Here is a 72089-nt window from a genome sequence, read left to right on the forward strand (position 1 = left end):
GAACAATGCAGTTATATTGTAAAAATATCTCCAAGTTTGATCTCCATATTGTGTATGGAAAAATTCCTAATTCCTAAACCAGCAACCCATTACCTTGTAAAAAGATCTCCAAATTTGATCTCCATTCCACCCAATCGAAGCTTCAGGCCAATGCGCCGCATCTCATGACTAAAACTGCTAGACAATGAGTTAGGAACAGAAGATTCTACTACCAGGTGGCAATGGCATGAATAGGTGAACACATCAATGTCAAAACCATGACCATAAATCTCCAAAATGCAGTCTGTGAGGAAAGCGGGCACCAGCATATATTTGATGTGGCGAATATATTATAATTTTCTAGAAGAAAAGTGCCACAAAACTGTACCTTCAGAAGAAGCTTCATCAAAAAATTCATATGACTGGAGAAGAATTAGAAAGATACAGCTACATATTCCTGGGCCCTCATCAACGCACAAGATGAACCAAAGTTTTCCTCCAAGGGAACCTCTGTGGAAGCCAGAGCCACATAAAAAACCACTCAAGGATTATAACAATAGCTAGACAAAGGCTACTGGAATACATCATGTTAAAAGTGCACAGAAAGAACACTCAAAGATCATAGCAATAGCTAGACAAAGATGTGCTCTAACATCATAAACCAGGGTAAACATCACTAACAAAAATGCAGGACAGAAGTCAATCATACTGGATATACGAGATAGTGGAACGATAAATTTTGGTCGTATACAGTACATTTCTAATTCATAAGCCAGTAATCTATTACCTTGTAAAAAGATGTCCAAATCTGGCCAGCTTTCCGCCAATCGAAGCTTCAGATCAATACACTGCATCTCATGACTAAAACTGCTAGACACTGAATAAGAACAGAAGATTCAACTACCAGGGGGCAATGGCGGCATGAGTGGGCAAACAAATCGAAGTCAAAAGCATGACCACAAATCTCCAAAATGCAGTATGTGGGCAAAGCAGGCACCAGCATATATATTGACATGGCAAATATGTTCTTATTTTCCAGAAGAAAGTGTCACAAATTTGCACCATCAGAAGTTGCTCCAACACAAAATTTGTATGGCTGGAGATGAATCAGAAAGATACAGCTACATTCCTGAGCTCTCATCCATCAACGCACAAGATCAACCAGAGTTTTCCTCCGGGGGAACCGCTGCGGAAGCCGGAGGTTCATCGAATCCTCGATCTCAATCGGCAAATGCGTGGCGACGATGACGATCCCACCCTTCTTGCGGTGCTCGGCTATGATGTACTCGAGCAGCTTGACCCCCTCGGAGTCGAGCGCGACGGAGGGCTCGTCGAGGAGCCAGATGGGGCGGTCGATGGCGAGCAGCCTGGCGAGCTGCAGGCGCTTCCTCTGCCCCATGGAGAGCATCCTGGCCTTGTCGTTCATGAGCCTGCCGAGGCCCATGAGCTCGATGGCGGGGGCGGACCGGCCGTGCTTGCCCTCGAGGAGCTCGAACCACTGGACGTTCTCCAGCACGGTGAGCTTCTCCTTGACGGCGTCCTTGAGGGACATCCAGTTGAGCTGCAGCTTGTACTGCTGGAAGACCCCCGGGGAGGTGACGTCGTGGCCGTTCCAGAGGATCTCGCCGGCCGAGGGGCGCGAGAAGCCGGCGAGCATCCGCAGGAAGGTGGTCTTGCCGGATCCGTTAGCGCCCGTGAGGACGAGCGCCGTGCCGTCGTGCACGCTGACGTTGATGTCCCGCAGCACCGTCTGCGCGTTCCGCATGCAGGAGACGGCGTCGAGCATGAGGCGCGGCGGCGGCGGCCTCAGGGCCGGCATCTCTGCTGGATGGCGGCTCGCGAGCGGCGCAGGGGATCAGGTCGGGTGCGCGGCCGTCGTGCGGTGGGGGCGCGAAAGCGAGAGCGACGGCGTGCGGGAGGTGGCCGCCGCGGCAGCGTGCGTGGGAGTGCGGCGGCGGCGGTGCGCGGAGAGGTGGAAGCGGGGCGAGACGCGAGGGTTGGTTGGGCCGTGCCGTGAGGAGAACGTGACGGGCGATCCGGCATGGGCCATCGGTGGCTGTGGCCTGTGGAAGGGAGACGTGTGGGGAGGGAGGCCTGGGTGGCGTTTGGGCATGGCCCTAATTGCTCCTACGGCCTAACAACATTTCTGAATTTCGCTATAAAGAAAACATTTCCGAATTCTATTGCCGAATAATAAATCTGAATAGGATTTTCTTTTGAGGATCAGAAATACTAAGGGCCTGTCCGGCAACTGCTCAACTATCAGCTTCGTTGAATCCACGAGCAGAGCTGGCCCGAACAGCCTCGCTCTCGGATCTGAGACGGGTCGTGGTACAAAAACAGGGAACTAGTGCTTTGTACTCCATATGGAGTAGATCCCAAAGATGGCCAAACGAGGAGGGAGAGCTGCACTCAATATGGGGTGCTCCTATTCGGCGCCTTCACCTCCTCATAGGCCGGCCCATGTAAAAATGGATTGGCCATTAAAAATATTTAAAAAGTGTACAGATTTTTCAAAAGTTCATATTTGCAAAAAAAAATACAATTATCATGAAAAAAAGTTCATTTATTTTTGAGATATGTTCATGGATTTTCAAAAAAAGTTCACAGAATTCGAAAACAAATCTTCAGTTTTGAAAAAAGTTCATCAATTTTTAAAAACAGTTCACTCATTTTGAAAAAAAAATGCATGAATTTTAAATTATGTTCATCGATTTTCAGAAATGTTCATGAATTTCCAAAAAAAATCTTCAATTTTCAAAAAGTTCACCGATTTCAAAAAACGTTCATGGGCTAAAACAGTTCACGGGCTAAATAAAGTTCATGAAGGATCTCTAAATTGGTCGGTCCATTGGGAAGTGCTGCAGACGCCGGTTAGCAAATTTTACCTGTAACCAACACCTGTGGCGCTAAATAGGGCTTCCGCTCCATATGCTCCCCAGATTGGCCAAATAACGGGCTTAATGGACTAGGCAGCTACAAGCCCAAGACTATCGATTGGGTCCGGGAGTTCTGTTGTCGACCGGTCGCCAATCTTATGTCTTGCATGTATCCATCCTAATAGGAATTGCCTACGGAAGGACGACCAAGGCCTGGCCCATTAGCTGCGACGCGTGATAGCTTTGCTCGCGCCTCGCCCAGTCACTGTGCTCGACCTATCTAATCTGGGTTTTTTTGTCTTCTATTTTTTTTCTTTGTTTTTTTCCTGTTTTCTTTGTTTTTTGGCTTTTGTTTTTTCCTTCTTTTAAATTTTGGGTTTCTTTCTTTCTTCCTTGGGTTTGTATGAATTTTTTTTGTTTCTTCTCTTTCCTTTTTTTTTAATTATTGGGGTTTTGTTTTTATTCAACACATGTCTATTTTTATACATGTTGTATATTTTTTAACACATATAAAATAATTATATACTAGATATTACACGTACACACTCTTAATCTTGACAGATATTACATACAACATATATTAAGCTCATGTGAAGGTTACTATTAGTGATAGGAAACATTTGTCCTATCATATTTATAAATATAAAAATAAAAATAGAAATGTGAAGAAAAAAGAAAAATGAAATCACGCATGCCATCAGCGTGACGCGGCTTATGGTTACCGGGCCGGCCCAGTTCAGGCTCCCTGCAAGCGAACCGTGCCTACACGTCGCAATAAGTGGGCACATAGTTGCGCCCCCGAACGGTGTTTCCAATCCATATTTTTTCTAAACATAGTACAGACGTAAATGTTTATATATATATGCATACATTAATGTCTATGAACACACATACCATATCCCTACGAGCATCTTTGAGAGACTGAGTCGGCATATCATCTTGAAATTTACGAAGTCACCGTAGGGACCTCGTCGTCAACGAAAACGTTTCTTCCCACTGAATGCACATCGCTGTAAATCCTGAAATATATCCAGAAAAAGCAAGCATTAGAACTTAAATCCAGATGAACCGAGGATACCACAATCCTTCTAACTATCAAACTACAGATTGGTTCGCCAATACGCGATTTTCGTTGGTAAACTAAAAGTGATATCCGGGAGCCAGGTTCGATGATAGGCCCTAACTAGCAAACGTTCCTGGGAGGAGGATGTCAAGCAAACCCATTTTCCTGACAAATTTGATTGCGATGCGGGATCAAATGATGGCAGTTTCTACATGTTTTTGCCTTCAAATTTTCTTCTTTTCCGAAACCATCGCGCGTCTCTAAAGAATCTGCCAGCAAAAACGTTGCAAATATCATCCCTCACAGCTAACATTCGTCAGACGTTGGGATCATTTCCGAATTCTCTGTGTAAGAAAACAGCATTTCTAACACACACTGGCTAATTACACGTGCATTGTAAAGGGAGCAAACATATTTTAATGTTACAATGCCAGTTACGAGTGCCTCGACAAAGGTGTCACGGGTACATTCTTTTTCATATGGCCAGTCCCACATTGACGTCGTTGGGTAGGATCGCGTACGGGATAATGGAAATGGAACCAAAGATTTTCGGAGGAGCCGCGTAAATGATACTTTCCCGTAATTATGGTGATGCTTGCTATAGTCAAAACCGAACAAAAATGATACTCTTTATAATTAACGGGATTCTTCTCCAAAGCTAGATGATATGTTACATAAATTAATCAGCATTATTTTTTGTTTTTTAAGAAAATGAGTAGGATAGGGAAAGAAAAATATCAATTTGGTTGAAATTATTTCAAGTTACTCTATGTACATTGATTTTTATTTTGGGTTCTAGTCTAAATGTGACATAATTATTACATATTTAAATGACTAAATCAAGCATATAAAAAGGAAAATAAAAAGGAAAAGATAATAGCCACAAGAATCTTCACGTAAGATCAATAATATAGGATTTAAATATGCAATACTTATCTCATATCTACATATGTTTTAACGAAACCGTTTTATTTTGTGCGGTATCATTTGCCATTATAAAAAAATCTACAAAAAAACAAACGAGGATGAAGAGGTGGAAAGAAAAACAACGAAAAAAGGAGGTCGGCCAACCTATCAATTCCTCTTAAATTGTAGAGATACACATGATCACTTAAAAAAGATACACTTTAAAATCTGGTAACTCCACATTCAAGGCGAGTCTATAAGCCCAATGTTAAGATAGATCCATTAGAGCATCTACAACATGCATCCTAACCCCCCTTCATACATCCGGCCGGACGACCCTGTCAGTGATTGTTAAAAAGAAAAACCAACCCAGACAAGCGCTTTAAACGTCCGGAGTGACCGGCACCCCTTACATTCAATTTAAATGTAGGGTGGATATGGAAAGACCCGGGTGCGTTCACCACGTCGGACTGACGGCCGGGTCCCACACGGAGTTGCCTGGAAATCCAACAGTCCAACGGGTGTCTCCTCCGTTGGACCGATGTCATCGTGTGGTGTCGTTCCGTCGGGTTGCATGATGGCCTAGATCAGCTATTTGAGCAGACCGCCGACACCGTAACCCTACCCGTCTGCATTTTCTCCTTCCCGCATGTCATCCCATCGCTTTCCACTCACCATCCGCCATGACTTAGTAGCCATGCCATCATGTTGTCGGGTAACATATCTAACATCAGAGCGCTTGCTTCAACTCTTTCATCAAGTCGTGGCAAAAGAGCCTAGCCCAGATTGCCATGGGGCTACATCTGGACGCGATGGATTTGGAGGAGCATGTGGCAACGCCGGGGATGCAGATCTACAGGCGAAGTAGCAGGCAATCCTCGATTCCCTGCAGGGCAGAGGCGGATGAGGAAGCCAAGCGCCGACATGTGCGCGAGGCTTATGCGGAGCACACCACGGACATCGACGAGATGTTTGCATATATGGATGAGGAGGAGAAGTCAGAGCTTTGTCGTGGACATATATCTCAGACGATGAAGCGTAGTTTAGACTAGTACGTAACTTTTTTTGCATGACTTGTATATGAATTTAGAAAATGACAGATTTATGCCTCGGGCAGCCCGGAAATCGGCATGGGGCGTGAGGCCCAATTCATTTGTTGACTGTAGCACACATTGTAATTACAATGCTATAGTAACTACGCCTGCCTGGGGCCTGATCCAGTTTGCCTCGAGCACGGCCCATTCTTAGGTCCATCACTGAATTAAGGGATAAAATATGAGATATTTAAATGTAAAACATTATTGAGGCATGACGCCCTTCATTTTTAGGGGACGGATTTGATGTCGGCTGCTGCAGATGGTTAACACGATGTCGTAATGCCACCCATAAAGCTCAAGTTCAAACTCAGATAACTCTATGCAGTCCAATGCATAACGTACGGCTTCACGAATCAGAATGGGACAATGACGAGTATTCAACCAAAACTACCACAATTCACGACAACGTGCCCAGGAACTACCACAATATGATTTTGTGCAAAAAACTACCAAAATCAGCTTAATCTGTGACAAAAAACTACCAAAAAATTTAACTGCCTGTTTTAGCTATTTTAACCAATTTCTTGGCAAGTCGGGCCCACATGTCAGGTGCTAGCATGGCCACCTTTGACGCCCTCGCGCAGACGGCCGTTAACGACGCGTGTTCGCCGTCGGGAGGTAAACGCCCGCGAGCAGACCTGATCGACCCTCTCGCTTCACTCTCTCCCTCCTCTCCCTGTCTTTGACCTAGGTGGCAGCTGCCATGGCGTCGGTAATTCCGGATGTGGGCGGTGGCGATATTGTTGGTGGCGACGACGGCAGTGACGGCGGCGGCTGTGCCCCCAGTTTGGAAGTCGATAACTGGTTGGGGAGCAGCAGTTACGCGACACATGAAGGCTGGCAGCAGCCGGAGGCACCGCTCGTCCAGTCATCGCCGGTGCCTGGATGCTCTATGGGTTGCAGGTATGGCAAATTAGTAAGATGTGTTTGTAGCTATTTTTCTTCAATCTGAACATGTGTAGTTGTAGTTCTAGTTGAGCTATTAGAGTTCCACCTCTCTTAGGTATTGCACTTGTTTATTTATGCAGTTTGGCTGACAAGAAGTAGGACATAATGTTTCATTTCAATGAAAGAAAACCTGTAAAAAGGTGTATATATGAGACATATATTACTTTTCTTACTCTACAATCACTCATTGCTAGTGAAGGGTACGGGGAGAGTGATTACATATACTATGTGATTGAGGAGAATATTGGATCTGGAATAGTAAAGTATTTAGGTAATGAAGCTAGTGTTCATGAAATGTTGGAGGTTTATCATCATGTGAAGGCTGTGAACATAAAGGTTGTGAGAGATGTTCAACCTGCTAGTACACAAGCTAATGAGAATTACCTGAACACTCAAGAGAGCTGTAGTGTGAAAAATATAGTGAAGGAATCTGAGCTTCAGAAACATATAAATGATAGAAAGGCTCAACTTGAGAGGAGCAGGATTCAAGAGAGGCAGATTTGAACCACTTTGAAGGAGCCACTGAAGTGTCTGAATTTTGTTCTGATGATTCAGTTCATTCAGATGGGAGTGCTGCTAAAGCTGTTCAAATGGAAACAGATTGTGCCTATGAAGATGATAGACCATTGGAATCAACTGCTTTAGTGAAATATGTGAAGAATCATGGTCCAACTAGCAGATGTCACAATGAGGAAGAGCATAAAAAGAGACCAGATTGGTTTCCTGAACCAGATGAGTTTTGTTTTGCTCGTGATTTAGGCATAAGTGATGAGGAAGAAGATGATGAAGTTGAACTTCCATACCTTATGTAGAAGTCAAAGATTAATAAGAAAAAGATGAAGGATAGGGTATGGTTTGACCCCTAAACTCCCAATTCGCATTTATTGTGGTGAAAGAGCTTGTGTTTTGAGAGTATTTACCAGTTCAGAGAAGCATTAAGGGATTTTCATATAAGAACTTTGAGGTATTTTCATTACCACATGAACTCTCCAACAAGAATTATAGTTTGGTGTTCACAGAGAGAGCATGGATGTGAATTTTACATGTGTGCCTCCAGGATAGGTCATGAAAGAACTTTTTTGCATTAAGAAGTGTAACATGGAGCACACATGTCCATCATCAGCAGAGAACACAAAGGTTACTACTAAGTGGCTTGCCAAAGCAGTTAAGCCTTCTCTTAGAGCACCTATGGATGCACTTATTAAAAACAGCAAAGTCAATTTTTCAATTGATGTATCAAGGAGTGTGGCATATAGGGCAAGGAGGAAGGTTATTAAGGTTGTGCAAGGTGACCAGAAGGAGCAATACTATAGACTGAGAGACTACCTACAAGCAGTTATTGATACAAACCCTAGTAGCAGGTGTATAGTTACAACATTTGAGGACCCAGAAAACCCTGCACCAGAAAACCCTGCACCAGCTCCTAGATTTAAGTACATGTTCTACTGCTTGCATGTATCAAAGCAAGGATTTCTTAATGGATGCAGTCCCTTTATAGGTAAATTTACAACTGTATTTTCTTCAAAATATCTTGTTAGAGAAAAATTATGGTATCTAATTTGGTTATGGATGCAGGCCTTGATGGTTGCTTCATCAAGCTAACCACTCGACATCAAATTCTTGCAGCCACAAGAAGAGATGGCAACAACAACATCTACCCCATAGCCTTTGGTGTCATTGAGAAGGAAGATGGTAATAGTTGGACATGGTTCCTAACCCAGCTAAGATGCTGCATTAGGAGTGGAAGCAAATTTGGAACCTACACCATTATTTCTGACACGCAAAAGGTATGCACCTATCTCTTGTAGTAGTTCAGAAATATTGCTAGTAGTGGTTGACAAGGAAGATTATCATAATTATTAATTTATAAATAGGGTCTTCTTAAGGCTATAAATGAAGTGTTCCCTGATTCCCCTCAGAGATACTGCCTTAGGCACATATATGCAAATTTTCAGGCTGCTGGCTTCAGAGCAGCAGAACTAAAGAAGCTAGTAGATCAGGATAGCTACTCATTCACCAAACATGGCCATGAATTAGGAATGGCATTGCTGAAAGCAGAGTGTGAGGGTGTGTGGAAGTGGCTTGAGAAAATTCCAAAGGAGACTTGGTGTAGGTATGCAATGGATTATAATTGCAAAAATGATCTTGTTGTGAATAAACTTAGTGAGGTTTTCAACAAAATGATCCTTGATGTTAGGGCCAAACCAATTAGGACAATGTTTGAAGGAATTAGGACTAAGCGGATGATCAAAAGGCAAAAGACTAGGGAAAAGACAGAGTACTTCAGATTTACAAACTGTGGGAAAGCTCTGAAACCAAGTCTGCAGATGAGAAAGAACTTGCACCAGGTCTACAAAAATTTGCATTATATGTTTCATTATTTAGGTGTGGTCTAATCACTAACTATTTTAATTTTGGCATGCAGGAGAATAGAGAAATTTTAAGTGGTTCCTCTAGTGCTACACAAGTACCTCCACAACCACCACATCAACACCAAAGTTCACATATCCTTGCCTCATCTGCTCCACCACCTGGTCCTAAAACAATGAGAAACAGAAAAACAACAACACCTAAGAGAGGTTCAGCATCAACAGTTTCAACAGGACCAACCAAGTCTTCACCAGCACCTCCAAGAGGATCAACATCAACAAGAGCTGCAAATGCAGTAAGAGGATTCAATGCACCTAGAACATCCACTGGAGAAGGTGTGATATTATCAGGCAAGAGGAAGAGGAGACCTACTAGCAAGTTTGCAGCCCATTTCAGTGCAAGTGAAAACCATTGAAACTAAGTGTTCTGTTTTGCTATGTTTTGCTATGAATTGTACTAAGATTGTGTTTTTCTACTAAGATTGTGTTTTGCTACGAATTGTACTAAGATTGTGTTTTGTTAAATTCAATATATTGTACTGAATTTGTTCCAGTGGCAAGTGCATGTTTGTGTTTTGCAGTCATGTTTGTATTGAATGTAGTGTTCTGTAGTGTATATATTGTACTATATTGTATTGAATGTAGTGTTCTGTTTATGGTTTTTATTTACAGTCGTGTTTGTACTTAAAGTCAACTTCGTTTTCTAAAACCTGAAAAAAGAAAAAAATATAAAACAAAAATTGTTTGGCCTGGGGCTCGAACCCAGGACCTGTGGGTTGTAACCCTAAGTTCAATGCAAGTGGGATAGGTCAACTGATTTGTTTCACTACCATCGGCCATTGTAGTTATTTAAACGTGTCCGCCAACCTCTATTTCGACCCACTCGCCACTCGCTGATGCCCACTACAGGAATCGGGCATTTTGCCGTCAGGACGCTAAATACGGCAAAGAGAGAATTACAGACGGCAAAAATTTTGCCGTCAGCCCATGACGGCAAAAAATGTCGTCAGACCATGTGCCCGCAAAGGGTAATTTTGCCGTCAGCATTTTTTCGGGCAGACGGCAAAAAATTTGCCGTGAGTGAAAATGGTTTGCCGTCATCTATTATGAGGCAGACGGCAAAAAACCTAACAGAACCACCCGGACGGCGTTAACTCTTTGCCGTCATCCGACCGGAATGCAAGACGGCAAAGATTACGGGTTTGCCATGAGTTGTTATGAATACCAGACATCAAAGAAACTTTCTTTTAAAAAAAATATAAACAACAATCAGGTGCAGATCTGATCAAAGGCATAGATAGAATCTTTAGGAGCGGATTTTATAAAACATATATAGTCCATCGTCACTCAATGAACCAAAATGGCACAAAAGGGCATGGAAACTACATCAGCCAAAAAGTTGATATAAATTTACACAAAGGACCCTGACATTAGCACAACTCCTAAAGAAGTCCTCGCGTATTACATAAAGCACCATGGAACTAAAGATAAAAAGCAATCAGGTCCCTTGGCTTCTTCTCCACTGCATGGATGCGGCACATCTCGAACAAGGCCAGCAGGCGGCGGGTGCGTGGCCACCAGGCGGCGTGGACACGACGGGCAAGCTGCTCGCACTCACTCTTGTTCTGACGAGCCGTAATCGCGGCCTGCACAATCATGGAGATGAGCCCACCGACGTCTGCGCCGACCAGCTGCGCCACCGTCGCCGCCTGACCTAGCCCAGTCCACAGATCCATGGCAACCGAGTGCAAGGGCGACGAGACTCGGACTAGAAGTCTAGAATAGATGGCTCCTGTTTTCTGCTCCCTGTTGCCCTGAAACTTCTGCAGCGGAGACAGAAAAGAAGAGAACTGATAAGTACAGTACACAGCAAGCACGCCGGCCTCCTCAAATCCTCGCCACCACAGCAAGCATGCGGGGGGTGGGGGCGTCGCCGCCGGCGACCTGATCCAGAGCGTGGGTGGTGGGGCGCGGGAGGTAGGGGTGGGCGGTGAGGCGCCGGAGGGAGGGGTGGTTAGGCATCGAAGGAAGGGGTGGGTGGTGGTGGGTGCGGGGGGTGGGGGCGTCGCCGCCGGCGACCTGATCCATAGCGTGGCCGATGGTGGGGCGCGGGAGGTAGGAGGGGGCAGTGAGGCGCCAGAGGGAGGGGGTGGTTAGGCATCGGAGGAAGGGGTGGGTGGTGGTGGGTGCGGGGGTAGGGTCTCCGCCGCCGGCGACCAGATCGGCAGCGTGGCCGGTGGTGCATTGGAGGAGGGGGAGGTGGTCGGGCACCCGAGGGAGTGGGTGGTGGTGGGCGCGCGGGGGGGGGGGAGGGGGTGGCAGATCGTGGCTACTGGTGGGGGAGATAAGAGATGGAGACGTGGGGTGGTGGGATGTGCGTCGATGGGGTGCGGACTGAGGGTGTGGTGGATGACAGAAGATGTGTGGTGCGGATACTGCCACGTCATCGATCCACGTGATCGATCCGTGTGTGTTGTGCTTCTTATTTTGCCGTCATCTAGGTATTTTTACAGACGGCAAAATTAATTTGCCGTCATCTAGGTATTTTTACAGACGACAAAATTATTTTGCCGTCATCCAGGTATTTTTACAGACGGCAAAATACGTCTTTGCCGTCGTCCAGTTATTTTTACAGACGGCAAAATATTTTTTCACCCACGTCCGTGCGTGGTGGGATGGGGTAGGCTGGTGTGTCTCAGATCTTGCCACGTCATCGATCCGCGTGATCGATCCGTGTGTTGTGCTTCTTCTTTGCCGTCATCACTTTCTATTACAAACGGCAAATTATGTCTTTGCCGTCATCCGCTTATTTTTACAGACGGCAAAATAATTTTGCCGTCTGCAATTTTTATTATAGACGGCAAAATATGTTTACGTCGACAGTCATTCTTTGCCGTCATCAGCTGACGGCAACAGATGGCAAATTATGTCTTTGCCGTCATCCACGAAGAAAAGCTGATGGCAAAGATCTTAATAGACGACAAATAACCTGATTCCCGTAGTGGCCGTTTCGGTTTCTAAGGCATTACAACCATGTCCGGCAACCTTTATCTCGACCCACTCACCAGTCACACCCCCCCAATCCGCTCCCCCTCTCTCCTGTGGAAATCAGCCATCGACGATAGCCTGGGTTGGCAGAAGGCCGTCGAAGACCTTGCCGGCAACAACCAGCAGCTGCGAGCCCAGTACAGGGAGATAGCGCGCTGGTTCCCCAGTGTGCAGATGATGCGGAACCACGCCCGCGGCCTTGCGAAGGTCATGACCGTTGCTGAAAAGCAGCGTGCCTTCCCTGCCGGCTTCAACATCCCGCCGCCGACCGTTCTGTTATGGGCGATGCGCGAGACGCAGCTCTCCCCCGACCCAAGGCAGCGATCCCGTTGGTGGATGTACCGCTCATCCACCACGCCGCCGGCATGCAAGGATCCTGCGCGCGTTGCTAACAGGGCGGAGCACGTCACCGACGCCGTCCTTGCTCTCCCAGCCCCCATCAACACCGCCTATTGGGAGAATCGCAATCCATGGGTGCTCAGGCCAGACGACGACTCCGACGATGACACATCTGAAGACTCTGACGACGAGGTGGAGGAGCTGGTCGTTCTCTCCGATGAGGTGGAGGAGGAGCCGATTGTGCAGCTGCTGGCGCCCGTCATCGACGTCGTGGAGGGGGACAAAAATTGCCCCATTGATGTCGAGAAGCTGTCGGAGGTCACAGATCTCCCATAGGTCGTCGTCGTCAAGCAAGAGGTGGAGGAAGATGTCGGTGCACCCGGGAAGAAGAAGAGGCATGTGGAGAAGAAGACTGCGGTGCGGCGCTCCGAACACCTGAAGATGCTGAAGAAGGAGGAGTAAGACTGTCCTATGTTAGTTCAGTTTCGTCAGATTCGTCAGTTAGTTCAGTTTCGTCAGTCTTAGAGTCAATACGTCAGTCCTATGCTACCAGTAAGAAGGAGGAGTAAGACTGTCTATTGGCTACCAGTCCTATCCTATCTATATGCAGATATTGGCTATCTATATTCACTGTCAGTTATCTATGTTTGGTACTTACTATGTTTGGTCTGTACTTGCTATCTACTTGCTATCTATATGCAGACATTGGCTACACATAGGAAAATATTCATTGTCAGTTATCTATGCAGTTTCCACTGCTGTCAGTGATATAGGAAAATAATAGCTAATGTCAGTTTCCACTACTATCAGTTACATAGGAAAGTAACAGCTACTGTCAGTTTCCTACACATAATTTAGGATAGTAAAAGCTACTGTTAGTTTCCTACACATAATTTAGGAAAGTAAAACAGCCTCATCATAGATAAAACATTCTTACTTACTTAACTTAGCATAGTAGGTCTTAACATAAAAGTCATTACATCATAGATAAAACCAACAAGTTCTTAAACCATAACAGTAGCTAGCTCATACCATCTTGATTTAGGTTCTGAAACCACATGACACTTTCCCAAAATATACACCTAACATGTAGGACATTCCAAGGCCATCTATATATAGGCATATTACTTAACTAACACAACAAGCACTTCACTCATCCACTACTGCCTTGATCCTCTCCAACTTATCTTTGGTGCAATGCCCAACTTTTAGCAGATCAGCAATCAGATACTCCAACTTATTCTTCTCTTCCTTAAGTAGGTCCCTGTCCACCTGCACTTCCTTCATGGCCTTCCTCATGTTCTGAATAATATCTTCTTGGCTTTGAAGAATGTATCTCTGCTCCTTGGCAAGCTTCGACTTTTCCATACTTATCTCAATCCTTGCCTGATCCTCAAGTTCTTTCTTATTTTTATTTATTGCCTGACTGATATATTCCATGTCATGAGACATCTTGCCATCTTGATAGTCAAAAAGCTTGGATACATCTTCCACCGCAACTGGTTGTAGCTGTTTGACAGGAAGTCAATTTCCTTCTTTAGCTTGGCCACCTCTTTCTCATGAGCTTGTTCATCCTTCACCCTACCCAAGTTCTGCTCCTCGTACATGTCCCAGATCCTTCCTAGGCACCTTTGTAAAATCTCTGGCCAAGGACCATCCACCCACTCCAGCACCCCACAGTTGACACCTTCATCCTACAGAAGCATTTCTTTAAAATTATGCACCTTACTAACAACCTAATAAATTCAGTTAACTGTTAAATGCAGTTAACTGAATATATTAGGTATTAACTAACTAATTATGTCTGAACTCAGCTGACAGAATGTATAATTGTTCAAAACTAAGCAATAAGCACCTAATCTAGCAGCAGAGATAAATTCAGTTAACAGTTAAATGCAGTTAACTGAATATATTAGGTTGTTAGCTAACTCATTCTCTCTCAAAACTAAGCAAAGAGCAACTTATTTAGCAGTTAACATCTCCCACTAGCAATATTTAATACCCGCTGCACAGGACAACCTAGGAATCGCCTCCCAGTCAAAGAACCTTCGAAAGCTACCATCTTCTTCGGCCTCTGATGATGCATCATGCACGTCGGCTCAGATTCAGGGAAAGAACCACAGAAAGATGGATCCACAACACTGTCGGGGGTTTCCTGCAAAAGAAGCCAGGAATCAAACCAAAAGAAGCTTCGGATCCAAATTTTGGATGAACTAACCCTAAACCTAACTCTGTTCCGCCGTGATGTACTTACAAAGAGCTGTTGATCCATGAAAACCATGCAGATGTCCTCTCCGAGCTCTCCTCGTCATTCCAGGACGACATCCTCGAGTTCAAGCGACAACAATGACGATGGCGGCGACGGTGACAGGGTGAGAGCACGAGGAAGAGGGAGAGGATGAGTGAGCGAGGAGGGAGACAGTGAGTGAGTGAGCGAGGAGAGCTGCTGGCCTATTTGACCGGCACTCGGACGGAGACAGTGAGTGAGTTAACGGCCGTCTGCGCGGGGCCGTCAAAGGTGACCATGCTGGCACCTGACATGTGGGCCCGGCTTGCCAGGAAATCGGTTAAACACAGCTAAAACGGGCAGTTAAAATTTTTGATATTTTTTTGGCACAGATTAGGCTGATTTTGATAGTTTTTCGCATAAATTCTTATTGTGGTAGTTCCTGGGCACATTGTCGTTAATTATGATAGTTTTTGGTTAAATACTTGGACAATGACGCACGCAGATTAGGCTCACGCGAAAGCCGCCACTATCTCATTCACGAAGGTAAACTAATCACACCTGGCCAGGGCAGCTTTGGACATCTCGCATGCAGCTGTTGTGTGCTGGAGGAGACGTGACCATTGGTTGCATGTGTGTTGCTGGCTGGATTGACTGCTGTGTGTTCCGTTTGCATGCACGCATATATGCATGGGCCAGGCACGCCCCCAACGCAACGAGAATCTCCACCAACGGCCTGATCCGTCGCGTTGGCTTTCAATAATTAATTATATTAATCCGTCCATTGGAAATAAAAAAAGAGGATGGGCGTAAGTGATCAGCTAGAGGGAAATCGATCGGACAGTGGTACACCTCGCGCTCTGCTAGCTGTTCGATCACCTGTAGTACATGTGTGTGTGTGTGCGCGCGCGCAATTTGGCCCTTGTATATGTCATAGTCGTCGGAGACGAACCGCTCACGTGATACACGTACGCCAACATCGACTAGCCACTCGTGCCGCCGACAAGCCGGGCTCGAGGCGCAATATCTCGATCGGGTGCCTGGCTAGCTGGCCAATGCACAACACCGCACAAGACAGGACGAGTGGACTCTTTGATGTTCTCTTTACAAAATTCGAAAGCACACGTACACATACAAGAGGCTCATCACGGTGGTGCTCGCGATGAGATCGATGTGGGGCGATCGACAACGGTGAGGTCGGACACGCGACGGCACCCTACACATGTGCAGACTCTAAGAAGTTAATTTAAGTATTTGAACTTAGCTAAACTAGCAGTGACAGATAAAATAATAAAGTAGCTAACATTTTAAACACTTGTGTAGTTGGTGCACAACCAAATCTAAATAAATATTGAGGAAAATGAACTTTGGAGGTCGAGTTTAGAGAGGAGAAAGCTTAGGTAGCGTGACTCGGGCATTTCATCGAACACGTCATGTGCATGAACTAGAGTGGCAAGGGCATGACATGGACACACTCAACAGCCAAAAAACAGAGGAGAGGATGGGCAGGGGCGACGGTATATATAGGCAGAACTTTAGTACCGGTTTTTGTCTAAAACCTGGACTAATAGTCTACCCTTTAGTTCCGGTTCATGCCACAAACCGAGACTAGTGCTCCGCGGCATGCCGCGTGACAGTCGCTGGATCTTTAGCCCCGGATGTTGCCTCGAACCGGGACAAATGCCCCGGCAAACCGAACCAGGACCAATGTCTGGCATTGATCCCGGTTTTCGGTTGAACCGGGAATAATGGTCTTTCGGCCTCGGCCGAAAGACCCTTTTTCTACTAGTGAAACGTATCGACATCAAAGGAGACATCACCTTTCATTAAAAAAAATCTTCATGAAATACATGGGTTTTAAATCTAAAGTATAATTGTGATGGGCCGAAGATACAACCATCCTTTGTGATCATTCAATCACGGATTTGTCGAGCATTATTCCTCCATTGGCTATTGGTTGGTTGGTAGAGTGCGTGACGTATTTTGGGCAGTTCTCCTTTTTGATCAGCTTGGTTGAGTGAGTAGTGTAGTACGTATTTGCCGTGAACTTACCTGCGCCCATCAATATTTCTGTTTTTTTTATTCCTTAAAAAAACATCAATATTTCTGTTGGGCAGTATCCATCAGAGCTCGATCGTTGCTTGCTTGCTTGCTGGTGGCTGCTGATCGGCCACAGGATACGACCTACTATAACTCTATACGTTGTGTATATATATACAGTAACTCTACGTCTGCGGTTGCCGGGTGAGCCACGAGTTCGTTCGTTCATTTGCAGCTAGCTTTCATAGCTAGGCTGTGCTGCGTGCTTTGACTTGTTTCCTCCTCTATTCTTCTCTGTTTTGGATGAGATCAATCGATGTGACCAACTAAAGACGTACGCATGCGCGTCACCCACGCACGCCAATATTGCCATGACACGGCACAATGCAACAAGTGTAAATATAATCTCTCTGCATGCTAAGGGTGTGTTCAGTTTGAGGATAAGGTGTCATGGGATGGGTTGATTCCGTCCCTGGCAGCCCATCCTCGTGTTCACTTGTGTTTTCATCCGGAACCGGACCGTCCGCATGCAATGGATATTCCTTGAACATGCTTCATCTACCGATGCCTGGGAAACGTTGGAACCGGCTCGTTATTCATCGATTGAACGCAAAAGAAAAAAAAAACAAAGCCTCACCGCTCACCCCCTCACCCCCGAGGACGTCCCACCCCCGAACCCTATCCTCTCCCTCTCCCTCCGAGCCGCCGCTCTCCCCTCCCAGCCGCCCTCCCAGCCGCCGCTCTCCCCTCCCAGCCGCCCTCCCAGCCGCCGCTCTTCCCTCCGAGCCGCCGCTCTCCCCTCGCATCTGCTCTCCAGCGACGGTGAGACGACGGCCACCGGCGGGGAAAGAACCGCGCCGACCCCATCTTCGTCGAGCTGCAGCAACCCCTCCTCCTCCCAGCCCGACCCGCCGCGCCGACCCCATCTTCGTCGAGCTGCAGCAGCCCCTCCTCCTCCTGAAGGTATGCATCTTGTTGGCCAGCACCATCCCTCCACTTTTCTTGTACTAGGAAAAGCTAGGATTCTTGCTGCTGTTATGTTTGATAGAGTCCATGCATTGTAGATGGTCAAGAGGGTGAATAGAAGGAAGAGGATGATTAGGGGTGCTGCTGTTTTTGTGGTTCTTGCTGTAGTGGCGGTAATTGTTCACTACTATGCCCATCTTGTGGACAATCCCAAGATAGCAAGAGCTCTCATGTCGCTCAGCGACTCTAACCGGTTGATTTGGGTGAGTAGGTATGTGACGAAGAACTTCGCATGATGCATTTATCGTATGGACTAGCGTGAGATGATGAACTTTGCATTATGAACTTGTATCGAACTTTAATTAGGAGAGCTTTTGGATGACTAGTATGTGAACCATATGTATGGATTGTAATGAACAATATTTCTTTTCGATGATGACCTTGTGATATTGTTGCATCTTATGATATTTCTATTGAAAATCTGTTATATATGTTGTTATATATTTGTTCGACTTGTGATCATATACTATTAAATTGCTTGTTGAAACTACAAAGAAAATGCTGTCAAAATTTTAAATTATATGTTGTCCAAATCTGAGATATATATGAGCACATTAGAGGTAATCTCACCACTCATATGAAGAGGTGAGTGGAATGAGATTCTTCTCATTTTACCTCCCAAACCAAACACATGGACGGAATCAACCCATGCCATTTTTTATGTCCAACCGAACACAAGAATGGAACCAACCCATGCATCCGGAATGGAACCATGACATTTCATGCACTTTGATCCTCAAACCGAACACACCCTAAGAGCATGTATAGCCGGACTGACCAAATCCGGCCACCTATACATCCGCGGACGCTGTCAAACACATCTGCGAAAGCATTCAGGTGGTCATCATGTTTCGTTCACCGTATCCACATATTTCATATCCGGATTCTCAAATCCGTGCAAAATTATGCACGTCGATCAGATAAACCATTGCAACAATAAATGTTGGTACCGAACATAAATATTGTTTATGTAAAATTTATTTAAAGTATACAATCAATCATCTGTTCTTTGATTTTTATTGTGGCTTCACATATGCTCCACCAGATCATTGATTAGTTGCGCGTGCACATGATGATCTCGAAGATTCTGATGCATCTGTAGAAAGTTCATAAGCTGAGCTGCATCTTGATCTTCTGAGATTTTAACTTGTTCTTCAAGTACTTCAAAATCATTGATTTGAACTACAGTATCACCATCATCCTCGACAATCATATTATGCAAAACAATACAACATCCCTTTAGTCGAGCCCTTAAAATTAAGGATATGCTTCACTTGTCGGTTCATTTTCTCTTGCATGCTCATAATCATGTCGTGTCTACTTCTTCATCCCAATGGGCTTAAAAAGCCATAAGCGACGGCCTGGATCTAAAGCTAAGGAATTTCTAGCAATATTATGGACAAAGAAAGACATTTCTAGCTTTATTCTTCAGCCTCCTAATCTCCATGATCAGCCCTTTGAACTTTCTTCTATGCTTCGTACTACCGATGCACAATCAGGGCTCCTTTGATACGAAGGAATTTCATGGAATTTTAGGTGATTTGAATTCTTAGGATTTTTTCCCTACGATGGTCGTTTAGTTTGTAGGATTGAAATACCTAGTAATTTTTCCATAGGATTCATATGTATTACATTTTGGAGGAAATTTTTCATCCACTCAGACCTCTTTGTCGGAGTTCTTTGTTTTCTCTGTACTACTAAACACATTTCCAAATCCTAGAGGATACAAGAGTACATGACGCTCTATTCATGCGTATTTATTATTCTCGCATTTTGAGAATCCCGCGAATCAAAGAGACCCTCATAAGCTAGCATAGTCGTGTCTACTTGGAGATCCTCCCCTAAACAAAAAGCTTCTCGACATGCCAAAACTTCAACACATTCATGATCCAATACTCATTCCCTTACCAATAACACTATGACCCAAAAAAAGGCAAGTCATGTGCACAGAAAATAGTCGTGCTCTTGGTTCTAATTGTGAAAATTGCACCATCTATACTTTTTACTTAATCTTGAGATGGAGCTACCAACCCTTCCGACGTTCATGAGGCATGATCCCTCTCTTTTCTCCTGATTCGTCGAGTAACTACAACTCATGTAAGGACCTCCCTATAAAGCAGTAAGTCGCAAACGGACTATGGAAAAACATTCTCGTGTATTACATCCATTCTTGTCTTCCAATATCCCATAAAGTAACATTCGTCTTTACATAACTTCTTTCAGATATAACTTCATCTATCTCGAAAAGCCATTGTTTCATCCCCGACTCTCCACAATCCATAATGTATTTCGTACATCCTCATCCACAAGAACCCGAACATACCTTGTCATTCTACAATCAGCTAATAAGTATCACCATCAGTTCTCAAACCATCCACAAATGTCACATGTAATAACTGATGACATATTTCTACGATATACAACATTCAACATTGGGAATTAGTCTCTATCTAATCTCCATGCAAACATCATATCTTTCCCTATTAATTTGTGCTTCGATAACCTTATCCATGATCTATCCTTCCGCCAAGCCATCTTGCCCGGATAGTTATATACAATATTGATCAAACTTTTCCATTGTAAACTCGTAGATACAGATTAGTCTGCATTCTTAAATTAATCTAGTGAAAATATGAAATTCCAGGATTTGTTCTGCATTCTTGAACAAGTATAGTAAAAAACATAGGAAATTCTGAGAGTCAATCTGCGTTCCTACATAAATATATTAAAAGTCATGAATTTTGGAGTTAATCTGTATTCTTAAATAAATCTATTACAAAACTTAACTATGGGATGTGATCTGCATTCTTAAATTAATCTAATGAAAATATGGAATTCCAGGATTGTTCTACATTGTTGAATAAATCTAGTAAAACATAGAGAACTCTGAGAGTTAATGTGCATTCTTAATTAAATACATTCAGGAATTCTGGAGTTAATCTCTATTCTTAACTAAATCTATTATAAACATTAAACTGCATTACGTAGTCTGCATTCTTAAATAAATTTAGCAAAAGTCGCAGAATTCCAGGAGGTAACCTGCATTCTTAAATAAATCTAGTAAAAATCTGAAATGGCGACATAAGGTAATTTGCATTCTTAAATAAATCTAGTAAAAAACTGAGGTATTGGAGTTATTTGCATTCCTAAATAAATATACAGTAAAAATTGTGGAATTCCGGAAAAAGACGGAGAATTCCAAAAGTTAATTTGCATTCTTATATAAATAAATCTAGTAAAAAAAAATCTGAAACTACATGAGGTAGTTTGAATTCTTAAATAAATCTAGTAAAGGTAAGGCAATTTCAGAAGTTAATCTTCATTCTTAATAAATCTAGTCAAAATCTGAAACCATGGAAGGTAGTTTGCATTCTTAAATAAATCTGGTAAATATCAAGGAAGTATGGGAGTTAATTTATATTTTTTAATAAATATAGTAAAATTCAGGGAATTCCAGGAGTTAATTTGCATTGTTAAATAAATCTAGTAAACAACTGAAATTACGGGTGGTAGTCTGCATTCTTAAGTAAATTTAGTAAAAAACTGAAACTGCAAAAGGTAATCTACATTCTTAGCGATAATTAATATAGATTGTAGGGACCATTAAAAGTAGAAGAACTCTAGGAGATAATTTGCATTAGATAAATTGGAACCACGGGAGCTGAATATAAAAAGCTAGAATTTGCCTCCACCCCCTATTTAAAAGCTTAATTTGCTCAAAAGAAGATGTGAAGCTTTTTTATAGAGCATGACATATGCTACTGTACAACAGGTACACTCAAGGAATTTTGAATCCATACGTCTACTTGTGAAAACTATAACAAAAAGGTCCTAGCAATATATGCATATAACTAGGCATGTGCAAATCAGTTGCAGCCAACCGATCAAAGCTTGTGGTGCACGCATGTGAACTAATTGACGCAGGGAGGCTATCATATCATAGGGGTTGGCACCCCCATAGGCGAAGCTAGCTACGTATGTATGGCGATTATTAATTGAAAACAGAAGCATGCTCATTTGAGTTAATCACCACGAGATAACTAAAACTATGGATTCCCGGGATACGGTCGGCATGCACGCGGACGGCCGCTCCGCTCGCGTAAATAATCGGGGCGCAGATCCTCGGAGTAATCGCGATCGCCGCGGGATCATCCGGATCAGATTAGTAGCCACGACGACGGCGACGGCGGCGACATTAAGCCCGTGACGTGCGCGGCGGCCATCGGTCCGTGGCCAGCACACTTTTGCGCCACCATGATCGTGATGAATTGTAGCGTATCTCTTCGCACCCTGCACCTTTTCGCCATTACTGCTCGCAAAGTCCATCCCCAGCGAGTCTTTTTTATTCCTGATCCAGCTGCAACGATCCTGTTATACTTAAACGAAAAAGGTGTTAGTTTTCTTTTTAAATGCCAAAAGATCCATTGGATATATACATCTGCAAATATTGATGGAAAAGAGAAACGACATTATCCATAAGAGCAGACACTAGTGTTCCTGTTTGACACCCCCTCCTTTTCTATTGTTATTCATACCCGCATTTTCAGATCATTATTTTGATCAATGAAATATGAGTTATAATATATGCCAGGAAAAGTGTACCATACCATTAGAAACATTTTTTAACTGGAATCCACCGGTATACCTTTTTATAGCTTGCAACACATATTCATTCATCAGACTGATGATCTACATATACACGCGCCCCTTATAAACTGAAGCCAAGGTAATGTAGGACGCCACATTTTTTATATTTTTTGCTACTCACAAATGAATGCACCTTTTCAGAAAACTTTGTAGATTCATAGTGTATTCCCAAATCTACACGTGGGGGTTTCTTTTTACAACATGTGCATGCACTACTGATTTTGTTTTTTCAACAAGTAGACCACTTTGAGCCCGGGATCCGAAGCAGTTACCACCAGTACATCAGCTCTATCAACCCATTCAAATAAGGGAAACGTGGCAGAAATGGAGAGATAATACTGGTACTACTCACACTGCAATCTCCAACATATGTTAGTTAAAAAAAAAGTCGTAGTTGGAAAAGAACAGAAAACTGGATAGCTATCAGCGTACCACATTGTTATTGGCAAGAGAGGCTTACAGTAGGTGGAGTGTAGCTCTCCCTATATCACCAGCCGGCTATGCATTCCAACTGCTTCTGCTGCTTGGGTCCCAATCACCAAAGAATATGCATGATGGCGATCGATCGATCGGTCACAATGATCGATCGCGGAATTATTCTCGATCAAGAGACCATTCCAACGATAAGATTCCTCCATTGCCAATTTTTAAAACGCGCGCCAGTGTCTGACAGACAGTTCACGCCATGTACATCTATTCATATCCACTCGCTGGAGCCGAAGCCGGAGCTATATATACAGTCAGCACGAGCCGTACCCAGCATTCCATCCAGAACACAAGACCTGCCTACAGGCTTATTATCACTGCTGCTAGCCTGCTTCTGCTTCCAGTTTCTCATACACATGGAGAACACAACATCGCCACAATCTTCATGCACCAGCCAGCCAGCGTCGGCGGCGTCGTCCATGTCGGCCGGCGAGAGCAGCTGGGCGATGCACTTTGCAAACTTCGTGGCATCAACAGACAACAGACAGGAGATGGATCATCAAGGAGGAGAAGCCTCTGAAAGTGATTTCTCCTCTGGCTTCTCTTCCTCATTTGATTCCTTGGGTGATGGCTCCGACACCGACTCCTTCCTCACGTCGGACCTCATGGATGAAGACGATGAGGATGATTCTCTGCAGGACACTGCTTGTTCCTCCGCAGCTCGCCCTAAGGTTAGGGAAAAAAACTTTCTCTAGTTAGTTATAAATAGCTTGATGAACAGAAGTACAAATTTAGCCTTTCTTCTAGGTTGTAACATGATTTTGATTTTTGTTGTACAGGTAACCAGCATGCATGATATGTTCATGAAGTCAATTGTAAACATGGATACGAAGGAGATGAACACTGCCCAGCTGGTATGTTTGCAAAGCAATCACTATCATGTCTTTCTTGCTTGCTTCCTTCAGACGTTCTCTAGGTGTTATGTTTCTCTTACAGTCGTGTGTTCTTGAAATATTGCAGGCCAAGTATTTCCTCGATGCGGCCGGTTCAAGGCAGCAGGCGACTGGTGCGGTTCAAGAAGTGATCAGCGGTGGAAATAGCAACGAGAAGCAACTGCATGAGTTTAATGATCTGAGAAAGAAAGGGCTTTGCTTGGTCCCTCTCTCCATGTTGATAGATTACCTAGGTTGATTACTGTTCATGTACTGTAAGAACGCTGGTTCAGTTATATGTAATATATATATATATATAGTTCGTACATCACTCTCTTGTGGACTGTGTCAGCTGAGAACACTACTTCCATCATGCTGTCGAGCTGTCCAATCATGCCATTAACTTATAAAAACAGGCATTCAACTATCGAGAAATAATAAACAAGAAGTATGAAATAATCAAGTGCATGACAGTGAGGAAAACTTTCTATATAGCTTCAGTACATTGTATGTGTACCGAAACATTTTAAATCTCAAGTTGAGGTGAAACCTCAGTGCGATTCACCAGTGGCATTCAAGTTGAAAACATGAATGTAAAACACACCTTACCTCAGCAGAAAGCTTGACTCAGATTTTGTGCCGCCAACATTTTTGCCGAAATGTAGGCACTTACCTACAAATTAGTAGAGGGTTTTAGGTTAGTACTAGTGTCAAGTAAACTATGGACGATGTAATTCTCAATCTTCCATCAATATAATAAGTAGTGAGCTGGCTCATTCAGTTTGCAATCTGAGTTCGACAATCACATGGTCAAAAGATTCCATTAAGCATACATGCACACGTCAATGATGTGACCAGTAGGTAGAAGTTGAACTGTACAAGTAAGTTGTAATACTCTTCTGACACGAAGGCTAATCTTTCTTTAATCACTAATCACCAGAAAGTACCAGACGCCTGCTTAATTAATCAGAGTAAGCAGAAGGGGTATCTCTGACATTCTAAAAATATCAAAACTTACCAAATCAAAACGAAGTTCTTTATTAGTTTGCTAGGAATAAGTTCAGGTCAGTAGTACATTTACATGATACAGTCTTGCGGAGGTTGCAACTAGCAACCCATTTCTCTAACAAAGTAAGAAATTTCCATGTGCCATCACAAGGAGGCAGTTAGCATCCAGTGGACCTTCAATACTAGACAACTATAAGGCATAATCACATTCCTCGGATTCCTCCCAAATAAGTACAAGCCATTAACATTATAAAGGACAGGATTGTCGCAGGTATGTGATACCCATCCATCAAATTCTGGCTGGAAAAGTCACACTTATGTTATTTAGTATAAAGTGACATTTTTTTGGTTCCATATGATACAATCTTCAGCGCTTACAAGGAAGTCTCTTTCCATAGAATACAGCAGGCACGTCTTAAAAAGCCCACTTGCAGGTCTGACTGTTATCCTTAACTCATCTTTAATATATGCTGAAATTTTCGATGACAACCTGGATATTGTAGAATGTAGATCGTACGATAAGATTTAGTTGGAAAGTTCTTAGGACTGGATCCACTTCTAAGACATCGATGCAAGGGATTGGATGGAAAGTGTATAAAAAGCGCAACAGTCTGAATCTGGTGACACTTTTGGAGTTATTGAGGGTAAAATGGACAAGATGGGCAAAACATGGAAGAACATCCCTTTTAAAAGCCCTAGATGTTATTCAAAATGCATTTCAAGGTTGAAAACATCTAGGTAAGAACATTGAGCAGTTTGGTGCCGCATCGTTATCAATCAAGGTTGGTCTGGGGAGCACAGAGCAGAGCAGTATGCCATGACAAATTCTGAAGTAATCCTTGTAACAACTAACAACCAAGCGAGTACCATTTGTGGTAATTTGACATTTGGGGATACTGTGAGCATAAAACAAGACCTATTGGCAATGCCCCTAATCACCGCTCATTAAAAGAAAAAGGTGCACCTAAATCCATGTGCTGCTAGTTAAGTCAGCAAGATGGGCAAAGGCAGAAGAAAATATTTCTTTAAACTGCAGATGTTATTCAGAAAGCATTTCAAGGTTGAAGACATCTAGCTAAGAACATTGAGCAGCTCGGCATTGCATTATTTTTTTGAAAGTCCTCTGGTTTTGCATTATTGCCAGTCAAGGTTGGTTTAGGGAGCACATAGGAGAATGACCTGTATGAGATATCAACTTGTGAATCCACATCCTTTGAACCACCAAGTGAGTAACCATTTATGGTAATTTGACATTGGGGAAGAAGATCAAAGAAGACCTAGTTGCAGCACCAAACTTAAAACGTTTTTGTGTCTTCCTCGAAGTCAGTCTCTTACTCACCAGTCACGAAAAGTGAAAGGTGCACCTAAACCCATATGCTGTTAGCTAAGTCAGCAAGAGACTTAGCTTATATCCCAGAGGAGCATATCTTACTCCAGAGGACAAGTCGGGAACAAGACAGATTCAGCGAACCACCACCACCACCATCATCATCACAGGTAGCCAAAGCATCGGCATCGGCATCGGCAAGGGCAAGGCATCACCGGGTCCAAAAGAGACAGGGAACTTGCGATAGGTTGGAGCTGCAGACCAATCACATATATAAAACAACCCACCATTGCATGGAATCTGGTGCTTCGTCAGAAAAGAAATCTGAACTCATCGGCACTTGCCCCAACTTGTTCTTTCCAAAATGCCGGAGGCAGAGCAGCCGGCGCCCCGCGCCCATACGACGCCACACTGGCACGCGAGCGGCCCCTGCTGGGCTACTGCATGCCCTCGAGAAAATTCGCCGAGGGTTTGGGATCGGTTGGCATTATCGAATTCCAAGCCGCAACATGTAGTACCAGTAGTAATAATCAATTGAAGAATTTCTCGGTTCCGAGGCACATGTTTAGTGCCACCACCTCGATTCTCTCGGTAATTTAACAAGTTGGTCGCTGATTTACAGGTCGGCCGTCGGCAGGTCTCGTGGGGACTCGTCGACGTGGCTACGGGAGAGAGGCGACGAGCGAGATAATCACGTGGCTACGGAAGATGGGGAGAGCTACGAGTGAAATCCACTTACATAATCACGTGGTACAACTTCGCCGGTTACGGGGCGGAGAAGCCGGCGGCCGGCCGCCGTTGTATGGGTGATTTGCCACCGGCGGCGCGGCGGCGGGTTGCCTCCTCTTGGCCGGAGAGTGAGACGGGCCGAATAAGTGAAGAGGATCGCGCTCCGTTCGTCGGGCCGGTTTCGGCAGGGGTTGGGCTGGGCTAGGCCGGTACCAAATATAGGTTGCCAGAATGGGCTGGACAGACCATTTCAGGCTGCATTTTGATTCACTCAGTCAGACGGGCCGGGCCGGATTGGCCCTTTATTTCCTCACAGTGCAAAAAAACGTTTATGAAATGACTTCACCGAGCCATTCATTTTATTGCCAAAAGAAAAGAAAAGACTGATAAGAAGTCAGTCCACAAGTTACACAGAACACAGTAAAAGAATGTAAATATAACTAGAGAAACACTTGTGTTCATCCAGTAGATCAATCCGTTCACGTCAACAGCCTTTGTGTCTGTCAAATCTGTTATTGATCGAACAATTAGGAATCAACCTCCGCCACTTCACTTCCCTACAACTTGACCCGTGTTTCAAAAATGTTTCCGCAACCCGGCCCATGTTGGAGACCATGTTGTCGCCAGGCTGATTTGAAACATTCTCCCTAATGCAATAATTTTTTCCGCAACATCAGTGATGCCGCAAAACTTTCTTCGATAGCGTCATATAAAAGGTGAAGTCAAAAAAACTATCCGCACCATTAAGTATGTCACAATACAATTTCTACCAAAATGCATCTGCTACAAAAGTTCTGCAACACGAGCTCTATTGCAAACATCTAGCACAACATCATCCTTGTTGCAAAGCTGGGAGTTGAATATGACGACCACTGCACGTATAATGTAATGGCTCGTCAAGCAGCTGATCTTTTTAAAAGATCCGTCGGCCAATTCATAGCGCTCCCCATATAACTACACAACGATGTTAGAAAAGCCCACTACTAGGAGAGAAAATAAGGTAAACCATCATATCCTCCTTATACCAAAGCACCAAGATCAACATATCCGCTGTCACCGAAAGAGCAGCTTTGTTCTTGACGATGGCCATGATTTCAGATGTTGATTGCCTACTTGCTCAAAGATGTGCATATTGTTCTCTTTAAAGCTTCCATAGAGAGAACAAATAGTGGGACAAACAACAAATCAACTTGGAGCAGGCCAGACGACGTAATTTTTTCCATATTAGTCTTTAGCAATCTATTTATCACCCGTAGGAGACGGTGGGTAAGCGTGGATATATGTGAGGTTTATATGTCTTTTGCGGGCTAGAAGCTACACCTTAGAGGTAGAGACACATAATAGGGAATAAGAATCGCATGACTCTATATCGTCATGTTATGGTTGTCATGCAGAGGAGACTCTTGTATTTTGGTAAGGTGGACTAACGCGTGTTCAAACTTTTGATCTTATCATATAGTGTACTTCATCGTTTAGTTAATCAGTAAAGTCAACGATTGTTTTGCTGCAAGAACATGGCATCACAAACTGCGAATGAGAAGGAAGTAACAAACAAAGATGACTAAATCATATAAAAGAAGAATCATCACACGCTTTTGGAACAATCCATTGCATTCAACTACCTATGAAATCAGTTCATTTACAATTGTAAGTATTTTTAGAACCGCACACCCACACTTACAATACATTTGCAGCCTTGTCTATCAAGATATCACACTATTGGTGTCAATGGCATCGACAACTCTTGTTGCTACTGTCGAGGCTGATGCAGACGAGTCATTTGTCGCTGATGAACTCACTAGAGAGCCAACCACCGTTTTCTTCTTTCGCCTAGTCTTTCTCGGTGGCGGGCGTGGAACATCAGGGTACAGAGCTGCTGATACGTCTTCCCCGGTGATCTCCGAAGCCATCCCGAGAGGCAACATGTCTCGTGGCGGCTGGTGATGCTGCTCGAAGTCTATCCAAGAGTCATTGTTTCATAAGCTCATCGGTGACAAGAAAACAACTAAAAATCCAATATATTTTTTTCCAATTTCTGCTAAAGTTAAATTTACCACTATTATAAAAGAATGAAGTTTTGACCCCTCAAGTCAAAATATCTAGATCTAGTCCCTTACTGTAGTGGTTTCCCTCATGCGGTAGTTAGCATTGGGGTTTGAAAATCAATCATGAATAAAAGGAAATTCAAATATAACAAAAGTAAGGGAAAATGTAAGAACTTCAACGAAGTTACCTAAGATTGTTAGCGTTTTTAAAGTCTATTACATTTGTTTTTGGAAAACCATGGATCAATATGATTTGATTTTTTTCTACTAAATTTTAGTCTTTGCTTTGTTTAGGCTCCACATATTTTAAGTTATTTTTAGTAAAATTCCTGTTTTTTATTGCAAAGTTCAAACTATTTTTTTTCTCGAAAACTTATTTTTTTCTATTTCTTTATATCTTAGGAAAATTCTACTTTACTGAAGAAAATTTGTATATTGTTTTCTATATTTTTATTTGAAAATTATGTTTTCTTAATTTATATCTAAATTTGTCAAGTTTCAAATAAAAAGTGAATCTTTAATTTAACCCCCACCCTCTCCATCCCCGCTTCCTACTTTTCTTATTTATTTTAATTTTTTTTGTATTGACTAAGCTACCATGTGCCATTGCTAGCCATTGTTGATAACTTTTTGATTGGGCAAAGGACAGAGCCTAGATGTCTTTGACATTTTTGTGACCAAGAATTTCTAGTATTAGTGTTAGGGGGTTAAATTTTGATTTTGCTAATAGTTGAGGGACCAAAAATATACCCTTTCTATTAATGTATACGTATAATAAGTGAAGAAGCTCTAGATGTACCAAACATGTCCAAAAAATGCTAAACCGTTGTAACGTAGACAATGTTTGCCTTTTGTTGGCAGTTGTATGTATCATAGTGCGCATGTTATTGTCAAATACCTAACTTGGCGATAGATTGACCAAACAATTCTAGTACAATTTTATGATTAGAGCATGATTTGAGTGATTCCTTAATTTTGGAGTGTGAAGACAAAGTTAACTCTCTACTAGACTATCACACATATGGTCGATGACCCTTTGAAATGAAGTTGGAATTTGGAATTGCTAGTTTGCGGAGGAGCGATGAAGGTGACGTTTGCATGCACCTAGAAGGTGTGAGTAAAGATTCTGTTGTAGTCAAGCTGGTCATGCCCCATGGGTGTGGGTTGTCATGTTCTATGACGGTAGGTGTGGATGTCTGTTACTATAATTTTAGCCCGGTTTGGCACATTAACTCGGAAACTCTTGGAGACTGGATTTTCTACTCCCAAGTGCACCTACACGTGCATGAACAGTGCAGCTGAAAAATATACAAAATGAAACTAAAAAAATCTGAAATTTTAGGACATCAAAGTAGATCATTTTTTTAGCTCCTTGCACAATTTCATGACAAAAAAACATTTGAGCAGAGCTCACAAAAAAAAAAAACAAATCAGTGTTCAAAGTTTCGTTCATTTTTCAGCACTGATTTTGTCCTTTTTGCTGAGGGCTCTTGAAATTTTATTTGGTCACGGAATTTTACAGAAAGCTAAAACTTTTCATCTAGTTTGGTGTAAATTTTTTTCAGTTTTTTCCGATCTTGTTTTCCATGTTTTTCAAGTGTAGTGTTCATGCGGATGCACCTACACCCGGGAGCAGCCACACCTTTCTCAAACTGTTGTCTCTTCAAGTTTGAAAAAGGAATAAAGGTAACTTTGTTTTGTCGGTACGTACTAGATTTGGGTAAAATGTTGGTTTTATCGAGATGTCTGCAAAACATGCTGGTAGGCTGGTGGTGGTTGAGAGCTCACAAGCATGCGAATAAACATGTAATTTACTAACATGTGCTCCGGGCGCAGCTTCGGGATACCAGATCAAAGATCGAGCCAATAAAAATCGTTGAACGTGGCCTCGTGCCCAGGATAAAAATAGTGCAGGTTGCCATGTTTGCACATGTACATGCTGCCCCTGACACGATGAATCATAGTATATCTTTCCAAAACAAGGCACAATCACAAGAAGCCACCACACCAAATAGAGAAGAGTATGCAGAGACCGGACGGAGACACAAAACTGCTCTCACAGCACAGCATACGAAAACGAGAGGAAACAGCGGTGTTGGACGTTGGGACATACCTTGGGACGTCCAGGAGGTCCCTGCGGACGGCGCGAAGTAGCCCATGGACGAGAAATCCGACGACCCCTCGATGACATTCATCTGGAAAGAGAAAGGTGATCAGGCAGGCAGGCACGCAGGCAGATGGAACCAGAATCTGCGTGCGCTGTGGCACTGAAATTGTTACCCAGCTCGGAGAAGCGTTCCCCGTCAGCGTCCCCGGCGTGGAGCTGCTCCAGCCGATGTGCGCGACGTGCTTCACGTCCGTCGGCCGGCCGATCACCATCTCCTGCTCCTTCGCCACTGCAAGATCAGATTCAGATCAAGGTCTGTCTGTCCCTGTTCCACACGATCAAATTCAGAAACCCCCACACACTAGCTAGTCCTAGTTAGTTATACGCGCTCACCGAAGATCTGGGAGATGATCTTGAAGCCCTTGAAGAACCCTTTCATCTTGTAGTTGGACGCCATCGATCGCACTCGCACCCTGCCTGCTAGCTAGCTAGCTGCTGGATGCTGCCCACGGACGCCCTTCCGTGCGTCAAGGATGAGCTTAGAAGCAAACACCAGGACGTGAAACGGGGGACAGGGATGTACTATCAGCCGGATGCCGTGATGGTCTCGTGCGGAATGAGACGTCGGGCGTGTAAATAATGGCGGATTGGTGAAACGTGCCTGAAAGGTTGATGTGCATGCTACCACCTCAGAGAGAGGAGATTGGGTGGTTGGTCGCCGATGTTGATGCTCCTCCTTAGCCGTAGCTCCTACTGAAAGATGCATGGTCTGGAGTGTACCGGCAATTTCTGTCCCATCAACGCCCATCCTTTTCGAGCTTTGGTAGAATGTTTAGCATTTTGTCATTAAGAAGCTATAGGATGCATTTTGTCAGGGTTTATGAGTATTGTGACAGGGACGAGAAATGATTTAGTCCTGCAGTAGAACTCAAGACTGCCTAGGAAGTATTTGTGGGATAATCTTCCGGGTCATTATTTTACAGGTCAGTGCTGGGATTATATTGAACATCGAGTATATTCCATCTTTAACCTCCTACTGTATTTGTTTTACGGGTTTGCTATACATATCTAGATGTGTCTTAAGTGAAGATTCGTGCGGGTATATTTTCTTTTTCTTTTTCTTTTTTTTCATATGATTGAGTCATTTAGATGTGCAATACTTTTTTTTTGAAATAGAAAAGATGGATCAAATGTCATGATGATGTGTCTGCTGACAGGAGAATATATCCTCTACCCTTTATTCTTAAAATAAGTTGTAACCCGCTATTTATTTTTTCTTTTCATGCAACTATGCCACATCATCAAGTCATGTATGTGATTATAAGTTACAATATGTGCGATAGTCTATTTATGTAACCATGCCACCTTATCAATCATGCATATCAATTTGTTTCTCTAACTTTTGTGCGGGCATAGTCATATTATACATTTTGTAGCATGACCTACGTACATATATTTGTATGTTGGACGCTTGGAGCAAATATATGTAGGTCATGTTACACATTGGTTAAAAATGATACCCCATTTGACTTCAAGCCACTAGATTTATCGTTTTACACAACATTTTGTCACATGCTTCATATACTTTCTTTTTAAAATATACCTCGAGAGCATTCATAAGTTTGTTTTCCCAGTAATGTTAGTTTGTTAGCTTTTATTTATGCAGTTGTTTCCGCGGCAATGGACGGGGCCTCATCTAGTTAATATCGACAATATACCAATTACACCCGGCCTTTGCACCAACACGACCCAAGAGCCAAGACAACGAGGATGCACACGGTCTAATTATTAAAAAAACCAACAAAAAACTGCAATAAACAACAACAACAATAACAACCATCAATGATGGCAACCAAATGTAACATGATAGGTGCTCCAACAATGATGCCTCTAGGAAGGAAATGACAAATGAGTCCCACTGTCAATAGACCCAACCATTGAGGCCAGATCATGGGTTTTTACACCGAAGAGGAGTCTGAGTAAACTCCATGCAATGCGTGAACGATGTCATTGTTAGGTTCAAGTAACGAAGCAAAGACTTAGAGCTTTTACTCCTCGAACTCAAGCCCATTAATAAAAAAGCACCACCTAGACGAGGTCGCCCTGTGCTGCCATCACATGTCGATCCATCATCGCGCAACTGCATAGATGCACAATCCTGGTGGACCTAGCCACATGATTAGAACCATGCCTGTTGAGCAACGCATACGCCATCTCTACTGATCCCATACCGATGAGAGTCTACGCCGCCCACACAACCAATTTAGGCTAGTCACATGGGGCACTTGAGACAAGGAAAAAAACCATGTATCAAGCAGAATGAGTGTCACATCCCAGATTGTTTCCAAATCTTGTATGTTTAAAGTTTCACAGGGAATTGATATTTTCTGAGAATTTATTTGATATGGATTGCATTCAGTTGGAATTTACTATTGTTTGCTTTCTAGTCAACTAACATGGCATCGGCTTACTTGTTGATTGACTTGAGTGATCACCTAGGAGGGTTAAAGGCCCTACAACAAGGAGTAGAAACCTACTGGACCTTGTTTGAAACCCTAACCACAAAAAGTAGAAAGCAAATAAAACCCCAAAGGGGTTAAATAGAAAATAATTCCAAAAGGTACATTATACAAAATATATTCAAAAAAGACTCAAGATGGTTCAAGAGAAAAATCGAACCAGAGAAACTCAGAAAAAACGAATTTAGAAAATAAAATAGATTAAAAATATATTTAAAACAAGCATAGAAATAAAGTGTAGAAATTAATTGGACAAAATGCTTAAATAAAATTTTCATCTCATTATAAATATTCCATTTAGAATTTAAAAAATATTTAATGTTGGAGGTAAAATCAAATTCAAATAGGTTTTGAATTTAGAAAAAACATAAAAAGAAAAGGAAAAAAGAGAAATGGAAATAAAAAGGGGGCCAACCAGCTAGGCCAACCGCGCCCAGCTAGCTAACCCAACCGCGACCCAGCTAGCTAGCCCAACAAACGCAGCGCGCCCACACTCTTTCTCTCCTCTCCCCCGCCGACTAGTGGGACCCACTAGTTTGGGTTATCCCCATCCTCCAACTGCCTGCATGTTCACAACGTCGCCCATGTCGTGCATGTCCGTCATCCACGACTCCACGTCCACAGACCCACATGCCACGCTCGGATGGGCCGCCATGCATGCCCTATTCAAACCCAATGTCGCGCTGTCCATTTAGCCCTTGGAGCCACACCTCGAGCTCCGCTAGTCTGCCCTAATCGAATCCACCTTTGCCACCACCGTCGAGCAAACCTCCACAGGATTCCGGCGAGTCCACGCCCACCCGGGTCACACCACCGCCACCATCGCCTTCTACAAGCCATGACGAACCCCCTAAACATCGGTCGCATCCTGAGAGCCGTCCGGAACCCCAAGACTGAGGAAGCCCGAGTCGATCCGTCGACTGAGAACGAACACCAACGGTCACCCTGAGTACCCGAGCCCATGAACCTATTGTTCATCCAGACATGCCCATTTTGAATCATTCTTCTACACCCAAAGCCTCGCCGGTGCATGTGTACTCCGGCGAGCCCCCATCCGTCACCTGTGTCACCCCTGTTGCACCTCGACGACAACTATGATTTCGCAGTGCCATGGCACACTCGTGTGTGCCCTTCTCTGCTCCCTTGGACCACTGGAACGTCGTCTCCGTCGACTCCCAAGCTCTCACCACCCTATAACTCATCTTCGACAACTCTTTGGCGAGCAACCCCCTCCCTTGAAACCCTAGCTCGAGTAAACCATGAACCCCCGGATCTCACTTGATCCAATGGCTCACGGAGCCCCTCACTACAAAACAACTCGACAATCACAAGCCGCCACGTGGCCAAGCCTTATCCAGAACAAAAATCAATTTAAAATGTCACTTTTACAACAAACCCCATGTAATTTCAATCTTCCATAACATTGATTCTGCAAATCCAAATTAAATTTTTTTTTTGCAAAATGATCCTCATGGACTATACTTTCACATAGATTGATAAAATTAGAATTTGAATTGTTTAAAGTTTGAACTCAAACATAATGAATTTAAATTTAAATAGGCCATAGCTTTAAATTAATAAATTCAATTAAATTGATTGTTTTTGTAGTTCAAATTTGATTATTTAAATACATTTGAATAGTAACTCTAATTCAAATAATTTTACATTTGGTTTAGTTATTAACTTAGAATAGAAAGGTTCAATTTAAATAGTGATTTCTTAAACATAGTGCATAATCTAAAATATGGAGTTTAGTAATTTTTGTTTATTATTTGATACAAATAATTGAATTTAGTTGAACTTCATTTGGTTATAATTTTAAAACCATAGGTTTATTTTGAATAAAATGTTTTGCATTATAATCTAGTAACTTAAATTAAACCTACTTGTTGGTATTAAACTTGAATTTAGGGATTTAAACCTAACTCAATGTAGTGAGTGACTTTGGATTTAAACTTGGGTTGGGTCAAACTTGAATAAGCTTAAAATAATAAGTTTAGTAAGTGATCTTGGATCTATATTTGGCTTTATTTAATAATTGAATAAAATAAACAAACTTTAATAATAATGTTGGATTTGTAATTGACTTTAGGGATTAAATGTAATGACAATTTAGTTCGAACCTATAGGAAAATTGAAGGTCATTAATTATACCAAATTAAATTAAACGGTTTACCAATGAATTTATGAACCAACATTAATCAATTATGAATTATATTGAAATTCAAACATAGATATCTTAGTGTGTATTCCAAAATCATGAAAGCTAAACAAGTTTGGATTGACATTCAAACTTAAACATGAACTTGGTCATCCATTTATCATGGACGATGACTATAGTTGCAATTGTTGGGGAACGTTGCATGGGAAACTAAATTTTTTCCTACGCACACGTAATACCTATCCATGGTGATGATCATCTACGAGAGGGGAGAGTGCATCTACATACCCTTGTAGAACGCTAAGCGGAAGCGTATATAACGCGGTTAATGTAGCAGAACATCTTCACGATCCAAATCGCAGATCGTCCTGCGATCTCATCACGATCCGTCCCGCGATCCCATCACGATCCATCCCGATCTAGTGTCGAACGGATGACACCTCTGTGTTCAGCACACGTACAACTCAATGACGATCCCCGCCTTCTTGATCCAGCAAGAGTGGCGGAGAGGTAGATGAGTTCTCCAGCACGGCGACATGATGGTGATGGTGGTGAACTAATCCAGCAGGGCTTCGCCTAAGCACCGCCGAACTAGACTAGAGGAAGAACTACGTTCTAGAGGAAGAGGGAGCACGTGTCTGATTTCTCGTGTCCAAAAACCCTCAACACCTCTAGTATATATAGGAGGAGGGAGGGAGGAGGCTGTGCCCTAGGGATGGCCCTTTGCTTGGCCGCGAGGAGGAGAGGAGGAGTCCTCCTGCTATCCTAGTAGGATTAGGACTCCTTCTTCCCACTTGGAAACTCTTTCCACCTTGTGTTTTTTCCTTCCCAAACCTCATGGGCCTTAGTGGGGGCTTAGGCCAGCCCACTAGGAGCTGGTTTGTCTCCTCCCACACCCCATGAGGCCCCTCGGGGCGTGACACCCCTCCCGATGGTCCCGGTATCCTCCCGGCACTTCCGGTACTCTATCGAAGTACCCAAAACTTTTTCGGTGACCAAAACAGGACTTCCTATATATCAACCTTTACCCCCGGACCATTCCGGAGCTCCTCGTGACATCCAGAATCTCATCCAGGAGTCTGAACAACATTCGGTCACCAACATACATAACTCAACTATACCGAAATGTCACCGAACCTTAAGTGTGCAGACCCTGCTGGTTCGAGAACTATGTAGACATGACCTGAGACACTCTTCGATCAATAAAAAATAGCGGGACCTAGATGCCCATATTGGCTCCTACATATTCTACGAAGATCTTTATCGGTTGAACCTCTATGTCAAGGATTCAGTTAATCCCGTATGTTGTTCCCTTTGTCCTACGTATGTTACTTGCCTGAGATTCGATCGTCGATATCTCTATACATAGTTCAATCTCGTTACCGGCATCTCTATTTACTCGTTCTGTAATACAAGATCCCGTGACTAACTCTTTAGTCACATTGCTTGTAAGGCTTATTGTGATGTTGTATTAACTGTTGGAAATATGAGCAATTTACCAAAGGATTTTATTAAAATAAAAGCTAGGATAAAACTAACCACCATAACTAAGACGGAAGAAGGCATGTAATATAGAGATGAAATGACAGAAGACAAGTGCACATATGATCTAGAAAAGAACATATGCGTAACCGTTCTATATGGACAAGATACCATAGGAAGTGATGAGCAGACAGGGTACATATCTAGAAGAGATACTATAACAAAAAGTTGCGGTAGAAACTGAAAGGAGAAGAACATGAGTACGTACTGAGTTGGAGCAGCAGGATTGGTGTTGGCGTTGTCGTTGGCCATGTTACCAGAGAGGTGGTCGACGTCGGGGAAGTAGTCGTCGTCCGGGAAGAAATCGTCGGTGTCCATGATGGAAGCCAGTAGTCGCGCTGAGCGCTCCTCAAAAACCTTATCGCCCTTCTCCCGTACAGGACTCGAAGAGACGGAGTTTCGGAGGCCTACTGCCCCGACGAACGGTGCACGCCGCAAGACGGGATGAGGAAGAACGTAGCAGCAGCACAGAGAAAGGAACCGGTGGCGAGAGGAACTTCTGATGCGTTTTCTGGAGAGGAGCGACCTCCCTTTTATAGGCGCAGGAGAAGGAGGCGAGAAGCCAACGACAGGAGCCGAAGAGAGCGACGGGATACAAAACGAACAGACAACAGCGAAACTGCAACGTTCGGTTTCAATATCCACTAGCAAAACATTCAGCTTCTCCAAGGACTTTTAAATACCAGTCGTGCGTGGAAAAAATTTAGTTCGGCTCGGCTCATTCCCGCAACCCGCGGCGCGGCGCGTCGTGACGAGGCGAGGCGGGCGGCGAGGGAGGAGCGTGCGTGTATGTCTCTCTTGTTCTCAAGCTCATACATGTGTGGAAACATCCTCCCTTATAAGGAGGTCCAACTCCCACTAAACTAGCAATGTGGGACTAAAATTTCCACCTCTTGCCTTGCACAAATGAGCTGCGTGGGCCTCTAAGATTTATTAGGAATTATTTATTGGGCTGGCCCAAACAATTGAATAAAATTCCAGCAATCCCCCATCAGATCCTAGAGGCACACAAAATTTGCCTTTGGTTCCAAAACACTGTTTTATATACCGATACTGCAGTGGAGACTGTTAAGTTGAACTTCCACCTAGAACTCTATGCTACACTAGTAAGCAACTTGAACAATGGACTAGGCCTTGAACTGCAAGTTTTCTGCGAAACTAGATTCACACAGAGGTTTGATCGATACGAGGCTACCGTAGAACTTCCCCGCGGGTGGAGCTTATGCGTCATACTCCGAGACCTTTCATGAGTTTACTAGAGAGCACCCTACTCTCATAGATTGCGACGTTAACAATCAGACTCATATAGGTATGTTCTTCAAAAGATGATCTGCAGGATAACATCTCTGCTTCAATAAGCCACTTAGAACATATTAAGATGTATATCAACCTGCCATGCAGTTTAGGAAAGTATTTCATCTTTATGGAGTGGTATTATTAATGATAAGGATACTTTCCTCTCAGTTGACCAACAGCTTGTCTTACACATCTAATTCACGGGATCTCCGATCACAAAGAATAGGTTACCACTGTGAACAACTCAAATTGTGGGTCTTATACCCATCTCCCTCGATGCATTTTCTATCACATTATGTGATAGACCCTTAGTAAAAGGATCTGCCAGATTTTTAGATGTTTGGATATAATCCAATGCAATAACTCCGGAGTTTCTCATTTTGCTGACAGATTTTAACCTTCTCTGAATGTGTCTTGATGACTTCATATTATCCTTTGAGCTGCTCACTTTTGTGATCACAGTTTGATTGTCGCAGTTCATAAGGATACCCGGTACAGGTTTCTCAACAACCAGCAAGTCACTCAAGAGCCGGTGAAGCCAATCTGCTTCGACTGTAGATGTATCTAGTGCTGTGAGTTCTGCTTCCATTGTTGACCTTGTTAAGATCGTTTGCTTGCAAGACTTCCAAGAAACAGCGCCACCTCCATGAGTGAATACATATCCGCTCGTGGCCTTTATCTCATCAGCATCAGAGATCCAGTTTGAATCACTATCCCCTTCAAGCACCTTTGGATGTCCAATATAGTGAATTCCATAATTTGCAGTGCCTTTCAAATAACACAAAACTCTCTCTAGAGCTTTCCAATGCACATCTCCTGGTTTTGAGACAAACCGACTCAATTTGCTAACAGCAAAAGAGATGTCAGGTCTTGTAGCACTGGCTAAGTACATAAGTGAGCCAATAATTTGAGAGTATTTCAATTGGTCTCTAGCAATTCTTCAATTCTTTCGAAGTAGCACGCTCGCACCATATGGTGTGGGAGAGGACTTGCAGTCACTATACCCAAAGCGACTCAAGATCTTTTCCACATAGTGAGATTGAAGCAACGTAATCCCACCATCTCCGTCTCTTAATAACTTGATATTCAGAATGACATCAGCCACTCCTAAATCCTTCATCTCAAAATAGTGAGATAGGAAATCCTTGACCTCTTTAATAACATTCAGATTTGTTCCGAAAATCAGTATGTCATCAACATACAAGCAAATGATAACTCCCTCGCCCCCACCATGGCGATAGTACACACATTTATCAGCTTCGTTTACAACAAAGCCTGCAGTTGTGAGAGTCCTTTCAAACTTCTCATGCCACTGCTTGGGTGCTTGCTTAAGTCCATATAAAGATTTCAGCAACTTGCATACTTTCCCTTCCTGACCATCTACTACAAACCCATCTGGTTGTTCCATGTAAATTTCCTCATCCAACTCTCCATTTAGGAAAGCAGTCTTAACATCCATTTGATGAACGAGAAGACCATGTGAGGCGGCTAGGGAAAGTGGTACTCGAATAGTGGTCAGTCGAGCCACGAGTGAGTAAGTATCAAAGAAGTCTTCTTCTTCTTTTTGGGTATAACCCTTAGCCACAAGCCGTGCCTTGTACTTTTCGATAGTACCATCAGGCCTAAGCTTCTTCTTGAATACCCATTTGCATCCTATAGGTTTGCACCCGTAAGGACGATCAGTGATGTCCCAAGTTTCATTTGCCAAGATGGAATCTATCTCATTACGGACTGCTTCCTTCCAGTAGTCAGCATCTTCAGATGCATAGGCCTCTGAAATAGAACTGGGAGTGTCATCTATGAGATACACAAGAAAATCATCACCAAAGGACTTTGGAGTCCTCTGTCTCTTGCTCCTGGTAGGAGCTTCATTGTTCTCCTCCACAATATTTTCAAAGTGTTCCATCGAAATGATAGGTTCAGTAGCTAATTCATGGTTTGATGAATTAGGCATCTCTTGATTAGATGAGGTAGTTATATCCTTCATGGGAAAGATATCTTCAAAGAAAGTCGCATCATTCGACTCCATGATTGTACCGACATGCATGTCAGATACCTCAGATTTTACAACCAAGAATCTATATCCAATGCTATGAAAAGCATATCCCAGAAAAACACAATCCACAATTTTTGGTCCTAGCCTGCGCTTCTTTGGAATTGGTACATTGACTTTCGCCAAACAACCCCAGGTTCGTAGATAAGAGAGTTTTAACCTTTTCTTTTCCCATTCCTCGAATGGAGTTATCTCTTTGTTCTTTGTAGGAACTCGATTCAGGACATGACATGCAGTCAATATCGCCTCCCCCCACCATGCCTTGGAGAGACCCGATGTATCTAACATGGCGTTCACCAAATCAGTTAGAGTACGGTTCTTTCTTTCGGCTATTCCATTTGATTGAGGTGAATAGGAAGGCATCCTCTCATGAATTATACCATGTTCCGCACAAAAAGAATCAAATTCATTTGAGAAATACTCTCCACCACGATCGGACCTAAGCCTCTTGATCTTTCGGTCAAGTTGGTTTTCTGCTTCAGCTTTATAGATCTTGAAAAAGTTCAAGGCCTTACCCTTAGACTTCAGAAGATACACTCGGTAGTATCTAGTGGAATCATAAATTAGTGTCATGAAATATTTCTTTCCACCTTTTGCCAAAATGCCATTCATTTCATATAGATCTGAATGTATGAGCTCTAGTGGTGCAAGATTTCTCGTTTCAGCAGTCGTATGAGACTTACGAGGTTGTTTGGCTTGCACACAAACTTGACACTTAGATCCCTTGACGGTGTTCAAGCTAGGGATTAAGTTCAATTTGACTAGTCGTGACATGCAACCAAAATTAACATGACAAAGACGTGAATGCCACACATTTGATTCGCTGTTGTTGTAAACATGATTAACAACTTTATTGCAAACGTCTGCCAAGGATAAACGGAACAGGCCTCCTGACTCATAGCCTTTACCAACAAAAGTTCCATACTTGGATATTATAAATTTATTAGACTCAAAGACAAGCTTGTAGCCATCTCTACACAAAAGAGATCCGCTAACAAGATTTTTATTGACGGAGGGGACATAATTCACGTTCTTCAGCCGCACGACCTTTCCCGAAGTAAACTTCAGATCGACCGTGCCAACACCATGAACAGAAGCAGGTGAACCGTTTCCCATCAGGACGGTGGAAGTCCCTGCGGACTGATAAGATGAAAACATGGAAATATCACCGCATATATGCACATTAGCACCCGTGTCAATCAACCAATCGGGAAAATGACATATTGAAAAAATAGTGGGTAATATACCATACCCAACATCTTCCACGTCAGTGTCAGCAATGACGACATTAGCAGACTTGCCGCCTTTCCCATGTTGATGCTTGTCATAACGATTAGGGCAGTTAGGAGCCCAATGATCAGGATCTCCACACACATGACAAACACCTTTCTTCTTGTCATTCTTCTTCTTGAAGTTGGTGTGCTGTACAACCTTGTTCTTCCCATCGAACTTTGCTTTACCACCAAACTTGCCTTTGTTCTTGAAATTGTGGGACTGGAAGTTTTTCTTCTGCACCAGATTGGCACTAGAACCTCCCTCAATAGCTCGAGCACGTGTGTATTTTGCTCTCGCCTTTTCTTCCACATCAAGAGTACCTATGAGATCCGGAACGGAAAACTCCTATCTCTTATGCTTCAGTAAGGTAGCAAAGTTCCTCCACGAAGGAGGAAGTTTAGTGATGATGCCTCCGACAACAAACTTGTCCGGTAGCAGGGAATTGAAGTGCTCAAGTTCTCTTGCAAATGACTGTATCTCGTGAGCTTGCTCAACCACGGAGCGCTCTTTAGTCATCCTGTAGTCATAGAATTGTCCCATGATGTACAACTCAGTGCCAGCATCCGAGACCCCAAACTTGGCCTCGAGTGCATTCCACATATCTTTTCCATTATCAATTGACGCATAAGCATCAACCATGTTCTCACCAAGAACGCTCAAAAGAGCAGCCTTAAACAAGGTATCCATTTTCTGAAAGGCTAGCTCCTGTTGAGCATCATGATCTCCTTCAGGTTTGCCAAGAGTGGCGTCGTAGCAGCTCATGGTTTGAAACCATAAAACAGCTCTCACGCGCCATCTCTTGTAGTGAACACCCTCAAAAATAGGAGGTTTCATGGAGGCAGCAAAACCACTCGGGATAAATTGCCTATAATAAGGTTTTTGGAATGTTGGAAATATGAGCAATTTACCAAAGGATTTTATTAAAATAAAAGCTAGGATAAAACAAACCACCATAACTAAGACGGAAGAAGGCATGCAATATAGAGATGAAATGACAGAAGACAAGTGCACATATGATCTAGAAAAGAATATATGCGTAACCGTTCTATATAGACAAGATACCATAGGAAGTGATGAGCAGACACGGTACATATCTAGAAGAGATACTATAACAAAAAGTTGCAGTAGAAACTAAAAGGAGAAGAACATGAGTACGTACTGAGTTGCAGCAACATGATTGGTGTTGGCGTTGTCGTTGGCCATGTTACCAGAGAGGTGGTCGACGTCGGGGAAGTAGTCGTCGTTCGGGAAGAAATCGTCGGTGTCCGTGATGGAAGCCAGTAGTCGCGCTGAGCGCTCCCCAAAAACCTTATCGCCCTTCTCCCGTACAGGACTCGAAGAGACGGAGTTTCGGAGGCCTGCTGTCCCGACGAACGGTGCACACCGCAAGACGGGATGAGGAAGAACGTAGCAGCAGCACAGAGAAAGGAACCGGTGGCGAGAGGAACTTCTGATGCGTTTTCTGGAGAGGAGCGACCTCCCTTTTATAGGCGCAGTAGAAGGAGGCGAGAAGCCAGCGACGGGAGCCGAAGAGAGCGACGGGATACAAAACGAACAAACAAGAGCGAAACTGCAGCGTTCGGTTTCAATATCCACTAGCAAAATATTCAGCTTCTCCGAGTGGACTTTTAAATACCAGTCGTGCGTGGTAAAATTTTAGTTCGGCTCGGCTCATTCCCGCAACCCACGTCGTGACGAGGCGAGGCGAGGCGGGCGGCGGAGGAGGAGGAGCGCGCGTGTATGTCTCTCTTGTTCTCAAGCTCATACATGTGTGGAAACATCCACCCTTATAAGGAGGTCCAACTCCCACTAAACTAGCAATGTGGAACTAAACATTTCCACCTCTTGCCTTGCACAAATGGGCTGCGTGGGCCTCTAGGATTTATTAGGAATTATATATTGGGCTGGCCCAAACAATTGAATAAAATTCCAGCATTAACGAGTGGGCCCCGAGATACCTCTCCGTCATACGGAGTGACAAATCCCAGTCTTGATTCACGCCAACCCAACAGACACCTTCGGAGATACCTGTAGAGCACCTTTATAGTCACCCAGTTACGTTGCGCCATTTGATACACACAAGGTATTCCTCCGGTGTCCGGGAGTGCATGATCTCATGGTCATTGGAACAGATACTTTGACATGCAGAAAACAATAACAATAAACTGACATGATCATATGCTACGTTCATGGTTTGGGTCTTGTCCATCATATGATTCTCCTAATGATGTGATCCCGTTATCAAACGACATCTCATGTCTATGGCCAGGAAACCTTGACCATCTTTGATCAACGAGCTAGTCAACTAGAGGCTCACTAGGGATAGTGTGTTGTCTATGTATCCACACATGTATTTGAGTTTCCATTCAATACAATTCTAGCATGGATAATAAATGTTTATCATGAACAAGGAAATATAATAATAACTAATTTATTATTGCCTCTAGGGCATATTTCCAACAATCTCCCACTTGCATTAGTGTCAATAATCTAGTTCACATCACTATGTGATTGTAATGAATCTAACACCCATACAGTTCTGGGGGTTGATCATGTCTTGCTTGTGAGAGAGGTTTTTAGTCAACGGGTATGAACCTTTCAGATCCGTGTGTGCTTTACAAATCTCTATTTTATCCTATAGATGCTGCTACCATGCGCCATTTGGAACTATTCCAAATGACTCTTCCACTATACGAATCCGGTTTACTACTCAGATTTTTCTGGATTAGTGACAAGCTTGCATTGACGTAACCCTTTACGACGAACTCTTTCATCACCTCCATAATCGAGAAAAATTCCTTAGTCCACTAGTTACTAAGGATAACTTCGGCAGTTGTCCAGTGATCCATTCCTGGATCACTCTAGTAACCCTTGACAGATTCATAGCAAGGCACACATCAGGTGTGGTACACAACATAACATACTATAGAGCCTTAGTCCATTCGAGGGCGGCGGTGCATTCCTCGGTAGCCCTTAGTCCATTTTGCAGGTGTATGCTGTACCATAGGGCGATGAACGTGGCATTGCGATGCTTTGATCGCTTATGCCGTGGCCTTTAAGCTCTATCATCTGTGCACCTTATATCTATCGTGTGTTATTTTTTCTATTTTTTCATGTTCTTACTTGTAAGTTGTTGATAGTTGTAATCCTGGCCGGTTGATGGCTTGTTAATTCAAAAACGGACTCATCGCGAGCCTTGGTTCTACAAGTATAGAAAAAATAAATGGTAGCTCTGCTGTGGCTGGTTTCTTCACTTCTTGGAAAAGATTCAAGTATTATTTTGTGGCCAACAAAAGGTAACTAGGACGACTTGAGAAAATGAGTTTCTTGTCACCCGACATTGTTAATATTGACGTCTCAGCTAGAATAAAACAACACTCCCTCCATTCCATAATCCTTGTCATGGTTTTAGTTCAAATTAGTAGTAACAAAGAATTGAACATTTTGTTTAAAAAATCAGCCAAACCCTTGTTTTCTAGTAGAAGGGACAAAACAGGTTCTGACAGCTCACAACTTGACTGTTTTTTCAAAGCCTACAAGTTAATAGAGTACTACGAAAATAATAGTCCGTTTCAAACAAAATGGTTACTAGAAGCAAACATGGCATTCTGTACTTTAGCTAGTAACGCAAGCACACGCACACGCACACGCACACGAACATATTGCCACGACAAGAAAACCAACGTAAATACTCAATAAAACAGTCACAAACATGATTCACAAAGTAATATGATCCGATAATAATTCAACAAAATAGTCACCAACACGCGCCTCCATCACCAACATATTACTAGAACAAAAACAAAGGGCTATGCACAACCCTGTGGATGATGTTTTGGGGCTAGGACGAAGGGGGTAATCTCCAGCACGGCCCTGAAGACGTGCAGCTTGATGTTGTACTCCTGGTCCAGGAGCTCGAAGATGCAGATGTCCCACTTCTCCAGGTTGTTCTCCATGGCGACCGCGCCCCACCCGGCGCTGAACGCCGCACGGGGACGTTCACCGCCGGTGTACTCGTACGACACCTTCCACGGCTTCGCCTGCGGGTCCCACAGTGTGATCTTCCTGCTGTCCTTCGGGAGGAAATTTTCAACGAACATGTCTGGTATTATCTGCAGTGTCCAAAGTCGATCAGTAAGCGAGCAATGCAGTTTTAGGATATGTGTATCCAGAAAAGAATTTGATCAATTACCATGAAGCACGAGCCATAGACATTGTTGTGATTCATTTCCTTCATAACATAGGGCCTCTCGGATTGGAACCTCCGCGCCCTGTTCATGGCGTCTTTCTTGTCACTTTGGGTTACTGGACGTCTCTGCGACTTTAATTCTGGCCTTCTCTGAACCTTGATGAGAACTAAGTATAAAAGAAGATGCAAATTATTAAGATACTAGTTCAGTTGAAATTTTGTTGTAATTAGTGTAGGAAGGAAGGAAGAAGATTTACCTCTACCAGGTAGGTTTTCACTGTTGCTCTTATTGAACATCGGGAACTGGGCCTCCTTTCTATATTTGTTACCAAAAGATTTGCGTAATGTGGTCAAGTCCTTGCATACGGATTCTGGCGCGAATACACCTGTATGAACTATATGCGCGCAAGTTAGCTGGATGACAGGACTATTGCTTTCTTTTTTGGGCAGAGAAGACCATTGATATCTAGATAGCAGAGTCAAAACCGACAAACATTTAAGCCATCTCAAACCAGTGTGTGTGTGTGTGTGTGTGTGCGCGTGTAACTAACAAGTACTACTTATGTTGAAATCAATTCTCGACCAGAGGCTCCGTCTTAATTACCTGCCAAATTGTCACTTGATGTCGTCATTTTAGAAGCTGATGAAGCAGCAGACCTTTTCCCCTGAGCCTTGTACTTCTTGGGTGAACGACGGACCAATTCTGCTTAATTACATTGATGTGCACACATGTACATGTTAACACGATAACAAGACTACAGAAATCATTTTACAACACCAAATCATCTCATACCAATATATATGTAAAAAGTAGTAACAGTTTTTTGAAATCGATCATCGATCGGAGGGTTTATTCTTAGTTACCTGCTAAACTGTCACCTGATTCTGCTCCCTCAGACTCCGAATGGCCGCATTGAGCTTGAGGCCTTTTCCCCTTTGCAGCCTTGGATTTCCTGGGTGGACAATGCTCCGATTCTGGTTATAATTGATGCACACAGAGACACAGGTTAGCTAAAAAAAAGAGCATAAGAATCATTTTACAACATTAAACCATTTCAAGCCAATATATATAACTAAAAAGTAGAAGTAGTTCTAATAATTTCGAAATCAATCAAACAGTGTGGGAGGGTTCTTCCTAATTACCTGCCAAATTGTCACTTGATGTCGTTCTTTTAGAAGCTGATGAAGCAGCAGACCTTTTCCTCTCAGCCTTGGATTTCTTGGGTGGACGACGGACCAATTCTGCTTAAATCGATATGCACATATGTACATGTTAGCTTGATAAGAAGAGCACATGTATAATTTTACAATACCAAGCCATCTCATACAAATATATATGTAAAATATAGTACTATCAATTATTTTGAAATCAAGCATCGATCGGAGGGTTATTCTTGGTTTCCTGCCAAACTGTCACCTAATAGAGCTTCAGGTCTTTTCCCCTCAGCAGCTTTGGACTTCCTGGATGGGCGATGCTTCAATTCTGCTTATAAATGATGTGCACAGAGACACAGGTTAGCTCGATAAAAAGAGCATATCAATCAGTTTACAACATTACACCATTTCAAGCCAATATATATAACTAAAAAGTAGAAGTAGTTCTAATAATTCTGAAATCAATCGATCAGTGTGAGAGGGTTCTTCTTAATTAGGAGTACTTGCTAAACTGTTACCTAATGCTTCTCCTTCCGACTCTGAATCACTAGATAGAGCTTCATGCACTATTCCCTCCATAACCTTGGACTTCTTGGATTGGACCACTTCTGCCATGATATCATCCTCCTTCCTGAGCCAAGTCCTCGTCCTGACCACAAAACCATTGTCAATTTTGCCTCGATCCTCATGCTGTTGCTGCGATGGTGCACTGCGCCATTCACTGTCTTCATCATTCTCTGGACTTTCATATAATGTGTCTTCCTCTTCCTCTTGTGCACCAGTGCCGTCAGCATTGGCACTCATGTTGTCGCCCCCTTCATATTCTTCTAAAGCATCTTCTTCTTCTTCATGTCCATTTTGTGGTGTACCATCTGCACGTATGCGAATGTGAGAGTCTTCTTTTTGTGGGGCAGTACCATCTGCAACGGTGCCCGTGTGCACATTCTCATCCTCTGCGGCCACGGCGGCATCCATGCACTGCGGCTGGGCGAGAGACGCGTACGGCGCCTCGCAGTACGATGGCAAGAACACCGTCACTGAGAACTGTGACTGCCCGTCATAACGGAAAACCAGCAGGTAGCCATACATGACGCGGTGGTCACGGAGGAACTCCTTCCATCCACGCGCAAAGCATAGCTCCCCAGAGATTTTAGCCAGCTCTACAGGCCATTTATTTCCACTTGGACCTCTGAGGTAAACCACTCCTGTACACTCTTCCAAGTATTTGTGGCAGTCTTCTGGAATTGTCTGCAACATATGTTATCATTTTAATCAATGACAAAGCATGTCGAGCACAACCAAAAACTAAAAAATAATATAAAAAAGGCTGTGTGCTATGGAATTGTCTGCGCCAAGTCATCTTACAAATGCCCAATGGATTTTATGATCAGATGAATGTGTAATGAGTTTCCATCTATGTGATGTTGCAGTTCTTCAGAATCTTGAATCAAATGTCCTGAATCTATGAAATGTTTGTTTCAGTGAAAAGTGAAATGGGGTGCATGCAGGCTATGAATAAATAGCATTTAACTTGTCACTACTTAAGGGTGATCATACGTCACTGATGACATGGTCAATGACGAGCGAGAGCAAAGGGACTGTCGGTGTCGTAAGTCAACTACACTAACGGGTCCTATCCCACGAGTGATGGATGAGTCTCCACTAACAACAGATTAGTGATGGACCCGGCACCCGTCAAAGGTGATCAATTCTGGTCCTTTAGTAGTGAAATGTTTGATAGTAGTGTTGGAGATTGATTTCAAGAGTTTGGTAATAGTTAACGGTGTAAATAATCAATCTGAACTAATTCAAGGATTGGGTCCAAACCCCTATCCAAACGAGCATATATTGTCTCGGTCAGTGCTCACTTGGCATTCTATTTTGGGGAAAATGTTTCATATTTCTCTTTTCTTTACAATCTAAAAAACTATAAATACGAAGAATACCAACTTTCATGAACTAGTTTATATACTCCCTCTATATCAAAATATAAGACGTTTTCTGACACTTCATGTCTTGAAACATCTTATATTTTGATACAGAGGGAGTATTAGATATAACATACTCATATATGTCGTGGATATGTTATCTCTCTTTTATTCCTTTTCAAAGTCAGACATCATAGTATAGTGCATGTTTGAAAAATATCAGTCACTAATTAAAAAAAACTGTGATGAAATAGGCTCTATCTACCATCTTAACTTTGTCAAATTAGTAAGCACCATTCCTAAACTGGACCCCGATGGAAAAGATAACCTTCACAACAATCATGCAAATATGGTAGATAGAAATGGAACTGCACAAATGGGTTAGTCTCTTAAATTGTTGTTATAAATCAAGAAAACCTACCTCTTGTTCCATAGATGATCTGGTTATGAGCGACCTAAAGAATTGAGGGCATTTTTTGGGGTCATTCTCGTCCTTCGCATCCCTTTGTTTCGACTCCTCCTCCTGTTTATCATTTCCCTTCTCCTTCTCTCTTTCCTTATGTGCCTTCATCGTCTTCTCATTTTCTTTCCTTTTCCTCTGATCCTCCTTCTCCTTCTCATTATCCTTCTTACCATTACCCCTTGTTTTATCATTCTCATCCTTCGCATCCCTTTGTTTTGACTCCTCCTCCTGTTTATCATTTCCCTTCTCGTTCTCTCTTTCCTTATGTGCCTTCATCTTCTTCTCATTTTCTTTCCTTTTCCTCTGATCCTCCTTCTCCTTCTCATTATCCTTCTTACCATTACTCCTTGTTTTATCATTCTTCTCCTTGTACTTCACCATCTTCTTATCCTCCTTTTTCTTATCACCTTCTTCTTTGTTTTGTTTCTTTTTCTCTTTCGCCTTCATATATTCAACTACCCCTTCTTTTACGTTCACATTGTGCTTATTGTCTACCATGCCGCCCATAGTGCTATATTGATTTTGGTGATGTACCATGGTTGGACCTTTACTTATGTCACACACTTCTCTCTCTGCAAAACAATTGGAGATATATATGCATATATTAGTATAATACTTTTTGCAAAGGTAAAAAATGATATACATACCACTACTACTCACCATGGGGACTGGACGATTAACAATGTATATATACAGATATCTAAGTTAGCCGCAACACAAAATTATGCATATGCATGCAGCCACACTCTATATATACTCCTAGCGTTGATGCATGCGTACTTGTGTATCCAACTTTCGAATACAAATATGGGATACATCTTGTTCTTTTTTCTTCCCTCAAGAGCTTATATGGAAAATATATTTATCTTAGTTGTTAGTTTTGCAACAAAGGAGTCGGTAGGAGTGTTCTTGAAAATAACAAATGTAGTTAGGATATCCGTTGCAAACAAAGTTGGATAGTTTGTTAATTATATGTAGATTCAGCGCTCAAGTAAAAGGCACTGCCCCACCCGTTCATCCATTTCAAATTATTTGCAGCATCCCTTATCTTGAGACAAGAAAGGTATGGCCTAAACACAAGGACTATCACCGGACAAGAGTTAGCATCAAACTAATCACCAATATTTTAATAAAACCGAATACATCATTAGGAATATATATACGCCCGCCAAGTCAGATCAGAAGAAGTAAGTCAAGGATTTGTATAGAACGCCATTTCTTGTTTTCTCTCTCTCTCTAAAAAAAAGAAGGCATTTCGTGTGGTGGGAAGAACAAAAGCACGATGCCCACCATGGATTTGCAGAGCGCCAAGGCGATTGAAAACCATAATGGTACGAATGGGCTAAAGATTTTGTTGATCCACCATAGATCGGATGCACAGCAGTAGGGCTTACCAAGCATAGATTCCGTTGAACCAACTGGGATCTCGATGGATCCGAATACAGACCTCTCCAAGGGGCGGGCGTTCGATCGATTCGATGGAGAGACCGAGGACGGGAGAAGACCTCGACGTGACTTGGATGGGTTGGTTGGTTGTGCCGGCGGCGGCTGGAATGCTCGACGGAACTTCGCTAGATCGATTTCGGGCGCCTTATATAGGGGGGAAAAACCCTAGGTTTGGAAGTAATGGGGTACAAATTCAAATGTTTTTTGTCTTAACAACGACACTATACCGGACACGTCTGTGGCAGGGTTTGGGGGTAATTCCAGGTACAGTACACACAAACTATCACTCGTGTGTGGCAGGGTTTGGCCCTGGCGGTGACGCATGGGGGTGACCTCCCACCCCGTGGACGTGCAGCTTGACGTTGCATTCCTGGTCCAGAAGCTCGAAGACGCACACGTACACTTCACCGGGTTGTTCTCCATGGAGAGAGCGCACAGGGACAGTGACACTCGCCGCCGGTGTACTCCGTCGTACCATGCCTTCGACTGCTTCGTCTGCGGGTCCCACAGCATCATGTTCCTGCTGTCCTTGGGTTGGAATTTGTCCTCGAACTTGTCTGGGATGATCTGCAGTGTCCCAAGTCCATCAGTAAGCCAGCAATGCAGTCAAATGCATAAGAATATTTTCAGAAAGCAAGACAGAGAGGGGGAAAAACTGGAAACTAAATGCTTGGCTTTGGACATGTGCATGGAGAGAAGACATTATAGTTACCACATGAAGTATGAGGCATAGACATCAGTGTGTTTCATTGCCTTTAGGGCGAAAAGGGCCTCTCGTATTTGAACCTCCGAGCCCTGTCCATGGCGTCTTCCTTCTCCCTCTTAAGTTACTGGACGCCTGTGCGACGTTAATCCCGGCCTTCTCTGAACCCCCCTTTTTTTTTAGAGAGAGAGACTGAACCCCTTTTTTTTGTGTGTGTGCAATGGCCTTCTCTGAACCTTGGTGAGAACTAGTACAAAAAAGATGCAGATTATCAGGACAGTTCACCTCAACTTTGTTCTAGTATTTAGTACTAATAGTGTATTAAAAGGGCACGCTTACAGGAAGGAAGGAAGAAAGAAGAGTTACCTCTGCCAGGATAGTTTTCACCATTGCTCTTGTTGAACATCGGGGCGGAACTGATTTTGCTTACCAATCTTTTTTACCAAGCTTCTTCTTGGTTACCTGCCAAACTGTCACCTTTAGATGCTGACTCGTCTCTTCTTCGTCCTTTAGATGCTGATGCAGCAGAACTTGTATAAACAAGAAGAGAAGGAGCAGGCCTTTTCCCCTCAGTCTTAGACTTCTTGGGTGGACGACCATCCAATTCTGTTAGCAATATCCATGTGCACCCATGCACATCTTAGCTCGATAATAAGAGGAATCATTTGATAACATCAAGCTATTTCAAAATAAGACTTGTTAGATGATTCAAAAAAAAAAGACTTATCAGCCGATGCCTTTGGGATAGAGGATGACACCAAGGTGTCATCGTGGCCCAAAGCCGAGGAACATAGGATTTCACCTAAGCTTAGGGAGGAGGTCGAAGGGAGAGGATCCAAACCAAAGCCTCGAGGAAGGTGGTTGGCGCTTCGAGGCATCGCCTTTGGGGAGGCCGCCACGCTGGCCAAGGGTTACCCCCGGATCCACGCCCATCCGCTAGATCCGTCCAGCCAACACCGGCAGACGACAACCGCAGTTGGCAAGGCGAGCGTCACCATAGATCGGAGTAGATCGAATCGGAGACGAGGTTTCTCCAAGGAACTCCTGTAGACTTGCGAGGACCCGCCGCATCGCCAACTTCTATAGCCTTCTTGCCGCCCGCATAGCTGTGAAAGAGCACCCACGTGCACCCGATGGCACCACCCACGGCCAACGCCGCGCCGTACGCCACCAATCGAGGTCGCCGCACCGGGAGCCGAGGTCCTCCATATATATAGGATGGAGTCGCCAGATCCCCACAAACTTCATCGGAACCGTGCACCCTTGCCACAGAGCCCCTTTGGCGGCGGTGGAGGGAAGCGACATGAGGGGGAACGCGGCGGCGGCGCTAGGGTTACCCACGAGTCGTCTCAAAGGAGGAGGCGCGGAGAAGGGGGGAGGGGGCGGGGGGCGGGTAGCACTATCCATGCTAAGAGTCACTACTCAATTGGTATTATATTTTATCAAGTAGATTATATTTTGGATATGTTATCCTCCCCTATTTCCTTATGTGACTATCTTCTTCTCATTTTCCTTTCTTTTCCTCCAATCCCCCATCTCCTTCTCCTCCTCATACTTCTTATCAACAACTCTCATGTTTTGCTCTTTCTCCTCCTTGTACTTAGCCATCTTCTTCTTCAAGGAATTTTGCTTCTCCTCCGTTTTCTGATCACCTTCATATTTATTTTAGTTCTTTTTCCTCTTCTTTTAGCTTGACATTGGTAGTGTAATACTGTTTTTGACGACGTATCATGATTGGACCTTTACTTATGGTAGACACTTCTCTCTCTGCAATACAATAAGAGATATATAATACATTTGGTATATTATACTTTTGCAGTAACATTGCTATATAACACCACTCAAGTTTTACTCAAGAAGTGCATATACATATGAAACACTTTCCAAGTTTAGATTTCTGTTCCAACATTTCTATGATTATTCCAAACTACATTAATTTGTTTCAATAACACTATTACAAAGTCCTTTTGTTACATATCTAACCACCAACATAAACATAAGTTCGATATAAGATCTTAGGGAAGAAAATACAACACTATATATCCCATATTTAGATTCAAATATTGGACACACAAGTGTACATCATACATAAATTCTAGGAATACATAGAGTGGACACATGCATAATTTTGTGGCGAGGCACACTTGCACATTTGTATATATTCATCTAGTTAGGCAATCATGCTTTGGTACCTTATATGATAATTCCACTAATATAACTTCATGTGCTCCCCATGTTTATCCTTTTAGAGAATATGCCAAACAAAAATCATTTTTTTGTCGAAGGGATTCAAAATTTTGACAGTCCCATTACGCAAATTTGGCGTACCAAGAAACATGCCATATTGTGTAGATATATTACCATCCTTGTCTTGAGACAATAAAGGTATGGCCTAACTAGCAACCCAACTATGGGCATGGATACACCAATCCTGGGGTTGGGAAGAACAAAATAATGATGCAACATGGATTTATAGAATACTAAGGCAAGAACTCATGCCAATAGACCAAAGATTTAACTGAGCTAGCATAGATCAGATACAACGTAGGGCTTACCAAGCATAGTGAACCAATTTAAATCTCAATGGATTTGAATATCATACCTCTATAATGGGTATTTGATTCAATAGAGAGGACGAGAGAAGAGATCAATGTGATTTGGATGAAGGACAAGATGGTTGTGGCGGCGATGGCATGACGGGCTTTGCAAGATTTCAGGGTTATAAAGGTGATTGGGGAAGCGAAAAGCCCTAGGTTATGAATTAGGTTGGGCCTTGTGAGAAGAAAGGAAAGCCCATGCTAACATTCTCAAGGGTGGGTGTAACACCCCGTTATGCCTGGCGGGATCGAGACTGGCCCCACTGACCAACACTAGTCTTTCCTGCACACTTTGTCCACACACGTATGCACCCTGGACAAACATCCCGATCGATCATCCATCCTAGAATTACTCCAGGCCAAGCACGCTTAACTTTGGAGTTCTTTTTGAATGGGATTCTGGAAAGAAATTCCTTGTTGATACAAGTAGTCTATAATTTCTATTAAGCCATACTCTCATATACATCCCCACTAAAAGGAACCGACGTCCTCGTCGGCCTATCAGGAACGTTCCCTCTTGGCACATGTATGCGTGTCCAGCCCAGCACATGTGTCATGTCGTGTAACACAACGGGCCACATGCGCCATGTGTCACATGACCATGCATCCTACCCACGCAAGCCAGTGTAACCGCAAGGGTCGGTTCTGATACCAATTGTAACGCCCCATTATGTGTGGGAGGATCTAGACTAGCCCACAGACCAACACTAGTCTTTCATGCACACTTTGTCCTCACTCGTGCGCATCCGGGACCAACTTACCGGTCGGTCAATCATCCTAGAATTATTCCAAGCCAAGCATGCTTAACTTTGGAGTTCTTTCCGAATGAGATTTCAGAAAAGAAGGAATTCCTTGTTGATATGAGTAGTCAATCATTCCTATTAATCCAATCTCTCTGATAACCCACAAGTATAGTGGATCGTTTGTAACCCTTTTCGATAAATAAGAGTGTCAAACCCAACGAGGAGCTAAAGGTAGACCAAATATTCCCTCAAGTTCTATCAACCACCGATACAACTCTACGCATACTTAACGTTTGCTTTACCTAAAACATGAATAAACGAGAAGTACTTACTAGGTGTAATAGATATGTTTGCAAGATAATAAAGAACAAGTAAATAAAAGTTAGGTGTTGTTTTGCAAGAAAATAAAGAGCGTGGAAATAGAAGTTAGGGGCTCTTTAATAAAAGTCTTTTTGTGTAACGTAAGAAAAATATTATTCATAGGCAATTGAATATAACATGATAGATACTCATCATATGCAATGAGGGAGAAGTATACGCTAACACACTTTCCATACTTGGATCATATGCACTTATGATTGGACCTCTAACAAGCATCCGTAACTACTAGAAATCATTAAGGTAAACCCAACCATAGCATTAAACATCAAGTCCTCTTTACTCCCATACGCGCACAACTCCCTTACTCGGTTGTAAGTTTCTGGCACTCTCGCCACCCACTATAAGCGAATGATGAACATATTGCAACCCCTCCAGCGTGTATCCTTCACGTGTGCGCATCATGGAAGGCACCTTACGAAAGCACCATGTCAACACACAACTCATGCCAATAACATCATGTCACCATTAACCCGTAGGACAAAACATATCTACTCAAACATCATAGGATAGCCACATATCATTGGGAAATAGTATGTACTATTGAGCACCATGTTTAAGTAGAGAGTTATAGCAGGAAAAGAGGTGTTACACTGCTGCATAGAGGGGGGGGGGGAGTTGGTGTTGACGGCGCCAAGATTGTTGATGTAGATCGTCGTCACGCTCCTTGCCCCGGTGGCACTCCGGCGCCACCGGGAGAGAGGGGGAGAGAGCCCCTCATTATTCTTCTCCCTTGCCCCCCTAGATGGGAGGAGAGTTCCCCCTTTGGTCCATGGCCTCCATGGTGGTGGAGGGGCAGGAGCCCCTCTGAGATTGGATCTCCCTCTCTGTTCTCATGTGTTTCGCGTGACTCTTTTCTGGTCCTTCATCGTTTCTTAAATTCCCGGAAATCCGTAACTCGTATCGGGCTGAAATTGTGAGGGGATTTTTATCCGTATATTAGTGTTCTTACGCCCTCAGAAGATCCCCAACCGACTTACGTGGTGGCCACTAGGTACCACCCTGTGCTAGGGGATATGGGTGGCGCCCTGGTACCTAGTGGAGGCTATGGGCCTCGATTTGCATTGACCCCACCTCCGAAAAATCACATATATTCCAAAATAATTTTTCGTAAATTTTTATCGCGTTTGGACTTTGTTTGATATGGATATACTGTGAAACAAAAAATATGCAACAAAAAGAAACTGTCACTTGGCACTGGATTAATATGTTAGCCCAATAAATCATATAAAATGTTTCCAAAAATATGTGAAAGTTGTATAATATTGTCGTGCAACAATAAAAAAATATAGATACCGTGGAGACATATCAGCATCCCCAAGCTTAATTCTTGCTCGTCCACGAGTAGGTAAATGATAAAAAATATAATTTTTGATATGGAATGCTACCTATCATAATCTTGATCATTAGACATCCATACTCAGCTTTACTAGCAAACAATCATGTCCTTTCAAAATAACAATGCTTGAAGAATGCTATCCCTACAAAATCATATAGCTTGTCATGCTTGATCTTCCTAGCATAAGGTATAAATCATGAGCACCCTGGTGTCAAATCTAGCAATTGGATCGTAGTTTTTAACACGCTTCAGCTTTTTATTACTTACTCAATACACGAGCGTGAACCATGGATATAGCATAAAGGTGGAATAGAATATGGTGGTAGGTTTCAAAGAGGTAAAAGTGAAGAAGAAAGTCTCACATCAACTCGGTGTATCAACGGGCTATGGAGGTGCCCATCAATAGATATGAATGCGAGGAGTAGGGATTGCCATGCAATTGATGCACTAGAGCTATAAGTGTATGAAATCTCAATATGAAAACTAAGTGGGTGTGCATAAAACTCTATAATGAAAAATTCCCACTAGTATATGAAAGTGACAACATCGGAGACTCTCCATATGAAAAACATGGTGCTACTTTGAAGCACAAGTGTGGAATTAGCATGCCCCTTCTCTCTTTTCTCTTTTTTTTCTTGTTTTGTTTCTCTTATTTATTTATTTATTTTGTCCGGAGTATCATCCCTACTTGTTGGGGAATCATAGTCTCCATCATCCTTTCCTCACTGGTATAATGTTGTAATAATGAATAATGATGATCATCACACTTCTATTTACTTACAACTTGATACCTAGAACAAAGTACGACTCTATATGTCGTGGTTTTGTCACGACAGAGGTCCTTGTGAGACAACTTAAGTGTGAGTCTATCACCGCTATGTGGCGACTCAAAGGGGTTGATCGGGAACGAGAGACGAGTGTACCCAGGTTCGGCCCCTCCGATGGAGGTAAAAGCATATGCCCTGCTTTGTGTGTATTGATGATGATATCGATTACAAGGGAGCGGATTCGCTTGACCTAGCTAACGATGGATTGTAACTTAAGTCTATTGGCCTTAGGGACTCGCCTTTATATACAGGTCAGGATCTTAGGGTTACAAGAGTCCGGGTCACGTTTTGATTCGTGACCCGATATGTCTCTAACTCGCCTTGATCCTCAAGCAAGGAAACTCTTGGCGACCTTCTACCTTGTGGGACTTGAGTCGCAATCTTTGTGTCGTGGGCTGCCAACTGGTTCACCTTGGTTACCCGCCTTGTGCCTCCAGGCTTGCATGTCAGGGCCCATCTTGAGTACGAACATTCAGTCGACATAATAATGACTTGGCCTAGTAGGGCGGGTTATACAGTGTGGTTATATCCCCAACACTATATGAATGCCTCTGGCAGTGTACCAGGATGTGCAATGATCTAACATAGCACGGACATAAACAAACGACAAGCCATGAAAATATCATGCTGGCTATCTTACGATCATGCAAAGCAATATGACAATGAATGCTCAAGTTATAAAAATGGAAGCGGTGGAAGTAGCATGCAATATATTTCGGAATGGCTATGGCAATGCCATAATAGGTGGGTATGGTGGCTGTTTTGAGGAATATATAATAAAGCTTATTTGTGATAGAGCATATCATATCACGGGGTTTGGATGCACCTCCAAAGTTTGCATCGACTCTTGAGGTGAGAAAGGGAATGCACGGTACCGTAGAGGCTAGAAAATTGCGGGAAGGTAAGAGTGTGTATATCCATGTATTCACATTAGTCATAAAGAACTCACATACTTATTGCAAGATTTTATTAGCTCTCTCGAAGAAAAGCACTACTCGCATGCCCCAAGGGAGAGGGTTGGGAGGAGTTAACCATCACGTGACTCCGATTATAACAGCACAAAGGATTTCAATCAAGGTTAAATTATGCTCCAACTTCATCGCATAACCAGATATTATACATGCATGATTTGGGAACTTAACATCAATATTCTTACTAATACACAATCAACAACTAGTGCACTCACATATTACTATCTTAATGTCGCAAAACTATTACAAGGAATCAAACACATCAGACTGAGTGATCTACAAGTTTTATGTAGGATTTTATGACTAACCATGTAAATGACCAATTCCCTTTGACTCTCTAAACAGTTATAAGTGAAGCATGAGAGTTTAATTCTTTCTACAAAAGACCATGCTCTAATAAATACTTCAAATAACGGTTTTCTATATGTAGAGAAACAAGCAATCCAATCTTCAATGATATAAGTGAACCACATGAAGCATTCCATAAAGCCATACTCAAAATATATAAGTGAAGTGCAATGAGCATTCTATAAATCAACCATGGAATATCTCATACCAGCATGGTGCATAAAATAAAAGTGAAAACTAAACACAAAAGACGCTTCAAGATTTACGCATATCACGTGAACGAAACAAAGACGAAATCATACCGATACTTGTTGAAGAAAGATGGGATGCCTTCCGGGGAATCCTCAAGCTTAGACGCTTGAGTCTACTTGGATATTTACTTGAGGTGAATTGGACAGCCCAAAGTTTGAACTCTTGCCTCTCCTCCATCTCCTCATATCAAGATCTCCTCGAACTTCGAACATTTCATCCACATAAAACTTAATAGCAAACTCATGAGATTCGTTAGTATAATAATGCAAATTACTACTTTAAGTACTCTTGCAAAACCATTCGTATTTTGTTTTTTCATTTTAGCTACTGTAATATAACTTCTCTATGGCTTATACCATTGATACAATCGATCGTTTCATCAAAATGAGCAAAACAATGCATCAAAAACAGAATTTGTCAAAAACAGGACAATTATTAGTAATCTAAACATTGACCATACTTGTGTAACTTGAAAAATTCTAAAACATTAGGACTGAATAAAAAATTTGCATAACATTACTGTGTAAAAATTTCAGAAACTTTCAACATTCCAGTACAAATGTAAATTCACGCACTGCAACCAAAGTTTCTGTTTTTGCACCGCACATAGCAACAAGCAATCTAATCATCCTAAAGGAAAATCTTGGCACGTTATTTTTATAATAAAATGGTATTTATACAATGGGATAATTAGTTTTTTTTTAAAGTTTTTGTAATCAAGATTCACAATGTTTCCATGGGCATCAACAAAGTTCAAGGCTAACCCCCACTTCAACGGTGCTCGTCCTTATCACTTTCACTTTTCTTTTTGAAAAATTATTAAGTTCCCCACTTTATTTTTTTGTTTTTAAACATTTTAGAAGCACAGAACAGAAATAAATGACTCTCTAAAACTTCCGGGTTGTCTCCATGGCAGCACTTTCTTTAAAGCCATTAAGCTAGGCATAGAGTGCTCAAGTAATGGATCCACCCGGATCCCAAGTATATCAAAGCCAATTTTAATTAACAATGATTTTTAATTTAGTACTGAGCACAAAGCAACATATATCATGCAATGACGAAGTCTAACTCTCTTCCTATGCATCGGAATGTCATAAAGAACAATTCATGCACATCAAGTAAAGGCCATACATAGCATAAGCACTTTCTTGCAATTTTATCGTGTTGGAAACATAAAGAGGTGGAGATGTAGTTCCTCTCTCATAATAATTGGAAGTAGGAGCATCAAGCACATACATATTATATCCATCAAAATCATTATGTGTAATGGTAAAATGCAACCCATCAATATAATACTTAATAAGAGCAAACTTCTCGGAAATAGTTTAGTTGGGAGAATTCAAAAATATAATAGGACTATCATGTGTGGGTGCAATAGCAACAATTTCATGCTTAACATAAGGAACTATAGCAAGTCCATCTCCATAAGAATAATTCATATTGTCATCATGGCCACAAGCATAGAAAGTATCAAGTTCATCAAAAAGAGATATTTCAAATGAATCAACGTGATCATAGCAATTATCATAGCATTCATCCTTCGGTAAGCACGAAGGGAAATTAAACAATGTATGAGTTGAAGAGTTACTCTCATTAGAAGGTGGGCAATGGTAGCGAATCCGTTCTTCGTACTTTTGATCTTCACTCTTCTCATCATCTTTTTCATCCAATGAGCTCACAGTTTCATCAATTTCTTCTTCCATAGTCTCCTGCAAAATATTAGTCTCTTCTTGGACAGTAGAGGAGACCTCAATATATAGTTTAACATAAGCATTAGAAGCATAGTATTCATAGCAATATTTAATTATGGAAATTTTTTCAGATTTGTAAAGAGTAGCATCATACTATTCAATCAAAGAAGCAATTTCATAAGCACCCTTAAAAGCAACAAATTCTTCAGTTTGTTTAACATTATAATAACTATAAACACCTTTAACATAAGAAGGTAAGATTCCATTATCACTAAACTCACATTGGTTGGGAAGGTGTTTCTTAGGATCTTCAGAACAACAAGTAAAATCATATATTTCACATAAATTCCAAGCATTGCAATGTAAAGTATTAATATGATGCCATAAAATTTCCCTTTTTGAGATAGCGGTGTCGCACATAATAAGCATGCTCATTTAATGATTTTCTCTCAAATAAACTAGTTGGAGTTTAAGCACGAGCACATAGGGATCGAAGATGATCCAAGTAAAAAAGCTTCAACGGTATGATAGATTTTGGGTGGTTCTTCAACCATTGGTTCGGTAGGTACACCTATTTTTTTGGTATTTTGTGTTTCCTACCCATAACTAAAGATAGAAAACCATAACAAAATAAAAACTACTTAGTGATAAAGCAAACAAGCACACACGAGAATATTCACCCCACGCTATTGCTCCCTGGCAACGGTGCCAGAAAAAGATCTTGATATCCCAAAAGTATAGGGGATCATTTGTGGCCCTTTTCGATAAATAAGAGTATCGAACCCAATGAGGAGCTAAAGGTAGACCAAATATTCCCTCAAGTTATATCAACCACCTATACAACTGTTGGGTAACGTAGCATAAATTCAAAAAATTTCCTACGCATATTCAGATCTTCCTATGGAGAGACCAACAACGAGAGAGAGGGGTGAGTGCATCTTCATAACTTTGAAGATAGCTAAGAGGAAGCGTTGCTAGAACGCGGTTGATGGAGTCGTACTTGCGGCGATTCAGATCGCGGTGTGATTCCGATCTAGTGCCGAACCACGGCATCTCCGCGTTCAACACACGTGCAGCCCGGTGACGTCTCCCGCACCTTGGTCCAGCAAGGAGGAGGGAGAGGTTGGGGAAGATCTCCGATAGCACGACGGCGTGGTGTCGATGGAGAGACGAGGTCTCCCGGCAGGGCTTCGCCAAGCACCGTGGGAGAGGAGGAAGAAGGGGGGCAGGGCTGCGCCGTGGGAGAGGGAAAACTGTGTGCAAAACAGCCCCAAAACTCCCACTATATATAGGAGGAGGGGAGGGGTGTGCCACCCCTAGGGTTCCCAGCCTAGGTGGTGCAGCAGCCCCCCCAGATGGGAGGTGCGGCGGCCAGGGCAAGGGGAGGGGGTGGTGCACCCCTAGGTGGGCCTTAGGCCCACCAGCGCCTAGGGTTCCCCCCCTCTCCACCTCCTGCGCCTTGGGCCTCCTTGTGGGAGGCGCACCATCCCACTTTGGGCTGGTTTCCCTCCCTCTTTTGGCCCATGCTACCTCTTGGGGCTGGTGGCCCCTCCTGGTGGACCCCCGGGACCATTTCCGGTGGCCCCGGTGGTCCCGGTACACTACCGGTGACGCCCGAAACATTTCCGGTGTCCAAAACCATCCATCCTATATATCAATCTTTACCTCCGGACCATTTCGGAGCTCCTCGTGACGTTCGGGATCTCATCCGGGACTCCGAACAAGTTTCGGTAACCTCGTATAACAATTCCTTATAACCCTAGCGTCATCGAACCTTAAGTGTGTAGACCCTACGGGTTCGGGAGACAGGCAGACATGTGTTGGGTAACGTAGCATAAATTCAAAATTTTCCTACGCATATTCAGATCTTCCTATGGAGAGACCAGCAATGAGAGAGGGGTGAGTGCATCTTCATACCTTTGAAGATCGCTAAGCGGAAGCGTTACTAGAACGCGGTTGATGGAGTCGTACTCGCAACGATTCAGATCGCGGTGTGATTCCGATCTAGTGTCGAACTACGACACCTCCGCGTTCAACACACGTGCAGCCCGGTGACGTCTCCCGCACCTTGATCCAGCAAGGAGGAGGGAGAGGTTGGGGAAGAACTCCAGCAGCACGATGGCGTGGTGTCGATGGAGAGACGAGGTCTCCCGGCAGGGCTTCGCCAAGCACCGGCAGAGAGGAGGAGGAAGTAGGGCAGGGCTGCGCCGAGGGAGAGGCAAAAGTCTGTCTCCCAAGGGCCAAAACCCCTCTCTATTTATAGGAGGAGGGGGAGGGGCTGCGCCACCCCTAGGGTTCCCTCCCTAGGGGCTGGCGGCCACCAGATGGGAAAGGGGGGCGGCGGCTAGGGTGGGGAGGGGTGGGGCACCACCTGGTGGGCCTTAGGCCCACCTGGCTTAGGGTTTGCCCCCCCTTTTCTCTCCCCCACGCATTGGGCTGAGTGGGGAGGCGCACCAGCCCACCTAGAGGCTGGTTCCCTTCCCCACTTGGCCCCCCTTACCTCCCGGGGTCGTTGCCCCCTTCGGTGGATCCCCCGGGCCACCTTCGGTGGTCCCGGTACGTTACCGGTGATGCCCGAAACACTTCCGGTATCCGAAACCATCCGTCCTATATATCAATCTTTACCTCTGGACCATTCCGGAGCTCCTCGTGACGTCCGGGATCTCATCCGGGACTCCGAACAACTTTCAGTAACCTCATATAACAATTCCCTATAACCCTAGCGTCATCGAACCTTAAGTGTGTAGACCCTACGGGTTCGGGAGACAGGCAGACATGACCGAGACGCCTCTCCGGCCAATAACCATCAGCGGGGTCTGGATACACATGGTGGCAACCACTTGCTCCATGATGATCTCATCGGATGAACCACGATGTCAATGATTCAATTAATCCCGTATACGATTCCCTTTGTTTGTCGGTATAGAACTTGCCCGAGATTCGATCATCGGTATACCTATACCTTGTTCAATCTCGTTACCGGTAAGTCTCTTTACTCGTTCCGTAGCACGTCATCGTGTGGCTAACTCCTTAGTCACATTGAGCTCATGATGATGTTCTACCGAGTGGGCCCAGAGAAACCTCTCCGTCACACGGAGTGACAAATCCCGATCTCGATTCGTACCAACCCAACAGACACTTTCGGAGATACCCGTAGTGCACCTTTATAGTCACCCAGTTACGTTGTGACGTTTGATACACCCAAAGCACTCCTACGGTATTCGGGAGTTGCACAATCTCACGGTCGAAGGAAAAGAGAGTTGACATTAGAAAAGCTTTGGCATACGAGTAATACGATCTAGTGCTATGCTTAGGATTGGGTCTTGTCCATCACATCATTCTCCCAATGATGTGATCCCGTTATCAATGACATCTAATGCCCATGATGAGGAAACCATGATCATCTATTGACTAACGAGCTAGCCAACTAGAGGCTTGCTAGGGACACTTTGTGATCTATTTATTCACACATGTATTACTGTTTCCTGTTAATACAATTATAGCATGAACAATAGACGATTATCATGAACAAGGAAATATGATAATAACCATTTTATTATTGCCTCTTGGGCATATTTCCAACAGTCTCCCACTTGCACTAGAGTCAATAATCTAGTTACATTGTGATGTATCGAACACCCATAGCAGTATGGTGTTGATCATGTTTTGCTCGTGGAAGAGGTTTAGTCAACGGGTCTGCAATATTCAGATCTGTGTGTACTTTACAGATATCTATTACTCCACTCTCGACATGGTCCTGGATGGAGTTGTAGCGACGTTTGATGTGCTTCGTCTTCCGGTGAAACCTGGGCTCCTTGGCTATGGCAATGGCCCCAGTGTTATCACACAAGAGTGTCATTGGACCCGACGCGCTTGGAACCACTCCAAGGTCGGTGATGAGCTCCTCCATCCAAATTCCTTCATGAGCCGCTTCTGAAGCAGCTATGTACTCCGCTTCACATGTAGATGCTGCCACAACTTCTTGCTTGCTGCTGCACCAGCTCACTGCCCCTCTATTCAACACATATACGTATCCGGTCTGTGACTTAGAGTCATCCAAATCTGTGTCGAAGCTAGCGTCGACGTAACCCTTTACGATGAGCTCTTCGTCACCTCCATAAACGAGAAACATCTCCTTAGTCCTCTTTAGGTACTTAAGGATATTCTTGACCGCTGTCCAGTGTTCCATACCGGGATCACTTTGGTACCTACCTACCAAACTTATGGCAATGTTTATATCAGGTCTGGTACACATCATGGCATACATTAGAGAGCCTACGGCTGAAGCGTAGGGGACAGTACTCATCTTCTCTCTATCTGATGCCCTGGTCGGTGACTGAGTCTTACTCAATCTCATACCTTGCAAAACTGGCAAGAATCCTTTCTTTGAGTTTTCCATATTGAACTTCTTCAATATCTTGTCAAGGTATGTACTTTGCGAAAGACCTATGAGGCGTCTCGATCTATCTCTATAGATCTTGATGCCTAATATGTATGCAGCTTCTCCAAGGTCCTTCATTGAAAAACTCTTGTTCAAATAGGCCTTTATGCTCTCCAACATCTCTATATTATTCCCCATCAATAATATGTCAACCACATACAGTATGAGGAAAGCTACAGAGCTCCCACTCACTTTCTTGTACAGACAGGCTTCTCCATAAACCTGTATGAACCCAAACGCTTTAATCACCTCATTAAAGCGAATGTTCCAACTCCGAGATGCTAGCACCAGCCCATAGATGGAGCGCTGGAGCTTGCACACTTTGTTAGCACCCTTAGGGTCGACAAAACCTTCTGGTTGCATCATATACAACTCTTCCTTAAGGTTCCCGTTAAGGAACGCTGTTTTGACGTCCATTTGCCAAATTTCATAATCATAAAAGGCGGCAATTGCTAACATGATTTGGACTGATTTCAGCTTCGCTACAGGAGAGAAAGTCTCTTCGTAGTCAACTCCTTGAATTTGTTGAAAACCCTTTGCGACAAGTTGAGCTTTGTAAACGGTTACATTATCGTTTGCATTAGTCTTCTTCTTGAAGATCCATTTATTTTCTATGGCTCACCGGTCATCGGGCAAGTCCACCAAAGTCCATACTTTGTTCTCATACATGGATCCTATCTCGGATTTCATAGCTTCAAGCCATTTGTTGGAATCCAGGCCTGCCATCGCTTCTTCATAGTTCGAAGGTTGACCGTTGTCTAACAACATGATTTCCATCACAGGGTTGCCGTACCACTCTGGTGCAGAGCATGCCCTTGTGGACCTTCGCGGTTCAGTAGTAACTTGATCCGAAGCTTCATGATCATTATCATTAACTTCCTCTTGAGTTGGTGCAGGCGCCACAGGAACAATTTCCCGCGCTGCGCTACTTTCCTGTTTGAGAGGGGGTGTAATAACCTCATCAAGTTCTACCTTCCTCCCACTTACTTCTTTCGAGAGAAACTCTTTCTCTAGAAAGGATCCGTTCTTGGCAACAAAGGTTTTACCTTCGGATCAAAGATAGAAGGTATACCCAATAGTTTCCTTAGGGTATCCTATGAATACGCATTTCTCCGCTTTGGGTTCGAGCTTTTCTAGTTGAAGTTTCTTCACATAAGCATCGCAGCCCCAAACTTTAAGAAACGACAACTTAGGTTTCTTGCCAAACCATATTTCATACGGTGTCGTCTCAACGGATTTAGACGGTGCCCTATTTAAAGTGAATGCTGTAGTTTCCAATGCGTATCCCCAAAATGATAGCGGTAAGTCGGTAAGAGACATCATAGATCGTACCATATCTAATAAAGTGTGATTATGACGTTCAGACACTCCGTTGCGTTGCGGTGTGCCAGGCGGCGTTAGTTGTGAAACGATTCCACACTTCCTTAGGTGTGTGCCAAACTCATGACTCAAATATTCTCCTCCACGATCAGATCATAGACACTTAATTTTTCTGTCACGTTGATTCTCGACCTCACTCTGAAATTCCTTGAACTTTTCAAACGTCTCAGATTTGTGCTTCATCAAGTAGATATACCCATACCTACTCAAATCATCGGTGAGAGTGAGAACATAGCGATAGCCACCGCGAGCTTCAACGTTCATTGGACCACATACATCAGTATGTATTATTTCTAATAAGTCGGTTGCTCTCTCCATTATTCCTGAGAATGGAGTCTTAGTCATCTTGCTCATGAGGCATGGTTCGCATGTGTCAAATGATTCAAAATCAAGAGACTCTAATAGTCCATCAGTATGGAGCTTTTTCATGCGCTTAACGCCGATATGACCAAGGCGGCAGTGCCACAAGTATGTGGGACTATCATTATCAACTTTACATATTTTGGTACTCACACTATGAATATGTGTAACATCACGATCAAGATTCATCAAGAATAAACCATTCACCAGCGGAGCATGACCATAAAACATATCACTCATATAAATAGAACAACCATTATTCTCTGACTTAAATGAGTAGCTGTCTCGCATTAGGCAAGACCCTGATACAATGTTCATGCTTAAAGCTGGTACTAAATAACAATTATTAAGGTTTAAGACTAATCCCGATGGTAGATGTAGAGGTAGCGTGCCGACGGCGATCACATCGACCTTTGAACCATTCCCGACGCGCACCGTCACCTCGTCCTTGGCCAGTCTCCGCTTATTCCGCAGTTCCTGCTTTGAGTTGCAAATGTGAGCAACAACACCGGTATCAAATACCCAGGAGCTACTACGAGCGCTTGTAAGGTACACATCAATAACATGTATATCACATATACCTTTAACGTTGCCGGCCTTCTTGTCCGCTAAGTATTTGGGGCAGTTCCGCTTCCAGTGACCTTTTCCCTTGCAATAGAAGCACTCAGTCTCAGGCTTGGGTCCATTCTTTTTCTTCTTCCCGGCATCTGGCTTACCGGGCGCGGCAACAGCTTTGCCGTCTTTCTTGAAGTTCTTCTTACCCTTGCCTTTCTTGAAACTAGTGGTCTTGTTGACCATCAACACTTGATGCTCTTTCTTGATTTCTACTTCTGCAGACTTGAGCATCGAGTACAACTCAGGAATGGTCTTCTCCATCCCTTGCATGTTGTAGTTAAGCACACAGCCTTTGTAGCTTGGTGGGAGAGACTGGAGGATTCTGTCAATTATAGCATCATCCGGAAGTTCGACTCCTAGTGAAGTCAGACGACCGTGTAACCCAGACATTTTGAGTATGTGCTCACTGACAGAACTGTTCTCCTCCATCTTACAGCTAAAGAACTTGTCAGAGACTTCATATCTCTCGACACGGGCATGAGCTTGAAAAACTAGCTTCAGCTCCTGGAACATCTCATATGCCCCGTGTTGCTCAAAACGCCTTTGGAGCCCCGTTTCTAAACTGTATAACATGCCACACCTAACCAGAGAGTAGTCATCACTCCGCGTTTGCCAGACGTTCAGAATGTCCTGGGCTACTGCGGGAGCGGGAGGGTCACCTAGCGGCGCATCAAGGACATAAGCCTTTTTAGCTGCTTCAAGGATGAGCTTCAAGTTGCGGACCCAGTCCGCATAGTTGCTACCATCATCTTTCAGCTTGTTTTTCTCTAGGAATGCGTTGAAATTGAGGTTGACGTTGGCCATCTACAATATTTATAAAGACAACTTTTAGACTAAGTTCATGACAATTAAATTCATTTAATCAAATTAAGTATGAACTCCCACTTAAATCGACATCCCTCTAGTCATCTAAGTGATACATGATCCATGTTGACTAACCCGTGTCCGATCATCACGTGAGACGGACTAGTCACCATGGTGAGCAACTTAATGCCTATCGTATTCAACCATACGACTCATGTTCGACCTTTCAGTCTCTTGTATTCGAGGTCATGTCTGTACATGCTAAGCTCGTTGATTCAACCTAGGTGTTTCGCGTGTGTAAATCTGGCTTACACCCGTTGTATGCGAACGTTAGAATCTATCACAACCGATCATCACGTGGTGCTTCGAGACAACGAACCTTCACAACGGTGCACACTTAGGGGAATACGTTCTCGAAATTTTAAGAGGGATCATCTTATTATGCTACCGTCGTTCTAAGAAATAAGATGTAAAACATGGTAAACATCACAATGCAATCATATAGTGACATGATATGGCCATTATCATCTTCGCCCTTTCGATCTCCATCTTCGGGCATCGCATGATCATCATCGTCACCGGCGTGACACCATGATCTCCATCATCGTGTCTCCATGAAGTCGTCACGCCAACTACTACTATCACTACTACTATAGGTGACCGTTAGCAATGAAGTAAAAGTAGTAAGCACATGGCGTTGCATCTCATACAATAAATTAAGACAACTCCTATGGCTCCTTCCGGTTGTCATACTCATCGACATGCAAGTCGTGAAACCTATTACAATAACATGATCATCTCATACATCATACATGCAACATCACAACTTTGGCCATATCACATCACATGTCAAACCCTGCAAAAACAAGTTAGACGTCCTCTAATTGTTGTTGCAAGTTTTACGTGGCTGATTTGGGTTTCTAGCAAGAACGCCTTCTTACCTATGTGACAGACACAACGATGATATGCCAAAGCTATTTACCCTTCATAAGGACCCTTTTCATCAAATCCAATCCGACTAGAGTACGAGAGACAGACACCCGCTAGCTACCTTTATGCACGGTGTGCATGTCAGTCGGTGGAACCAGTCTCACGTAAGCGTACGTGTAAAGTCGGTCCGGGCCGCTTCATCCCACAATACCGCCGGAAAAGAATAAGACTAGTAGCGGCAAGGAAATTGACACATCATCGCCCACAACTTTTGTGTTCTACTCGTGCATAGAATCTACGCATAGAAAACCTGGCTCGGATGCCACTGTTGGGTAACGTAGCGTAAATTCAAAATTTTCCTACGCATATTCAGATCTTCCTATGGAGAGACCAGCAACGAGAGAGGGGTGAGTGCATCTTCATACCTTTGAAGATCGCTAAGTGGAAGCGTTACTAGAAAGCGGTTGATGGAGTCGTACTCGCAGCGATTCGGATTGCGGTGTGATTCCGATCTTGTGCCGAACTACGACACCTCCGCGTTCAACACACGTGCATCCCGGTGACGTCTCCCGCACCTTGATCCAGCAAGGAGGAGGGAGAGGTTGGGGAAGAACTCCAGCAGCACGACGGCGTGGTGTCGATGGAGAGACGAGGTCTCCCGGCAGGGCTTCGCCAAGCACCGGCAGAGAGGAGGAGGAAGTAGGGCAGGGCTGCGCCGAGGGAGAGGCAAAAGTCTGTCTCCCAAGGGCCAAAACCCCTCTCTATTTATAGGAGGAGGGGGAGGGGCTGCGCCACCCCTAGGGTTCCCTCCGTAGGGGCCGGCGGCCACCAGATGGGAAAGGGGGGTGCCACCCCTAGGGTTCCCACCCTAGGTGGTGCGGCAGCCCCCCCCCCCCCAGATGGGAGGTGCGGCGGCCAGGGCAGGGGGAGGGGGTGGCGCACCCCTAGGTGGGCCTTAGGCCCACCAGCGCCTAGGATTTCCCCCCTCTCCACCTCCTGCGCCTTGGGCCTCCTTGTGGGAGGCACACCAGCCCACTTTGGGCTGGTTTCCCTCCCTCTTTTGGTCCATGCTACCTCTTGGGGCTGGTGGCCCCTCCCGGTGGACCCCCGGGACCATTTCCGGTGGTCCCGGTACACTACCGGTGACGCCCGAAACATTTCCGGTGTCCAAAACCATCTATCCTATATATCAATCTTTACCTACGGACCATTCTGGAGCTCCTTGTGACGTCCGGTATCTCATCCGGGACTCTGAACAACTTTCGGTAACCTCGTATAACAATTCCCTATAACCCTAGCGGCATCGAACCTTAAGTGTGTAGACCCTACGGGTTCGGGACACATGCAGACATGACCGAGACACCTCTCCGGCCAATAACCATCAGCGGGGTCTGGATACCCATGGTGGCTCCCACTTGCTCCACGATGATCTCATCGGATGAACCACGATGTCAAGGATTCAATCAATCCCGTATACAATTCCCTTTGTCTGTCGGTAAAGAAATTGCCCGAGATTCGATCGTCGGTATACTTATACCTTGTTCAAGTTCATTATCGGTAAGTCTCTTTATCGTTCTGTAGCACGTCATTGTGTGACTAAGTCCTTAGTCACATTGAGCACATGATGATGTTCTACCGAGTGGGCCCAGAGATACCTCTCCGTCACGCGGAGTGACAAATCCCGATCTCGATTCGTACCAACCCAACAAACACTTTCAGAGGTACCCGTAGTGCACCTTTATAGTCACCCAGTTACGTTGTGACGTTTGATACACCCAAAGCACTCCTACGGTATCCGGGAGTTGCACAATCTCATGGTCGAAGGAAAAGACACTTGACATTAGAAAAGCTTTAGCATACGAACAATACGATCTAGTGCTATGCTTAGGATTGGGTCTTGTCCATCACATCATTCTCCCAATGATGTGATCCCGTTATCAATGACATCTAATGCCCATGATCAGGAAACCATGATCATCTATTGATCAACGAGCTAGCCAACTAGAGGCTTGCTAGGGACACATTGTGATCTATTTATTCACACATGTATTACTGTTTCCTGTTAATACAATTATAGCATGAACAATAGACGATTATCACGAACAAGGAAATATGATAATAACCATTTTATTATTGCCTCTAGGGCATATTTCCAACAACAACTCTATGCACACTTAACGTTTGCTTTACCTAAAACAAGAATAAAACTAGAAGTACTTAGTACGTGTAATAGATATTTTTAAAAGATAATAAAGAACAAGTAAATAAAAGTTAGGTTATGTTTTGCAATAAAATAAAGAGTGTGGAAATCAAAGTTAGGGGATGTTTAGTAGAAAGCTTTTTTTGTAGCACAAGAAAAAGATTGTCCATAGGCAATTGAATAGAACATGATAGATACTTATCATGTGCAATGAGGGAGAGGCATACACTAACACACTTTCCGTACTTGGATCATATGCACTTACAATTGGACCTCTAGTAAGCATCCGCAACTACTATATATAATTAAGGTAAACCCAACCATAGCATTAAACATCAAGT

General features: G+C 43.4%; 4 protein-coding genes and 2 long non-coding RNA genes across 7 annotated transcripts; 1 reads left to right on the top strand and 5 right to left on the bottom strand.

Moving 5' to 3' along the window:
• Window positions 1-960: 960 nt before the first annotated feature.
• LOC123430887 (ABC transporter I family member 1) lies at window positions 961-1956 on the bottom strand. The gene has a single exon (XM_045114718.1). The coding sequence runs from the start codon at window positions 1796-1798 to the stop codon at window positions 1124-1126; it is 675 nt and encodes a 224-aa protein (XP_044970653.1). The 5' UTR covers window positions 1799-1956; the 3' UTR covers window positions 961-1123.
• A 19663-nt stretch (window positions 1957-21619) lies between these two features.
• Window positions 21620-23119, bottom strand: LOC123427925. The gene is made up of 2 exons (XR_006622459.1): window positions 23029-23119; window positions 21620-22297 (listed from the first exon to the last, which is right to left on the bottom strand). It is a non-coding gene; the product is annotated as an uncharacterized LOC123427925 (long non-coding RNA).
• Window positions 22666-24263, top strand: LOC123427924 (vascular-related unknown protein 1-like). The gene is made up of 3 exons (XM_045112061.1): window positions 22666-23725; window positions 23834-23908; window positions 24015-24263. The coding sequence occupies exons 1-3, from the start codon at window positions 23069-23071 to the stop codon at window positions 24183-24185; spliced, it is 903 nt and encodes a 300-aa protein (XP_044967996.1). The 5' UTR covers window positions 22666-23068; the 3' UTR covers window positions 24186-24263.
• A 4268-nt stretch (window positions 24264-28531) lies between these two features.
• Window positions 28532-31754, bottom strand: LOC123430888 (CRIB domain-containing protein RIC10-like). Of its 2 annotated transcripts, none has more exons than XM_045114719.1 (4): window positions 31536-31754; window positions 31316-31431; window positions 31149-31230; window positions 28532-28947 (listed from the first exon to the last, which is right to left on the bottom strand). In XM_045114719.1, exons 1-4 carry the CDS (start codon window positions 31597-31599, stop codon window positions 28694-28696), a joined length of 516 nt encoding a protein of 171 aa, XP_044970654.1. In that variant the 5' UTR covers window positions 31600-31754; the 3' UTR covers window positions 28532-28693. The 2 variants fall into 2 exon arrangements, with proteins under 2 accessions (XP_044970654.1, XP_044970655.1); XM_045114720.1 differs by having other exon boundaries at window positions 31316-31467; window positions 31536-31626.
• A 13907-nt stretch (window positions 31755-45661) lies between these two features.
• Window positions 45662-51279, bottom strand: LOC123430889. The gene is made up of 10 exons (XM_045114721.1): window positions 51118-51279; window positions 49682-50295; window positions 47851-48580; window positions 47595-47660; window positions 47321-47419; window positions 47042-47152; window positions 46782-46880; window positions 46435-46572; window positions 46181-46344; window positions 45662-46100 (listed from the first exon to the last, which is right to left on the bottom strand). The coding sequence occupies exons 1-10, from the start codon at window positions 51122-51124 to the stop codon at window positions 45798-45800; spliced, it is 2331 nt and encodes a 776-aa protein (XP_044970656.1). The 5' UTR covers window positions 51125-51279; the 3' UTR covers window positions 45662-45797.
• An 82-nt stretch (window positions 51280-51361) lies between these two features.
• LOC123430890 lies at window positions 51362-53223 on the bottom strand. The gene is made up of 3 exons (XR_006622991.1): window positions 52239-53223; window positions 51882-52119; window positions 51362-51736 (listed from the first exon to the last, which is right to left on the bottom strand). It is a non-coding gene; the product is annotated as an uncharacterized LOC123430890 (long non-coding RNA).
• Window positions 53224-72089: the final 18866 nt, after the last annotated feature.

This window comes from Hordeum vulgare, chromosome 2H (genome assembly GCF_904849725.1).
Source record: "Hordeum vulgare subsp. vulgare chromosome 2H, MorexV3_pseudomolecules_assembly, whole genome shotgun sequence".
Classification (NCBI taxonomy): domain Eukaryota; kingdom Viridiplantae; phylum Streptophyta; class Magnoliopsida; order Poales; family Poaceae; genus Hordeum; species Hordeum vulgare.

Bases quoted from the DNA above. Each gene is read 5' to 3' on its own strand.
- LOC123430887 (XM_045114718.1), bottom strand. From the start codon at position 1,798: ATGCCGGCCCTGAGGCCGCCGCCGCCGCGCCTCATGCTCGACGCCGTC.
- LOC123427924 (XM_045112061.1), top strand. From the start codon at position 23,069: ATGCATTCCAACTGCTTCTGCTGCTTGGGTCCCAATCACCAAAGAATA. The intron at 23,726-23,833 runs GTTAGGGAAAAA...TTTGTTGTACAG, and splicing joins CCTCCGCAGCTCGCCCTAAG to GTAACCAGCATGCATGATAT. The intron at 23,909-24,014 runs GTATGTTTGCAA...GAAATATTGCAG, and splicing joins AGATGAACACTGCCCAGCTG to GCCAAGTATTTCCTCGATGC.
- LOC123430888 (XM_045114719.1), bottom strand. From the start codon at position 31,599: ATGGCGTCCAACTACAAGATGAAAGGGTTCTTCAAGGGCTTCAAGATC. The intron at 31,432-31,535 runs GTGAGCGCGTAT...CTGATCTTGCAG, and splicing joins GATCATCTCCCAGATCTTCG to TGGCGAAGGAGCAGGAGATG. The intron at 28,948-31,148 runs GTATGTCCCAAC...ACTCTTGGATAG, and splicing joins GACCTCCTGGACGTCCCAAG to ACTTCGAGCAGCATCACCAG.
- LOC123430889 (XM_045114721.1), bottom strand. The intron at 46,573-46,781 runs GTAATTAAGACG...GCGCGCATATAG, and splicing joins ATCAAGTGACAATTTGGCAG to TTCATACAGGTGTATTCGCG. The intron at 46,345-46,434 runs GTAAATCTTCTT...TTTTATACTTAG, and splicing joins TGAAAACCTACCTGGTAGAG to TTCTCATCAAGGTTCAGAGA.